Source organism: Oppia nitens, unplaced genomic scaffold, assembly GCF_028296485.1.
Source record: "Oppia nitens isolate AA-2021 unplaced genomic scaffold, nextdenovo-longstitch-racon4-pilon3 scaffold1_pilon_pilon_pilon, whole genome shotgun sequence".
Taxonomy (NCBI): domain Eukaryota; kingdom Metazoa; phylum Arthropoda; class Arachnida; order Sarcoptiformes; family Oppiidae; genus Oppia; species Oppia nitens.
In genome coordinates, this window is record NW_026533199.1 from 282,205 (window position 1) to 354,293 (window position 72,089).

The 72,089-nt window shown below is 23.2% G+C and overlaps 5 protein-coding genes across 5 annotated transcripts; 2 read left to right on the forward strand and 3 right to left on the reverse strand.

The window, feature by feature from the left end:
• The first annotated feature begins 7,688 nt into the window (after nt 1-7,688).
• On the forward strand, nt 7,689-9,026 carry LOC128952526 (uncharacterized protein F54H12.2-like). The gene has a single exon (XM_054297933.1). The coding sequence runs from the start codon at nt 7,689-7,691 to the stop codon at nt 9,024-9,026; it is 1,338 nt and encodes a 445-aa protein (XP_054153908.1).
• A 7,711-nt stretch (nt 9,027-16,737) lies between these two features.
• LOC128952542 (uncharacterized) lies at nt 16,738-21,387 on the forward strand. Its single transcript, XM_054297951.1, has 8 exons — nt 16,738-16,923; nt 17,421-17,564; nt 19,151-19,199; nt 19,320-19,439; nt 19,577-19,656; nt 19,812-19,972; nt 20,259-20,336; nt 21,321-21,387. The coding sequence occupies exons 1-8, from the start codon at nt 16,738-16,740 to the stop codon at nt 21,385-21,387; spliced, it is 885 nt and encodes a 294-aa protein (XP_054153926.1).
• An 8,828-nt stretch (nt 21,388-30,215) lies between these two features.
• On the reverse strand, nt 30,216-31,839 carry LOC128952543 (beta-1,3-galactosyltransferase 4-like). Its single transcript, XM_054297952.1, has 3 exons — nt 31,353-31,839; nt 30,645-30,970; nt 30,216-30,233 (listed from the first exon to the last, which is right to left on the reverse strand). The coding sequence occupies exons 1-3, from the start codon at nt 31,636-31,638 to the stop codon at nt 30,216-30,218; spliced, it is 630 nt and encodes a 209-aa protein (XP_054153927.1). The 5' UTR covers nt 31,639-31,839.
• Nucleotides 31,840-47,595: 15,756 nt separating this feature from the next.
• Nucleotides 47,596-48,201, reverse strand: LOC128952547 (DNA polymerase eta-like). The gene has a single exon (XM_054297956.1). The coding sequence runs from the start codon at nt 48,199-48,201 to the stop codon at nt 47,596-47,598; it is 606 nt and encodes a 201-aa protein (XP_054153931.1).
• Nucleotides 48,202-57,036: 8,835 nt separating this feature from the next.
• Nucleotides 57,037-57,741, reverse strand: LOC128952475 (uncharacterized). The gene is made up of 2 exons (XM_054297877.1): nt 57,620-57,741; nt 57,037-57,458 (listed from the first exon to the last, which is right to left on the reverse strand). The coding sequence occupies exons 1-2, from the start codon at nt 57,684-57,686 to the stop codon at nt 57,202-57,204; spliced, it is 324 nt and encodes a 107-aa protein (XP_054153852.1). The 5' UTR covers nt 57,687-57,741; the 3' UTR covers nt 57,037-57,201.
• Nucleotides 57,742-72,089: the final 14,348 nt, after the last annotated feature.

Below are 72,089 nucleotides of genomic sequence, written 5' to 3' on the forward strand. Positions count from 1 at the left end.
TATTTTGGTTGATATGGTTATTAGAGGTAAATATTTGTTGAATATCGACATTGTAATCGGGACTACTGTCCTCATAACTATTTAGTAGACTAGTAGCCCGCTTGACATCAATTGGTAACAAATGATTAACACTATTCAATACCAAACGAAACTCGTGTATCAATTGTGACTTTTGTTCAGTTAGTTCATCGATCTTGACTTTCAACTTATGTTGTCTGATATCCGATTGTTTAGCCAATTGTTTCAAATGCTTGCGATAGGTCCGGCCTTCACGATTAAACTGTTGTCTCATTGTATCCGACTAACCATCAATGCCAGCATCTGGTGCTCCATTTGATTGATATGTTGTATAATAGAGTCATTCAATGCAAATAAACTCCGGTTTTGATCCATAAGCTTTTGATTGTTGATATTGAGTCAGTGATTTTTGTGGTACTTGACTTTATAGCTGTACAGTACATCCCGAAGCTCATTCTCGACCAACATATTATCAACTATAACCTTTGATAACTATTGCCTACTGTTGTCTGCCGTTTAAGTCATTTAAATTGCATATGAAAGTGGATTCATTGGACATTTATATGGAGACATACAGTGCCTTCAAACATATGAATCAATTAAACGATTAGATCTTAAGTTGACATTAGATAAAAATAATCAAATGATTGATCGTTCAATGTATGCATCGCTACAATCGGTCAACTGTTGGCCACAATTGACACATTTGACACTCAATTTATCGCATATGGATTACCAATTGTTTACCGATTTAGACCGAAATCTACCAAAACTTGAATACCTAACTATTTGTGATCCATTGGGTGTTTGTGATGGTTTACTGATTTAATTTTCTACTAATTATTTCTTTTAAAACAGTAATAATAATAGTAAGATAAAAACTAAAAAAAAATAATATTAATTAACGTAGTTATTAATAACTAATAAATTTAATGTTTTATTATTATTATCTATTAATTATTTAATTAATTATAATTTTATCAATCAATCAATTTTATGATTAAATCAAATAATTAATTAATTGAATGAATGAATGAATGCATTGAACAATATATTCAACACATTATTATTGGACAACAAATTACATAACATTTGAATAATAAATTGCATTTCATTTGTGACACATAATACAAAACCAATTGTTTTGTATTAATAATAATATAAACACATTTATCTGTTAGTAGTTTTTATTTTGAACATCAAAAGTATCACTCAATCGCTTCCAATAACAACACTAACATTACTATTGATTTTTTATCACCTGTTTATAGCATTTGATTGACAACACAATAGTGGATCACAAATGATAGCAAATAACAACAACAATGTCATACTTTGATCGGTTCGGCGATGATTTGGCGGCACTTATACTAACATATCTGCCATTTGAAGATCAGCTTCGCTTAGAGTGTGTTCCAGTTCCAGTAGTGGGGTAATCATCGGGTAACTAGCATTACATCCGATCTCAGAACAAAAATGAAATTCATTAGCAAAAGTCTGACGAAAAGGAAGTGCTTCGACAACAATAAATGGTTATCACTGATGAAGAGGTGTCCAAATGCTCAGTCTGTAGACATATCGTGGATTGCAGGCCAAGAGTTGTCAGTTTTGACACTAGTTTAACAACTATTGCTTCAATTATTGCAACATCTGTTGCAATAAGTAGTTTAACTACTATTGCAACAACAAATAATGTATTACACTATCATAAAATCTGACTACTCTATAAAATATTTATTATAAAAGCAAAGTGTATACACTATTATTGTATTAGTATTTATTAGTTTTGTTATAACTGATTATTATTGTGAATTAAATTTTTATCATCAAAATGGTTGGCAAAACATTGTTTCAAAAATCCATTTTCAGCAAAACTGAAGGCGAAAACAAATTTGACAAATTTGTTCGTGTATTGGAACACGAAAACGGTGAAAAATTTGTGGACATCCGACTGACTGTTTGCAATGATGGAGAAGATGTCTTCTACACCAAACATGGCGTTTATTTATATGGTAATGAATTCAAAGAGTTGTTGAAAAAGCTAGAAAACCAAGACTTTGGTTCGTTTGGAGATCATCGAGTTATCTCATTCATGCATTTGAAAAAACAATTGTATTGTTTTAGTATCATTAGTAATGGTAACATTAAAAAATTAAATGTCATATTCCCTGAAATTGACAATTTATTGTCAATGAAAGATGAAATCATTAAATATCTTAATTAATGTAATAATTGTATATTATAAAAACATTGTAATAAATAAATAAACAAAACAAATTAATTGAATAAATAAAATAAATTTTATTGATAAATAAATAAAAATTGTATAATTATTTACATTTTAATATGAAAACAAATAGTAATTTTTAATCCATTTCCACAATAACTCACACTTGTGTTGAGCACATCTCATATCAGATTTATCTGGTATGATACGTTCATGAAAATGACATGAATGGCCTCCATACATTCTCTTTAATGTCTTAAGACTAGGACATCCATACTGATCCAATTCAACGTAAGGTATAGCTATATTGGCTAAAACTACTACTATACTGTATTTTGATACAGACTCTGTAATCCTTTTCAATCTCATCGGTCATATCTCCGAGGAAATCACCGATCGGAGGGTCGTATATCAACTCATTTACTTCATGTGGACCCAAAAACTATGGATATCAAGTCGTTACTGGTGATGGCCGTGTGATTCAAAAAGTTAAAGTAAAAGGCATCTCAATCACTGAGGAAGTGAAACATAAAATAAACTTTGAAAGAGTTAAAGAGACTGCTCAGCACTACTTTAACAATACACCAATCACAACACTGGCTCCACAATTATGCTTCAGGGCCGATCAACTGCACAATGTGACGACATCAAAAGTAAATAAGATATATCAAGCAGTGTCTGAAAAACGTAGGATTGTTAGGGGACACCCTATTTATCAAACAGTTCCCTATGGATTTTATGAATAAATGTTAAAAATATATTAACTTTATTATACTATTGTTTAGAGATTTGCAATTATTTGAATAAATTGTTTATTTTAACTATTTAATACTATTTCTATTTATAATATTGTACTAATTATTTGAAATTATTTAAAATAAAATGTGATTAAAAACTATTTTATGATTAATTTATTTACATTTACTATTAATTAGCATCTAAAAATAAAACTAAGTATACATATTCAGGTCATTATTGACTATATAAAGTAATGTTTTCAATAAAATTATTTTATATTCACTAACAACTATGGCTAAACGACACTTCAAAGACAGTTATTTAAGAAAACTATTGGAAGGTATTGTATTTTAAATTAATATATTTTATTAATTATATATTGAAATTTTTATATTATTTCAGAGCCACCGATAAAAAGACCAAAACAAGACCAGTGCATTCAAACTGAATTGATTCGTTTGAAAAACATGAAATTTTATATGTTGTCAGAGCCGGGATTGAAAATCATCGTCGATAGACTGACTGCAATTGGACATAAAAATGGTATAACAGAAGATACTAACAAATTAGTAAAATACTTGTCTGAATTGGCTACCTGTGAATGGAAATTTGATACAAAATCAAATGTATAAAATTTTATAAAAGATGAATAAATTTTTTTTATTATTAAACCTATGTTTTATTTATTTAAAATGAATTGCATTAAAGTGGATCGAAAACACATTTCATTTAAACACCCATTCACTTGTATGGTCGCTGGACCTACAAGTAGTGGTAAAACTGTACTACTTAGAAATATATTGGAGAATTATAAACAAACTTTATATTTTACTGATATACCAAATAAGTTAAAAATTGTGTGGGCATACGGACAATGGCAAGAATTGTACACTAAATCTATTGCTGACTGTGATATACAATATATTGAAGGCCTACCCAATGAAGAAGAAGTAAAAGAGATTAAACCTCATCTCATAGTTATTGATGATTTGATGACTGAGTTGGGAAATAATGTTAAATTAGCAAATTTATTTACTAAAGGTAGTCATCATATGAATATAAGTGTGATATTTATATCACAAAATATATTTCATCAAGGGTCCCAAATGAGGACAATTAGTTTAAATTGTCATTATTTGATATTACTTAAAAACCCAAGAGATAAAAGACAGATAATTAGTTTAGCTTCACAGATATATCCGGAAAATTCAAAATACTTTATAGAAGTGTATACTGACGCCACATCTGTTCAATATGGTTATATTAAAGTAGACCTAAAGCAGGATACACCTGAAAAATATAGAGTACAAACAAATATTATACCAATTAATAATAAATTGAAAATTATTTGCTATATTCCTAAGTAATGTCTGATAATTTGAAAAAATATTTTAGAGATTTGCAGTTTGTTTCTAAAATAAAATGTAAGAAAACACAAAAAACATTATTGAATTATTTAGCTAAAGACCCAAAAGTATATTTAGCTATAAAAGAAATTGGATTAAATGTTATAAAAGGAAATATAAAAACTAAAAAATTGAATAAAAGTAGAAAACTTTACTTAAAAAGTTTGAAAGGAAACAAAGTTTAAAAACTTGTAAAAGTGTTGTACAAAAAGGAAACGCTTGGATGTGGTTAATACCGTTACTAACAACTGTATACGAATTAATAAAAAAATAATGTCATTCAGAAAAGTTGAATTGGTTACTAATGATAGTGATGATGACATCGATATGGATATCTCAACAATGAGTGTGGATAGTAAACCGTTTGATAAAATTAAACCAAACACATTAGTAACTAAAAACATTGTTGACAATGTTACAAATGATGGCAATATTAAAAACAATTTATCACATATTAATAATTTTCCACATATTAATAATTCATTTTTAAGTATAATAGAAGATATGGTTTTAAAAGTTTTAATTAAAAATAATTTAATTAATACAACTAAAAAACAAAGCAAAGTTAATACAAAAGTTCATAAACCTAACAAAAAAGTTGTTAAAAAAGTAGTAAATAAAAAGATTGTTAAAAAATCTAAATCTAAAAAATCTATACAATGGATCAAAATATAAATGAGTTGTTGAATAAAATATATTATGATCCACAAAATAGTGGATCATTTAGTGGTGTAAATAATTTGTATAAAACTGCTAAACAATTAAATCCAAATATAACATTAAAATTAGTAAAAGATTGGTTAAAAGGAGAGTTAACTTATACTCTACATAAACAAGTACACAGAAAATTTATACGAAATCCTATTGTTGTGACATATATTGATGAGCAATGGGAAGCAGATTTAGCTGATATGAGAGAATTTGCTAATAAAAATGATAAATATAATTATATTTTAACAGTAATTGACTGTTTTTCTAAATTTGCATTTACTGTTCCATTGAAAGTTAAAACAGGAAAAAGCATTACAAATGCTTTTAAAACACTATTTAAAAACAGAAAACCATTATCTTTACGTACAGATAAAGGAAAAGAGTTTTTAAATGAAATATTTCAAAAATATCTGAAATTAAATAGAGTTAACTACTTTCACTCAAATGATTATAAAATAAAATGTGCTATAGTTGAACGCTTTAATCGTACATTAAAGTCACGTATGTTTAAATACTTTACTGCTAATGGTACGCGAAGATATGTAGATGTACTACAAAAACTTGTTAATGCATACAATACATCATATCACAGATCTATAGGTATGTCACCTATTGAAGTGACTACAGAAAATACAAAACAAGTATACAATAACTTATATGTTAAATCTAAAAAGCTTAAAACACCAGATGTCGCTACAGGAGATTTAGTACGTAAAGTGTACGAAATGTCTAAATTTGATAAAGGTTATTACCCTAACTGGACTGATCAAGTCTTTACTGTAGTAAAGACTATAAAAGGTGATAATCAATATGTGTTTAGACTAAGTGATGGACAAGGAAATATTATTGAACAACGATTTTATCCACAAGAGATCCAAAAGATCAAAGAAAATCTATACCGTATTGAAAGAGTTATTAGAAGTCGTGTTAGACGTGGTCGTAGGCAGTATTTTGTTAAGTGGTTAAACTATCCGGAAGAATACAACAGTTGGGTTGATAGCATTCAAGATGTCTATACTAAATAAATTGTGTAAAACTGAATTAATTTTGTTTACTATTCAAATGTCATTAATGACAATTGTAATATTTGTTAGTTTAATTAACTTAACTTTTGAAATTGGCAACAAAAATTTATGGGCAATTATTTTAACTAGTTGTATTGGATATATAATGCCTAATCCAAAACTAAAGTTATGTAAAAATGTTATAAAAGGCACTGATACTGTATTTTAAAAATAAAAATGAATTGTTTACTAATTAACATACTGTGTTTTATTTTATTTATTATATTTATTGTTGTGTTATTATTTTTAAGAGATAAAGAAAAAATTATTTGGAATTGTTATTTTGATAACAATACACAAATGAAACTCTGCGAATAATGAGTAAATATATTACTTTAGTTAATAATGTCAAAACATTTGACAATACAATGTCTGATTTTAGGACAAAATTAGGCAAAACCGTTAAACTTGATGATAGTTGGTGTGTTGGTATATCTGAAATAACTTATACCAAGTCATGGTATAATATACTAAATGATCATAAAATTACATTATTTGATGAAATGGGACGTATATATGGTAAACAGTCTAATGAATATGATGATAAGTTTACACTTAAAGCTGGCTATTATGAAACACCACAGAAATTAGTTAATGAAATTAACAATATTTTGACTTTATTTACTGACATTAAACCACCAAAATTAGCTTATAACGAGATTAATAATTTTATTACAATTCATGTTGGTATAGTTGAAAATGTAGTTAAAATATTTCCTGATTTGGGCGATGAAATTGAAAACATTTTAGGTTTAAAAGATAGAAAAGCTACACATAATTATTATTATGGTAGCAATAGCTTGGTTAATATAGTATTCAATGGAATTGAAAATAAAAATATTATTAAAGGCTATCATCCTGTAGAGATTAGTGGCGGTTTTCATTCACTATATTTATATAGTGATATTGTATACCCATCACTAGTTGGTGATACATTTGCACCTCTACTGAGAGTAGTTGAAATACCTAGAAAATATAAATTTGGAGATACAGTACATTTAAATTATGAAAGACCTCAATATAGACCTGTAAGACTCAATGAATTTGAAACACTTGAAATATCTATAAAAGATGATAGTGGTTTATCTATACCATTTAAATTTGGTAGAGTAACTATAACTTTGCATTTTATTAAAGTATGAATAATCCATATATTGATTACTATAAAATCCAAGCCGGTAACGGTATTGTATCTTATGCTGGACATAGATACCAGTCCGGAAATGGTATATTTGGAAAAATATTTAAACACATTAAACCTGCATTAAAATATGTAGCAACTAAAGGATGGGATGCATTTAACGGTATTGGTAATGATATACTATCTGGTAAATCATTCAAAGAAGCCGGCACAAATCAGCTGATACGATCAGCTGATACAATTTTAACAGATGTTAAAAATAAAGTTTCAAATGTTAGACAACAAAAAGGTTTAGGACGTAAACGTAAATTAAAAACAAAAACTAAACCAAAATCTTATAAAAGACGTAAAACAGTTAAGAAAAAACAAAGAAAATACTAAAAATGTCTACAATACACGAATTATCATCTCTAATGACACTTCCAGAAATGGATGTCTTTGGAGTACCACCTACCCAACTAATGATTGAACGAGATGTTCAAACTGAACACCGTCCAATAAGTACATTATCTAATTCAACAAATACTATTGAGTTTGAAGTGCATACAGGTTTAAATGAATATATTAATTTAAGCAAAAGTGAGCTATATTTGTGTTTAAAATTTAAACTACAAAAATCTACTGTATCAACAACCCCTGAAGTTAAACAAGAAGACTGGAAACTAATATCTCCAATCAATTACTTAATGCATTCATTTATTAAACAAATTGATGTTAATATTGGTCAAACAACTGTTACAACATCATCAGTGAATTATTCATATGTGTCATATATTGACACATTACTTAACAGTAATAGAGATGCAAGAAAAACGCATTTAGAGACTGCATTTTGGCATAAAGATGAGACACCTATGGATTCGGTAAATGAAATAAGAAGTAGTCGTATACGACCGTCAGGTAACTCGTTATCTGACGGGTGTGAAGTTGAAATGTATGGCAATTTGCACATTGATTTAGCATCACAAGTAAAGTCATTACTTGGAGGAGTCACACTGAATATTAAAATCTATCCACAAGATCCCAAGTTTTATTTAATTTATGATAAAACATTGATACCAACAGTTGAAATAATGGACGTAAGACTGTTTATGCATAAATCTATTGTTAACCCGCAAGTAGTTGTGGCACACAATAGAGCACTTGAAAGTGCTAATGCCCGCTATTTTATTACACGAAAGGAAGTAAAGACATCAATTATAGCTAAAGACACATTAGATTGTTATTTAAATAATATAATCAATGGAGTGGTTCCTAGAAAAATATATATTGGTTTTGTTAGTAACGAAGCATATAATGGTTCATATAATATGAACCCATTTTATTTTAAAAATTACAATATCCGACACATTGCTTGCTATGTTGATGGCACTCAATATCCACACAGACCATACACACCAGACTTTACAAATAAAAAATATATGCGTGAATACTTTGGATTATTTGAAACAGCAAATCAAATCAAACATTCAACAGATATTGACATAACACGGGAAGAGTATGCTGAAGGTTATACATTATTTGGATTCAATTTTACACCGGATTTATCTGACGGAGTAGCAAAAAGTGGTTATGTATCAACAGTTGTTAGAGGTAACTTACGAGTTGAACTTAAGTTTGCCTACCCTATACAAGAGACTGTAACTGCAATCATATTTTGTGAATATGATAGTTGTGTAGAAATAGAGAGCTCAAGATTTGCTATTAAAAATTTTCAATAAATTACTATGAATACATTACAAATAAATAATTATTTTAAAAATTGTAATAAATATTATGGTACATATCCTAGAGATATGCTACCAAATATTATACCAAAAGCTAGTGGTGTTATTATTAATACAGATAAAGCTAGTGCTCCTGGGGAACATTGGGTTAGTGTATACAAAACAAATAATGGTAGCATTATATATTTTGATTCATTTGGTTTACAACCACTACATATTGATATCTTAAATTTTATAAAAGACAATACTGTAAACGGTTGGTATTACAACTGTATTAATTTTCAAAGTGTATACTCTAATACTTGTGGATTATATTGTATTTATTTTTTAACTAATTATTTTAATGGCGGATCATTTGAACAAATCCAAACTGTGTTTGGTTTTAACCCTCACATTAATGACTGTATTGCCAAATTATTATGTAACTGGTAAATGTCATTTATCAGATGTGTATAAAAATTTTAGTGATTATTATAATATTTACATTAAAATAAAAGATATTTACAATGAAAAGTTTCTTATTGTTATGACTGATGTAAACGTAATTAATGGTACGTTAGCAAATATTGCGTCAACATATAGACATCGCATTGAGCGCTATTTTATAGAAGAAGGGTTTCCTCTCAACAACGAACACGACTTACTTTTTATAGTAAACAAACTTAATCTCTAAAATGAGTAAAATTAATCAAATCTGTGGTGTAATGGACGCACAAGGTTTTGTTTATAACAATATCTTTGTCCCCCGTGAGATTGCAATAATATCTCACACTTGTAAAATGTCTGAGTTGTGTGAGACAAACCTAACTTATAGAGATATGGAATTGAAAGATCGGATTACCAACCTTTATTTGGCCAACAACTTATTGGGACTATCGTTACGTACAGTGAACACTGAGATAACACAAAACTCAACAATGGATGCCAAACAAATTATTATTGAGATGTATGAGAAAATCAAAAGCAAAGAAAAGCCATACATTGGTATTAAGTGTCTACAATTGGCGGATCTATTGGACATGTGTGCTATACCTTACGTTGAATTGGATCAGTATGGATGTCCTAGTCTTAAGACATTAAAGAGAATGTATGGTGGTCGTTCATGTCATTTTCATGAACGTATCATACCAGATAAATCTGATATGAGATGTGCTCAACACAAGTGTGAGCTATTGTGGAAATGGCTTAAAAATTACTATTTGTTTTCATATTAAAATGTAAATAATTATACAATTTTTATTTATTTATCAGTAAAATTATTTTATTCAATTAATTTGTTTTGTTTATTTATTACAATATTAGTTTAATAATATACAATAATTACATTAATTAAGATATTTAATGATTTCATCTTTCATTGACAATAAATTGTCAATTTCAGGGAATATGACATTTAATTTTTTAATGTTACCATTACTAATGATACTAAAACAATACAATTGTTTTTTCAAACGCATGAATGAGATAACTCGATGATCTCCAAACGAACCAAAGTCTTGGTTTTCTAGCTTTTTCAACAACTCTTTGAATTCATTACCATATAAATAAACGCCATGTTTGGTGTAGAAGACATCTTCTCCATCATTGCAAACAGTCAGTCGGATGTCCACAAATTTTTCACCGTTTTCATGTTCCAATACACGAACAAATTTGTCAAATTTGTTTTCGCCTTCAGTTTTGCTGAAAATGGATTTTTGAAACAATGTTTTGCCAACCATTTTGATGATAAAAATTTAATTCACAATAATAATCAGATATAACAAAACTAATAATTACTAATACAATAATTGTGTATACACTTTGCTTTTATAATAAATATTTTATAGAGTAGTCAGATTTTACGGTAGTGTAATACATTATTTGTTGTTGCAATAGTAGTTAAACTACTTATTGCAACAGATGTTGCAATAATTGAAGCAATAGTTGTTAAAAAACTTGTTTCAACTGTTTTTGTAATAGTTGATGCAATAGTTTATGAGTATATAAATACATCAACATTTATTATAGTAATACAATTTGCATTATCAATATGCCTGTGATAACTAATGTTTCGATGACAGCTGATCTCTTTGATATGATTGGTTTTATTGATTTAAGAAAATTGTGTAACAACTGTTGTAATTGTGTATATCACAATTACCCATTTGTGAGAGTAATTAAACGGTATCGTAACCCTAATGCCACGGTTATGATATACGACTCTGGTAAACTAGTATGTGTTGGCGCAAAATCAAAAAATGATGGTCGAATAGCATTACGAAAGACTGCTCGCATAATACAAAAACTCGGATATGACATCAAATTACATAACTTACGTGTGACTAACATTGCTGCGTCACATGACCTGAAAAGCGACTTGAATGTAGAGAAATTAATGAATCAATTTAATTGGAGCAGTAATTATGAGTTGGAAATATTTCCACATTTGAGAATCAATTGTGGTAATAAAAGACATATAACTCTCACTAGAAAAGGGAAAATGATATTGACTGGTGTTAATACTAAAAAAGCATTGAATGAATTATATGAAGAGTTTATTATTAAATACTTTGATTACTTAATAAACAAATAAATATGAAGAAAGTTAGATTTGATGACAAAATACAGATAAAGACTATGTATGTTTGGTCATATGCTTCAAGACAAGCTCGTATATCTAACTGGCATTGGATAGTTTTTAACAGACGTATCCATGAATATAAATGTAATCTTATTGAAGAAAATATATCATATGTATTAGATAAAGACTTTAGAAATAAAATTTTTAACGAACGCTTTTGTAAATAAAATTATTTTTATTCAATTATTTATTGTATAAAATTTACATAAATAAGTTAATTGTAAATATTTTTATTTTCTGTATAATAAAATAAATCATTAAAAATAATTACATAATTAGTTATTCATAAACAATATTATCTTTTACGTATTTATAAGTAGTGTATATAGTTAAGTTGTTAATTTGGTATTTATTGACAGCCATATGGTTCACTATTGATACGGTTAACTCTTTGTTAGGATATTTAGAAGCTTTCGCTATTAACAAATCCAAAAATTTCTGTGTTAGTCCAAATTCAGGTATAACAATATTCGTGATGTTTGGTTTCATTAATGCATCTCTTAGATATCCATGAAAATGATTGAAGATATTAACACTTTTATCAAATACAATAGTCTCACAAACTCCTGCTGTTTTGCTTTCTAATACAGCTTTAAGGTAGTTGTTGTAAATGTTATACAATACAAGTACTTTGCGATTTTTTACGTAAACGCAAAAATTAGAGTAATTTCTCATATTCATTGAAGTCTTATAAGTACCAGTTTTTCTCAGTTTATCGACAACTTTTCCAAATCCTGGTAGACTTTCAACAATAGCCACTTGTTTACCCGTATCAGATTTAAAGTATATTGAAGGCGTCAGTTGTTTAATTAAATTGAATGCATTAAAAACGTATTGACCGACATCATAGTCAATTGTCAGTTTTTTCAATGATTTGTTGACAGAAAGACTAATCCATTGATCTTTGGTTAATTGTTTGTTAATAATGAGTTCTTTCAATTTTGGTGAAATAGGCAAGTGTTCACATAGTAGTTGAGACGATACTTCACCGTCAATGTGCACTTCTTTAAGTATTTCGCCATACATTTCAATAAATTTCACAAAATTGCTGTTATTGAATTTTATCTTATCCATAAAATTAATGGCCTTAATTTTTGCCGGAATATCCAAATCAAGAATATAGATGAGTTCTTCATCAATTGGAAATTTGTCACCCCAAAAGAATGACACTTCCTTCAAATATTTGAAATTATCCAAAAATAAATGCATTGATTTATTTTGTGTAATAATTGCCAAATTGATTTCCAATTTAGTAATGTATGCCCATTTTGAGTGTAATGACTGCAAACACTTATCGCCGAGTGCTACATATCCTAAACCTAGAGATCCATAACGTATTGTATTGTCATCGATCCGTTTATGCCAATCAAAATCGTAATCGTCGGTAATTCGGAGAACTCGATGATAAACAGGAAGACATTGTTTCCATTGAGTTGAAACTTCACTTAGACATGATTTGTCATCTGCGACCAGCGGACTTAATAGTAATGCACACAAATCATCTCCAAATCTATCGAAACTATCTCTAGGATAGTTATTCATAGTGCTAAACATAAAATATGAAAGTAAATAAAAAAATGTTTTTAATTAATTAATATTAATTTTTTGAAGATTTTTTTTGAAAGTTTTTTTAAAGTTTTTTTTAAAAGTTTTTTTAAAAGTTTTTTTTTTAAAAAGTTTTTTTTTTTTTTTGTGCTTACTTTATTTTTTTATAAATAATCACAAATTATAAATTCAAGACTCAGTTATACACTGATATCTTCCACTGGCGAGTTAATTTGATGTATGTTTGAATACAATGCTAGCCTCAATCCAATGTATTCCGTACTACAGTCTATAAGACACTAATTTGTTAATTTGACCGCTTATTAGTTAATTTTTCATAATTATTTTTTTATTAGCTTAAACTACACATTTTTAAGCATCTTTTAAGAATAAAAAATTTTAATTTTAATTACAATTAAAAAAGTTATTAACAATTTAAGTTAATTAATATATACAGTATATGTAATATTATTGCAATACAGTGTGTACATATTATTTCAATACAGTGATGTCATTATATTACATGTATTGTATGCAATAATTAATGTTAGTTCGGGTAGTTGGTCAGCTCGGGTAGTTGGTCAGTACGGGTAGTTGGTCAGTTCGGGTAGGTAAGGTTCGGGTAATTGGTCAGTTCGGGTAGGTGGTCAGTTCGGGTAGTTGGTTTGTTCGGTAAGTTGGTCAGATTGGGTAGGTGGTCAGTTCAGGCAGGTAAGGTTCGGGTAATTGGTCAGGTCGGTTGGTTGGTCAGGTCGGGTAGAGGTAGTAGTGACGTCATTTGTTGTAGTACACTTAGGTTGGGTAGGGTTGGTCAGTTCGGGTAGTTGGTCAGTTCGGGAAGTTGGTCAGTTCGGGTAGTTGGTCAGTTCGGGTAGTTGGTCAGTTAGGTTAGGTTCGGTTAGTTGGTCAGTTAGGTTTGGGTAGAGGTAGTGGTGACGTCATTGGTGTAGTACACTTAGGTTAGGTTGGGTTGGATCACGTGATCACGTGAACCCCCTCTCCGTGACACAGTTATATGGGGGATAGCACTGTGCCTTCCCCTCGTGAACCATGTTGTCTTAACTACTACAGTATATACAGTATATACACTGTATATTACATTAATTATTTGATACAGTAGATTCACTTTAAAATTATTTTACATTTTTTAGTAAATGTTTATTTTACAATAAAATATTTGAATCTCATTTATATAGAAAATTATTTTCAAAAAGTTATATAAAATAAATTATTAAATAAAAATGTTATATAAAATAAATTATTAAATAAAAATGTTATATAAAATAAATTATTAAATAAAAATTTCTATTCACTATTAAGTATTAAATATTAATATTTTTAAAAAATTATTAGTATATTTTTTATTATCTATTATAATTTTTTTAATTGTGTATTAAACTATGTATAAAATTTATAAAATTACATATTCAAAAAAAAACTTGAAAAGTTTTGTTTTCTGAAATCTATACGAGCCTTTTTTTGTGTGTGTGTGTAGCATTTCATTTTGCGAATTTTGAAATTCTGACTTCAGGTTCGGTTAGAGGACTACTAATAATGTATTGAAAAGTTTAATTAAAATTTTGATATCTCTTCGGGAACATAGACAAAATGGCGGCCAAAGTAAAAAAAATTTTAAGAAAATTTTTTTTTAAGTATAGATTTGAATAAAGCATCAAAAACAAGGATAAAAAATATACATTAAAATTTTGATATCTCTTCGGGAACATAAAGAAAATGGCGGCCAAAGTAAAAAAATTAGGTAAAAATTTTAACGTTTATAATTGTAAAGAGTATCAAAAATATGATATAATAAATCAGTATAAATTTTTTTAAATGGCGGCAAAAGTATAAAAAAAATTTTAAGAAAATTTTTTTTAAAGTATAGATTTGAATAAACCATCAAAACAAGGATAAAAAATATGCATTAAAATTTTGATATCTACGGGAACAAAAAGAATAAGTATAAGCGTCAAAAGTATAATTATAGATGATTATTTTGTTATACTAAATCATTTGATACCACACATGAGTAGTTATTTTGCCAAACCGAGTCATTTGATACCCCACATGACTATATTATATTTTGAATTACTGAATCATTTGATACCATACATGACAATATTTATATTATGTATATTTGACCAGTTTTTAAATTTTTATATGTTATTATATAGCCGCTATAATTATACAAACTAATAGTTTTCAATGTTATTCAAGTTTTTTTTCTGAAAATGCTTTCTAGCATTCTTAACTGGTTTTTTTTATGTTATTAATTTTTATTGTTTTTGTTACATATATATAAAACGATATTATTTAGTGTAAATAATGTTAAATGTAAATGTAATAAAGTATTTATATCTTTTTTATTTATGTTGTATACATAAGCTATTACTTTATACTAAAACTAATTTAATATTTATTTATTTGTTTTTTGTTTAATATAAAATATTACATAAATTAAAAATAATTTTGGCGACGAAAATTGGTAGGGGGTCCCGCTGGGGGAAAATTTTAGGGATCTCAGGGAGGTAAGATGATTTTACTCTACCCAACCCCCCCCCCCCTTTTTGCAACCCTGATTAAACTACATATATAAATATATGTATTATATTAGTTAAATTTATATAAACTTTACTAGATAATTATTTTAAATAATTAATTTTCAAGTTTCTAAATGTGTGTGTGTTTTTTTAGATGTACATGTATTATAATAAATTAATTTTGTTTTTCAATATCAATTAAGAAAATTTTTGTGGTTTACTTTAATAAAAATATTTGTAAAATATAAAAATGTAAAAAATTTAATAAACTAATTGACTTGTTAAAAATAAACAAAAATTTATACTTGAAATCAATTGATTAAAATTAATTTAATTTATTGCTATTATTGTAGTTAATTTCTAAAATTATTTTTTATTTTTTAAATACAGAATCTATAATAATAATGATTTCCTAATTAAATTGTATTAATTTATTGTTTGTTTTTTAAAAAATTTGATTAAACCGTTTTTTTTGTTGTTGTTGGTTAAATAGTGGTCTATATAATTAGTTAAACATGTATTTATTTTTTAAATAATTGATTAGAAAATTGAAAATTTTCAATAATAATCAAAGAAATAGTTTTTATTTATTTTTTGTGAATATTAAATAACATAAATTATTTAACAACAACAAAAAATTACTTACAAATAATACAACATATGGTTCAACTATTTTTAAATCAAAGAAAATAAAATTGACGTAAAAAAATATATACTAAAATAACTTTTTTTTTAGAAATAATTTAATTAATTTTTTTAAGTCCTATTAATAAATTTGCTTTAAGATTTTTTTTTATTAATATCTTATTTTTTTACTTTATATATATATATTATATTAACACACATATTAAAATCATCAAACATTTACTTTTAGTCAACTACTAATTATTGATAATATTTTTAATTTATTTTATTTTTTTAAACTACTAAGAAAATGAAACTTATTAGTGTAAATCAATTATTAGTATTAGTATTATTAATAATAACACCAATAATACTAATGCTATTGGATTTATCTCATCAGAAACCAAATAATAATTATAGTTTGCCTAACAATTTGATATTAAGATCAAAACCAATTAACTTTTACAGTCGAAATCTGGCCCTAAACCTACCCGTCCGTCAAAAGCTTGAATTTGATAAATTTCAAAATATGACACTTAAATCAATTAGGACTGTTGATGGTGTAAATACTAAAAAAAGTAACTATATATATATATATATAAATTATTATTATTATTATTATTAATCACATCAATTATATTATTAATTTTTCTATATATTTATTTATTAATATATATAGATTTTTTTACACCAACAAAAAAAGATATTGAAATTAATACTAAAAAAAGTAACTATATATATATATATATATATAAATTAATATTATTATTATTATTAATCATATCAATTATATTAATAATTATTAATATTATTATTTTTTTTATTTATATATATATATATATTTTTAATAATAAAGAAATTAAAAATAATAATACTGTTATCGACTATGATTTAAGTAAACTTGATATAAATAATTCAACACAAATTATAACGTTTTACAATGATTATAAAGTTAGTATTATTATTATTATTATTATTATTATGTTAAATATTATAAAACAAATCAATTATTATTAGTAATATTTATTTAAATTTTTTGTTTGTTTGTGTAATTTAAAGACATTGTTCAACAAAACATATAAAACCAAAGAGGAAGAGGAAGAAAGGGTCGGTCTATTCAAGGAAACGATTGTATCGATTAATAAACACAACGCCGACGACTGTTCCCATTATATACAGGGTATCAATGAAATGTCAGATATGGTTAGTCTTATATATTTATAATAAATTAATTAATTTTGATTTACATATTTTTTTTATAAAATAAAATAACTATGGATTAATATGTTATAATAGATTATACTTTTTATTTTATTATTTTTTTTTAAATTGTTATCATTATTCAAAATAAATCATCAAAGAAATGGTCAGAAATAGAAAAACAAAAATTCGGTTATAAAAAACCAAACGAAAATAATTCAAGAAATAATACAAACAAAAGTAAAAACGAAAAAATGCCTAAAAGTATGTATATTCTCTCTCTCTCTCTCTCTCTCTCTCCCTGAGCCTGTATACCGGTGTCGCAGATTGTTGAGATTTTTTTTTTATAAATAATAATATTACATTAATAACTAAAACTTAAATTTAAAAAAAACCATTATATTGTCTACTGCTTAAAACTTAATTAAAAAATAATAAATATTACTAATTTTGTCTCTGATTTTAATAAATTTATATATTATATATGTATACATATTTTATATTAGCATACTATCAATTATCATATTTGAAATTTATTTATTGTTATTATAATAAATCATTGTATTTGTACAATAAGTTTCATCCGCACAATGATAAAAGTTGTTTATTTATAAGTGATGTTATAGTTATTAACAGCTATATTACATACTCTGAGCATCGGATATATTGATATTTGTATTATATATTATTATTATTATTATTATTATTAATGTAATAATTATTTATTATTATTATTAATATTATTACTATTACAGTAACATTATATTCTGACGATACTACTAATAATATACCGATTGAATGGGATTGGAGAAAGTATGGTATAGTAATCTTACCAATAAATCAGGTATTTTTTTTTAAATATCTAATTGTAAAATTGATATAATTTATAATCATTATATCATTACGATATTACAATTAACTATATATATATATATATAAATAAATATATATAATAGTAAGCATAGAGATAAAATTTATCTTTTATATATTTATATAGTAATGTAAAAGTTTTTATAATACAAACAAGCAAATAGTTTTTTTTATATAATCTAATTAATTCAGACAATCTATAAGTTATAGAAATTTAATATAGATATTAGATATAAATACCATCTTTTAATATTAGGTACTCTTAATAGACAATTGTATTGATATATAATATAAATAATAATATAATAAAATATTATATAAATTATAATAGAAAAAATTATTTTATTTAATATTTAATTAAATTCTATAACTTTTTTTTAATTAATTGTATGATTTATTCTATTATACTATTAATAGTTATTTTAGTTATAAATTTTAAAATATTGACTTATTTATAAATAAATACCTATCTTAATTTTTATTAAGTTTTAAATTTTAATAAATTTACTGTTCATGTAAATACAGTAGTATTCAATTATATATTTAAATGCTAAAAACACTTTATTGGACTTTTTAAATATGATTTTTGTTTTTTGAGATAAAATAGCATCCCTGATACCAGGTGCCAAAGTTCATCAAAAATAAAAATTTAATCTGCCATTTCCCCCCCCCCCAATTTTTAAGTGTTTTATTTTTTTAAAATAAAACTAAATTTTTAGGAAGACTGTGGTTCGTGTTGGTGTTTTGCATCGGCCTCTGTATTGGAAAGTAAATAACAATAATAATAATAATAATAATAACAAATTTATCAATTACTTTTATTTTAATTACTATTTTTATTATTATTATTATTATTGATATATATATATTATATCCTTATATTATTAGGTCATCTAATGAAGGTTCAGATTTCTGAGGATAAGTTTGATCCGTCAAATCAATTGATATTAAGTCAACAGAATCTGCTCGACTGTACTCGTAGTTACGGAACGGATGGTTGCAATGGAGGTCTGTATTATAGTTATTATTATTATTATTATTATTATTATTATTATTATTCTGTATAATAATTTATTATATTATTATTATATAATAATAACAATTAACTTAATTAATTATTTATTTTTATTTTTTTTTAAATTTAGGTTCCAGTAGAGATGTTTTTGAATTTTTAAAATCAGTTAAAGAAATAAATACTTACAGTACATATCCCTATACTGGAATAGTTAGTTATATTTTATATATATTTTGTATATATATATGTTATGTTTTTATATATTATTAATAATTAAGTGCATTTGTATACTAATTATTATATTTATTATATGAATATATAATTAATTAATTAATTAACTCAATTAATTCAATTGACACCATCAGCCGGGCGACTGCAAGTTTCATCAAGAAAGTCCAATCTTTGTCGATATTAAAGAAGTCAATCATATAACTACCGGAGCCGACGATGAATTAGCGTATGCTATCTATACGCACGGACCGGTCACTGTTAGCTTTCATATAACTCATGGGTTTAAAGATTACAAGTATTACTATTACTATTACTATTACTATTACTATTACTATTACTATTACTATTACTATTACTATTACTATTACTATTACTATTACTATTACTATTACTATTACTATTACTATTACTATTACTATTACTATTACTATTACTATTACTATTACTATTACTATTACTATTACTATTACTATTACTATTACTATTACTATTACTATTACTATTACTATTACTATTACTATTACTATTACTATATAATAAATTACAAATAATTTTTGTTAACACTATAACAACAAACTAAGATACGGTATATTTGAAGATCCATTATGTGATCCCAATAGTGTGAGTCATTATCTGACTGCAGTCGGTTATACGCCCGAGTATTTTATTGTAAAAAACAGGTATATCATAGTTTCTACTATACTAGTATACACAGTATATATATATATATATATATATATATATATATATATAGTGTAAATAATCCTAATTGGGGATAGCCTTAATAGGGGACGGCATACTTTAAATTAGTTTTAATCACAAAATAATTAAACAATTGTTGATATTTATATGTCATTACAAACCTAAGGATATACTTTATAAGACAAGTGAATCAAAATTGTTATAATTTTATCACAAAATCAACAATTAATTGACAACAAAGATAACATAAAATATCACCATTTCATCCCTTATTTAACATTAAGTTTGAAATTAAATTAAACAATATTTAGTATAATTAAATTATAACTATTATTTTTTATACATAAATAATATATTAGTAAAAATATTAATAACAAAAATAATCACTTTTATTAATCTATGTATTAATTATTTAATTAAAAATCAATAATTAGCCGATAATCTCAATTAGGGACATGTAATTCAAAATAATTTTTATCAACAAATGAGTGTCAATAACGTCATCAAATTATAGTTTTATTTATAAATATAATTTTTACACACAAAAAAATAATAGTAAATTTTGAATGTATAATGAAAATGAAAAAATTTAAAAATACAAATTATCAATAAGTTACACTAAAAAAATAAAATAAGTTTTTATAAATTATATTTAATGTAAAATAATCCGTAAAAATGATAAATACGTATAAATATGACATTATATATTTAAGATTAGCCCATTGGGTTGGTAGAGCTATTTAAGGAATAAAAATCATCAACCTATTGGGTTGGTAGAGCTATTTAAGGAATAGAAATCATCAACCTATTGGGTTGGTAGAGCTATTTAAGGACTAAAAATCATCAACCTATTGGGTTGGTAGAGCTATTTAAGGAATTTAAAATCATGAATAGCGATGGTAGATCTAATAGCATCCAATCTCTTCATACCACCCACATAGCTGTACGACTTCCTCTATTCGAGATATTCGAATAGTCGAAAATAGCTCTACCAACCCAATAGATTAATGATTTTAATTCCTTAAATAGCTCTACCAACCCAATAGGTTAGTGATTTTAATATCTTAAATAGCTCTACCAACCAATAGGTTAGTGATTTCAAATTCCTTAAATAGCTCTACCAACCCAATAGGTTAGTGATTTCAAATTCCTTAAATAGCTCTACCAACCCAATAGGTTAGTGATTTTAAATTCCTTAAATAGCTCTACCAACCCAATAGGTTGGTGATTTTAAATTCCTTAAATAGCTCTACCAACCCAATAGGTTAGTGATTTTAATATCTTAAATAGCTCTACCAACCAATAGGTTAGTGATTTCAAATTCCTTAAATAGCTCTACCAACCCAATAGGTTAGTGATTTCAAATTCCTTAAATAGCTCTACCAACCCAATAGGTTAGTGATTTTAAATTCCTTAAATAGCTCTACCAACCCAATAGGTTGGTGATTTTAAATTCCTTAAATAGCTCTACCAACCCAATAGGTTAGTGATTTTAATATCTTAAATAGCTCTACCAACCAATAGGTTAGTGATTTCAAATTCCTTAAATAGCTCTACCAACCCAATAGGTTAGTGCTTTCAAATTCCTTAAATAGCTCTACCAACCCAATAGGTTAGTGATTTTAAATTCCTTAAATAGCTCTACCAACCCAATAGGTTGGTGATTTTAAATTCCTTAAAGAGCTCTACCAACCATTGTATTTAATTATTTGATTATTATTATCTTGTTTTTGTGATTTTGAATATTTTAAATGATTATAAATAAAGTTATATTTAAATTAATTTTTTTATAATTTTTTATAATTTTTTAAACTTATAAATATGTTGCACTGTATTTTTGTAACTATAATTGTGGGAATCGGTAGTATTATATCTATAATATTTACAAAAATTTAAAATGAACATTTTATTATTTCTGTGTAGATAGAATATAAAAATAAATGAAAATAATTTTTGTATTTAATTTTTTGTGTGTATTATATAATTAATTAATTTATTAATTTTGTAGACATTATTTATTGTCAGATCTTGTATCCTAACAATTGCTTAACTTTTTATAATTTTTTTTGGCGTCCCTTATTGAGACCATTTCCCCTATACAGCATATATAGATTTTAAAATAATAGTTTAATTAGATAATTACAGTGAATTAGTTATTTATTTATTTATTTATTTATATTATTATTATTTTCGATACCCGGTTGACTGGGTGTGTCGGGAGACAGTTGGGGCCCATTATGGGGTGAGGATGGCTTTGCCAGAGTGTCCCGGTCTCAGATAAACAATTGCGGTATCAGTCAAAATGACCACTATCCAGTGCTGGTCAATGATGTCGGAACCGATAATATGAAATATAAACTAAAAGAAATTAATTTTAAATAAATCCAACTATATATCTGTATGTACTGTACTAACTAGAAAATATGTATTTTATATAAAGTATTAGTATTTATTATATTTAATCTACAGTATATAAATGTATAATAAATATACTGTACTGTATATTTTATTTAAGTTAATTATTTTATTTTATTTTCAATTTACTGCAAATATTTTAGCTGTTTTTTAACTTGTTGTTAACTTAGTTTTTTCCATATATAATATTCCATAATAATATATAATTAATCTAAAATTTAATAACTTTTAAACATATAAAAACCTATTAAAAGTTTAATTTTCTATAAATTTATTATAGTTTATTTTTATTTTATTTTTTTTTAAATAACGAATAATGTGTATTGTGTTTAAATTATATTGATTAAAATAAATTATTTTTGATGATAATAATGATAATAATAATAATAATAATATTCAAAAAAAACTTGAAAAGTTTTGTTTTCTGATATCTATAATGGCTTTTTATGTGTGTGTGTGTGTCTGTGTGTAGCATTTCATTTTGCGAATTTTGAAATTCTGACTTCAGATTCGGTTAGAGGACTACTAATAATGTATGGAAAAGTAGCATCAAAATTTTGATATCTCTTCGGGAACATAGACAAAATGGCGGCCAAAATAAAAAAAATAGGTAAAAATTTTTAAAGTTTAGAATTGCATAGAGAATAAAAAATAAGATATAATAAATCAAAGTTATTTTTTTATTTTTTAAAAAATGGCGGCAAAAGTATAAGAAAATTTTAATTTTTTTAATTATAGATTTGAATAAAGCATCAAAAACAAGAATAAAAAATATGCATTAATATTTTGATATCTACGGGAACAAAGAATAAGTATAAGCGGAAAAAGTATAATTATAGATGATTATTTTGTTATACTTAATCATTTGATAACACACGAGTAGTTGTTTATTTTGTCATACCTAGTAATTTGATACCCCACATGACTAAAGTTGAGTTTATTTTGTTATACCGAGTAATTTGATACCCCACATGACTAAAGTTGAGTTTAGTTTGTTATACCGAGTCATTTGATACCCCACATGACTATAGTTGTTTATTTTGTGATACCGAGTCAATTGATACTCTACATGACTAAAGTTGTGTTTATTTTGTCATATTGAGTCATTTGATAACTTGCATGACTAAAATTGAGAATATTTTGTCATACTGAATCATTTGATACCATACATGACAATATTTATATTATGTATATTTGACCAGTTTTTAAATTTTTATATGTTATTATATAGCCGCTATAATTATACAAACTAATGGTTTTCAATGCTATTCAAGTTTTTTTTCTGAAAATGCTTTCTAGCATTCTTAACTGGTTTTATAATAAATTATATTAATTGAACAGTAAAAGTATTAAATTATATTAGATATTATAAATATTAAAATCTAATATATTAATAAATAATAAATATAAATATATATATATACAGTATATACTGTATATTTAATAGAATAGTAATAAGTTATTTGCTTTTGCAACACATTTGCAAACAACAAAAAAAAAAGTAACCATTAATTTATTAATTAATTTATATAGATATATAATAATAAAAAAAATATTTAAAAAAAAAACAATAAAAATAATTATGAAATGTTTAGCATTATTAACAACAACATTGTCGACAACAGCGGTAATACTATTCATTACGATTGCAACCGTTGACAACAAATGGTTAAAATTAAATACCAATTCAAGTGATGCCAAACAGGCTTTTGCTGGCCTATTGGCCACAAATCCTGGCGATAACTATTGGACTAAACATACGGTTGGTTTAGTACGGATGAGTGAATTTCAACAAAATTCAGACAATAAAAGTCAATATTCAATAAGTCTTAGTGTCAATCATTATACTAATTGTACGGCCAGTGATGGACCTAATGTTGAACGATCAGCCAAGGGTTGTCTCGAAGTAATTTTTAATATATATATATATATTTATAAATTTATATTTAAACTATTTATTATAAAAAAAACTAATTATAATCCTATTAATTGATTTTATTATTATTATTATTATTTACAGTCTTTATTTGATTGTTCGGTTGATGTTTTGAAAATTGGTAAAACATTTCAGATTCTTCTAAACAGATTAGCCTGTTATCCAAATGATAATAATTGGGAATAATATTACAATATTATATAATAATAATAATAATTATTATTATTATAAAAACTATTGTTATGTAATTTATTACTACTATTACTATTACTTTTACTATTATTATTACTATATTACTATTACTATTACTATTACTATATTACTATTACTATTACTATTACTATTACTATTACTATATTACTATTACTATTACTATTACTATTACTATTACTATATTACTATTACTATTACTATTACTATTACTATTACTATATTACTATATTACTATTACTATTACTATTACTATTACTATTAAAACTACCACTACAACTACAACATCAACTACTACTCTACTATTACTAAATTATATTAAACATAAAAATTATGTACAACTGTTATTGTTGTTTATAAATAATTGAATAATAAATTTATAAATTTAAAATAACATATTTATATAATTATTCACATTTTATTTATAATTTTATTGTTTATTTTTTAATAAAAAAAATCAATTATAATTAAAAAGTTATATACTTTATATTGTTTGTACAAAAATTAATTATGGTTTTAAAACATTTTCAATAAATTCGTTCCTATAATTACCAGGTGGATAATATTCGCAAACAATATCCGTATGTAATTTTGTCACTGGCTCATACCATAGCATCTAGCACAACCAATTGTCTTGGTACTTTTCCAAACTAGTTGAGTAAAATGACCGGTAATGTTACTAAATACAAAATTATTATAATTGTAAGCCAATGATTCGTTATACCTGTTTGTTTGGATAAATTTATAAAATTTATATTTAGTATAGATATATAGATATATAGATATATAGATATATAGATATATAGATATATAGATATATAGATATATAGATATATAGATATATAGATATATAGATATATAGATATATAGATATATAGATATATAGATATATAGATATATAGATATATAGATATATAGATATATAGATATATAGATATATAGATATATAGATATATAGATATATAGATATATAGATATATAGATATATAGATATATAGATATATAGATATATAGATATATAGATATATAGATATATAGATATATAGATATATAGATATATAGATATATAGATATATAGATATATAGATATATAGATATATAGATATATAGATATATAGATATATAGATATATAGATATATAGATATATAGATATATAGATATATAGATATATAGATATATATATATAGATATATAGATATATAGATATATAGATATATAGATATATAGATATATAGATATATAGATATATAGATATATAGATATATAGATATATAGATATATAGATATATAGATATATAGATATATAGATATATAGATATATAGATATATAGATATATAGATATATAACAGTATACTAACCATCGATTTACAGCTCTATTAAAACTATTATTATTAGTTGATATTCGACTTAAATTTTCACCAATACTTATATCTCGTTTATTGTGGTTAATCTTATCATTAAGAGATACCTGCGTTTGCATCGATTTTTTGCATAAGATATTAGCTAAATAAGGTTTTTGAATAAATAAAAAAAATAATTTTTATAATCTTATATATAATATTGTATTTAATATATATATATATATATATATATATATATATATATATATATATACTGTTTATATATTTACAGATTGATTGAGGGATAGTTGTGGTGAGTGGTGACGGTTTCGATAGTTGTTTGATGTTTTCAAACAATCTTTTTGAAAGTCATCATCCGTTGTATCTGTAAATGTTATTTTACTGATGGAATCTTAAAAAAAATACAATTGAATTAATAATTTAATGTTAAATAAATTGAAACAACATTTGTTTGATTAGTAAATTAATTATATATATATATATATATATTATATATAAATAAATTAATAATTTTAAATTACCTGAAACATAAATTATAATAAAAAAAATAGTAATTAATTTCAACATTTTGGTTAATGTAATTTATTTTATTTAACTTATATTAAAAATCAAAATTATAATATTTTAGTTATTACTGTTTTTTAAAAACTACATAACAATTGAATTAATATATAGCTGTTTATATAGTTTAGAAACATTTAAAAAATAATCAAAAAATAATAGCAATTATAAGTTTTGTAATAATAAAATGATAAGCAATTTATAATTTCCATTACATAATAAAATTTTAATATTATTATTATTATTATAAACTAAAATAATTAAGCAATAGACTTAAACAATAAATTATATTTTAAAAACTACAGTAGTATAAATTATAAATGAATTTTAATATTATTAAATTTGAAATAATTTCTAAAATATATACTGTATTATTGATAAACAATAAAAATTATTTGTTTTTTACTATTTATTTTCTAAAAATCAATTAATATTTTCTAAATAATTGTTTTTAAATTAATTAAGTTAGTAAGTTATTTTGATACAATTTTTTTTTTGTTTTGACTTTAAATAATGTTATTATAATAATTTAAACTTACAATAAAAAATGATTTTCTATATTTTATGTTATAATAGTATAAAATTTATACTAATACTAATATTACTAATAAAATATTACAAATATTAAATAAATAATTATAAATGATATTTAAAAATTGTTTAAGAAATATTATGATAAAACAATATTTTTATTTATAATTATAAAATATATCCAAATAAAACTGTTTTATATATTAGTAAATGTATACCTTACAATTATATAAATTATTTTTTTCAAAATTAATTTATTAAAAAATAATTTTAATTAAATATAATAGATTAATATCTGTAAATTTGTAAATCAATAATTAAATTTTTATTTATTATGTTAAACATTATTACTGTATTTAAAAAATAGTATTATATTTTCTATTTTACAATAATAATTATAATGTATACTTTATTTATAAATTTCATAAACTATTTTATAATAAAATATAAAAATTACAAACAGTACATATATTTATTATATAATACTATATATTATTATAAATACTAAATACTAAAATCTAAAATAATATATATACATATATATATAATATAATAAATATATATTTAATAGAAAATTTATTTGCAAACATATTTGCAAAAAAAATAACCATTAATTTAATTAATTTATATATAATAAAAAAATTATTTAAAATACTGAAATATTATTTTTAGTAAACTTATAACAATAATAATAGTAATAAAAAGTAGAATTAATAGTAATAATAATGAAATGTTTAGCATTAACAACATTGTCGGCAACAGCGGTAATATTATTCATTACGATTGCAACCGTTGACAACAAATGGTTAAAATTAAATACCAAATCAAGTGATGCCAAACAGGCTTTTGCAGATATTTTGGCCGCAAATGTTGCCAATAATTATTGGACTAAACATACCGTTAGTTTAATACGAATGTTTGAATTTCAACAAAATTCAGACAATAAGACTGTCTATTCAATGGGTATTAGTATTAATCAATACACTAAATGTACGGCCAGTGATGGACCTAATGTTGAACGAGAATCAGCCAAGGGTTGTCTCGAAGTAATTAATATACAGTATATATATATAGACTATAAACTATAAATTAACTAAAAATATTTATAATTTTTTTTTTTTAAAAATAATTATAATTAATTAATTTATTTAAAATATCATTTTTTTTAGTCTATTGAAGATTGTTTCGCTGAAGTTTTGAAAATTGGTAAAACATTTCGCGAATTATCATTACGTTGTCATCCAAATGATAATAATTGAAACTAATTTTTTTTTGTAATTTTTGTAAATTTTTTTACTATTACATTGTTTACTTTATATTTTCATAGTAAATGATTCAATTTTTTTACTATTTTTTTACAATCATAGAATTAAAAACTAGAAATAAACTATAATTTAAAAAAAATTAAAAACAAATATTCTAATAAAAATGTTTCATTTTTTTTGTGTCTGTTTTTAACAATACATTTTCATTTCATTCAATAGTCATAGTAAAAGTTACTAATATTTATAATATTTAATATAATTAATATTTTTGACAACAAATCGATTAACTAGTGTTGTTGACCTACAAAACAACAACAAATCAAATCAAAACATTTATAACAAACAACAACAACAAAATTATTGCTAATTTTTCAACCCGTACTTTGTTTGGCCGATTCGATGGACACGACCGACGGCTATTGCAGTTCATTAGCCCTATTCAGAGTCGGCTCAACCAATACTACATGTTTGGCCTCTATTAGGTTCAGACCTATGGGCCACACAAATCCATACTATACAGGCTTTGATTTCACGATTAGTTTTTAAAATTATTCACTTTTTTTTTGGCTAAATATCGCAGAAATCGATTTCTAATAAAAACGTGACTTATTTTGTTGTCGTCCATTGCTGTCGAAATCAACTGACAAGACATCAACCCATGTGAATGAATACCAATGTTTTAGCGGTCGGATCAGCTCATGTAATATCAAGTAAACAACTGATTACTTCTTCGACTTTTGTCGACCAACTGCCGGACACTTCGATGCCGCCGACGGACCGGCAGACAGACAGACACACAGACAGACAGACAACAGGAGTTCGTGAAAACATAAATAAAATGTAAAATGTTTTTCTCATTTTTTTGTTGTTGTTTTCATAAATATCTTATAGTCGTATATCATTTGAATTGGTATTTAATTTAAACCATTTATTGTCAACCGTTGCAAACTTAATAAAAAAATATTACCGCTTTTGTCCGACAATGTTAATAATGCTAAACATTTCATAATAATTATTATTATTACTATTGTTATAAGTTTACTAAAATAATATTTCAGTTTTTTTTTTAAATATTTTTTTATTATATATAAATTAATTAAATTAATGCTTACTTTTTGTTTGCAAATGTGTTATTGCAAATAACTTATTACTATTCTATTAAATAATTATTTTTATATATAATATTTTAGATTTTTAGTTTTAAATAATAAAAGTATTTATAAATTACTTAAAAAACTTACTAAAAATATTTATAATTTTTCTTTTAAAAATAATTATAATTAATTTAAAATTTCATTTTTCAGTCTATTGAAGATTGTTTCGCTAAAGTTTTGAAAATTGTTAAAATATTTCGCAAATTATCATTACGTTGTCATCCAAATGATAATAATTGAAACTTATTTTTTTTAAATTTATTTTTACTATTACATTGTTTACTTTATATTTTTTTAGTAAATGATAAAATTATATTTTTCATTTTTTTTACATACATAGAATTAAAACTTAGAAATAAAATAGTATTAAATAGATAAATGTAATTAATTTTAATAATTAATTACATTTTGTATTTGATCTAGATACAATAAGACAAATTTGATTTTTTTATAATCACAAATTGTACAAGTTTATTTTATAATAATTAATTATAGATTTTTTTTATAAATAATAATAATAACAATACGAAAACAGATTATTAAAAATGTTATATTTTTTTAGTTATTAAATAAATTTTGATTTAAATGAATAAATATTTATATATCTAATTAATCTAAATATTTTTGTACAATAATTTATTTTTATTTAATATTATAAAATATAATATTAAAAAAATAATAATTATAACTAAACTGATTATTAATGAAATAATTATTTTTAAATCACTAGTCATATTGATTGTAAATTGAAATTCATGGCAATTGTACATTGATTTTGTTTGGATATGTGACCACCAATCAGTTAGTTGACTACCGGTGCAGTCAAATACAATTGGATAGCCATAGTAGACACAAACATCGGAACATTGGTCGGATGTCCAATGAATTAGTGGACTATCAAATCGGCCGATGCCAGCCGTTTGGGCTAATATACCGGTTATAAACAGATCTTCGCGATCGACTACAGGACCGGTATATATGTCTAACTGGTGTTCCAGTCTATCCGTACAGTCTTTCATCAGATATCCTCCACCTGTTGTATAATTGGGATAATTATAGTCGCCATTCATCAGGTAATCATCGGTCTGATAGTGTCGCCGACGATGGTTTGGGTCGCGACTGATCCTCGACTTTGACTCTAAGTATCCATTAATACCTGTTTTTAAAAAAAAAATTAATTTTTATTAATATATTTTTTCTAACTATTTTTTATTTCTATTATATTTATTAAAACAATATATATTTACTTAATATAATGTATAATTTAGTTATAGTTTACATATCAAATTGATATATCAACTGTATCATTTTGATATTGACAATTAATAATATTGATATATTATCAATAATACTTGTATTATTATTATTGTTTTTTTAATTATCTAAAAATTTTTAATCTAAAATCTAATAACTACTATATTTATATATACTTATGATTTAATAAATATTTCTAATTTGTAGTAATAATTTTTTTGTTGTTATTAAAAATCTATTTATTTTATGATATATACAGTATATATATAAATATATAAATTAACCTTGTTTAAATTGATGTAAATTATCTAACAATAGTCTAACATTGATAACAGTTTGGTCATCAACTTTCAATACATGTTGTCTGACTGTCGGCGGACACCATTTATTTGTCCATCTGATCAATGAAATGGTCTTAAGTGTACCATTAAAATAGTTGTCCACAAATTGAAACTGTAGTATATCACGGTATCGGTCGGTTTCGGTAGTCAATTGCCTATTGACCATCAATTGCCGGCTCATACCCAATACAAAATACGTGCAAACACCCAATTGTTTGGCCTCAGCCATCCATGTATGCCGTATGGTTTGGCGCCTATCATAATCCAGGCCACTGGCCACTGCTGCCGAATGTATGAATATTATTAACGGTTGTCGACAGTGTCGGCGGCAGTTCCCGGCGGCGGCGGCGGTCAGGTTTGTGTTCACTGTTTGTTGTTTGGTTAGTTCCAGTTCATTGGGACTATTGATTAACTTGCGCACAGTTATGTCGTAATTGGGATTTACAATAAAAATATCAATATATAATATACTAATAATTATTATATCGATTAACAATATAAGTAATAATAATAAAAATTTTATTAATTGTATTTTATTTCTACTAATACTTATCATAATAATTGTTACACTATTTTGTTTTTTTTTACATTATTTAATCACACAATTATTATTATATTAATTAATTTTTTTAAAAAATATATACATTTAATTATTAGTAACAGTATTATCAATTAATTAATTATACAGGATATATACTGTATATATATATATATTAAAAATTTGTTAAAAAATAGTTGCACACAATTATCATAATTTCATTTTTATTTTAATTTCTATTATCATTTTAATTTTAAGTACATTTTAATCAATTTGATATTTTTAAAAAACAATTTATTAAGTAATTGTGTTGTTATTTTTCAAAATATATATATATATATCAATGTCGGTGTATATAAGGGTAATAATAATAATAATAATAATAATAATAATAGATATTAGTCATAGTATTTAGTACATTGATTAGATCAGTTGCCAAGTTTTGAAATATTTTATCTATTTTTTTGTTGTTGCTATTATTTATTTAGTTAGTAATATTATAGCTAATTATTTACACAAAATGGTATGGTTTAGTTAATTGGTAATAATAATAATAATAATAAGAAACAACTTGTATTTTAACATTAAAATAAAACAGTGATTTATTACTTAGCAATTAATCAGTTTATCTATTAATTCAATAATTGTTAATTAAATTATAATGACGTAAAAGTATATTATTCACATTTAATATTTTAAAATTAATATTTTAAAAATATCTATTACTTTTAAAATTGTCCTGGCTCATACCAATAACATCTCTAATACCATATAACAATAATTGTCCTGGATACTTTTCCCAAATAACTTATGTAAACAATTTCCCGGTTTTGTTACTATAGTTATATTTAATTTTTTTTTAAATATAAATATATGGTTTTACAATCAGTTTGAAAATTTTCATCAGTCCTATCACTAAATGTTGTTTTAGTGTTTGAATCTTTAAAAAAAACAAATTTTTATAAACAATATTACAAAATACAATTGAATTAATAATTTAATGTTAATTTTTTATAAAACATTATTTGTTTAATTAGCAAATATATACTAACCCAATAGTTAACAGCCGTATTAGACAATTATAAGTTTTTATTTATAGTGGATATTCAGGTTTAATATATTTTCACCTATAGTTATACTGTATATATATATATATATATATATATATATATATATATATATATCATTTCCTTTATGGTTAAGCTAAATCATAATAAGCTATACGAGTTTTTTTTTTGTTGATAATAAATAAAAAAAAGTAAGTTTTATAATCTTATATTTAATTATGTATTTATATAATATATTTACAGATTGATTGATTGAATGGATAGTTGTGTCGACTGTTGACGGCTATCGATATATTTGTTTGTTGTTTTCAAACAACAATCTGTTTGAAAGTTATCATCTGTTGTATCAGTAAATGTTGTTTTACTGATTGAATCTTTTAAAAAAAAAGTACAATTGAATTAATAATTTAATGTTAAATAAATTAAACAATATTTGTTTGATTAGTCTATTAATTATATATATATATAAATAAATTAATAATTTTAAATTACCTGATTATATAAATTATAATAAGAAAAATTGTGATTAATTTCAACATTTTCCGTTAATGTAATTTATTTTATTTAACTAAAGACTAAAAATAAAAATTATAATATTTTAGTTATTATTGTTTTTTTAATATATATATATATATATAAATATTACAAAATACAATTGAATTAATAATTTAATATTAACAAAATTTTTAACAATTACATATATCCCATATATATATAAATATATAAATAATAATTTAAAATTATCATATATATTTAAATTATATTAAGAAAATTAGTATATATTATTAATTTTATTAATTATTAAATTAGAAATAATTTCTAAAAATATATATTAGGAATTGACAAACAAACAAATATTATTTGTTTTTTACTAATAATTTTTTTAAAAACAATTAATTGTTTGTATAGAAATTTATGGGTTTAAAAAATTTTCTATATATATATATATATATATATTTTATTCTATTTTTTTAGTTTCTATTATTATTTTATATATAATATATATATCTATACAAACAATTAATTGATTTAAAAAAAATTATTAGTAAAAAACAAATAATATTTGTTTGTTTGTCAATACCTAATATATATTTTTAGAAATTATTTCTAATTTAATAATTAATAAAATTAATAATATATATATATATATATTATTGGTACTTACAAATTACCCAGGTAGATAAATTCACAAACAATATTTCATTTTGTCCTGGCTCAAACCAATAGTATATTGGTTTTTATAAAATATTGTTTTTACAATCAGTTTGAAAATTTTCATCAGTCGTATTATTAAATGTTGTTTTAGTGTTTGAATCTTTTTTTTTTTTTTTGAAAAAACAAATTTATAAACAATATATATAAAATACAATTGTATTAATAATTTAATGTTAATTTTTTTTTAACAATATTTGTTTGATTAGCAAATAAATTATATATACTATATATATATATATATATATATATTAATAATTTTAAATTACCTGATATACTGTATGAATTATAATAAGAAAAATAGTGATTAATTTCAACATTTTTCGTAATATATAATAATTTATTTTATTTGACTCAAGTCTAAAAATCAATATTATATTATTTTAGTTATTATAACAATTGAATTAGTAGATCGGCTGTTTATATAGTTTTTAAAAAATTTTAAAAATCATAAAATAATAGCAATTATAAGTTTTGTAATAATAAAATGATAAGCAATTCATGTAATTTTCCATTACATAAAACTATTTTGTTATTATTATTTGCCTTATAATGTATTTGCATCATAAGCAATATAATAAATAAAAATTTAACAGAGAAAATATATTGAATTATAAATTATTATTATAAATTTTAATTAAAATTTAATAAAAAATAGTTAAATAAAAATTATGAATGTTTTTTAAAAAAAAAATAAATTTTCAATTAAACATAATTATTGAAAACAATTTTAGTAATTATAATTTCATAATAAATAAAAAAAAATATATATATATATATTTAAATTGATAATTAGTGTCCTATAATAAACTTTTAATTATATTAATTGCTATTAAGTTTTTTTTTGTTACGAACATTTTAACATTTTAACGGCAATTAATTTATATTTTTTGTTACGAATAAATATTATTTATATTTTAAATTACTGATAATATTTTCAGTTATATATACAGTATATACCGTATGTACATACTGTATATATATACTAGTATTGTATAGTTAGTAATAGTGAATATATATATATATATATATATATATATATATATATATATACAGTATATTATTGTAGAGTATATGTAATTAAAAAAAATAATTTTTAGTTAAATTTGTTAACAAATAAAAAACAAATAAAAATAATTATTGTATAATTATTATTTTGTATGTTTTGAAACCAAATTTAACCTGAAAAATATTATTATTATTATAAAACTATTGTATAATTAATCTGTAATAATTAAATAATAAATTTTATACAGCATTGTAAATTATTAATATATAATTAATTTGTAATTAAAACAAAAATACAATTAGTACCAGTGTCATATATTGATATATAAAAAAGACAAAACAAAAACTATGAAAATAGACATTTACTAATTTTATTATTTAAACATTTAAAAAAAATAAATAGTATATCTATTTCTATTAAATTTAAATTATTGAAATGCACCCAAATAAATTATTGATATTTATTTTTAAATTATTATTAAAATTACATTAGTTTATAAATTATAAATTTAAAAATAGAATTTAAATATCTATAAAAAAAATGATTGACTGAAATGATTTTGTTGGGGGGTATGTTTTTAAATAAAGCTTAACTGCCCCCCACCCCACCCCACCTCCAATTGATAGATCAATTTTTTAAAAAAATACCAACAACAACAACAAAAATATTTAGTTTGTTATCCATGTATATTACATTATTAAATTGTTACAGTATTTTAATAATAATAAATTATTACACTAATACTAAGTTATAAATATAATAAATATAATAAATAAAATATTATATATTATTTACTGTTTTTTCAAAAAAAAAACTGAAAAAGTTTTGTTTTCTGAAATCTATTTTGTGTGTCTGTGTGTAGCATTTTTTTTACGAATTTTGTAAATCTGACTTCAGATTACGGTCAGAGAGGACTACTAATAATGTATTGAAAAGTTGCATCAAAAATAATTTATCTTTTCGGGAACATAGACAAAATGGCGGTCAAAGTAAAGAAAATTTTTAGATTTTTTTTAAAGTATAGATTTGAATAAAACATCAAAAAACAAGCATAAAAATATGCATTAAAATTTTTATATCTCTTCGAGAACATAGAGAAAATGGCGGCCAGTCAAAAAAAAATTTAAAAACGTTTCGAATTGTATAGAGCATCAAAAATAAGATATAATAAATCAAAATTATTTTATTTTTTCAAAAAAATGGCGGCAAAAGTATGATTTTAGTTGTTTATTTTATTATACTGAATCATTTGATCATTAATAAAGTTTGGTTTATTTTGTTATAACGAGTCATTTGATACCATACATGTCTATAGTCGAGTTTATTTTGTCATACCGAGTCATTTGATAGCCTACATGACTATAGTCGAGTTTATTATGTCATACCGAGTCATTTGATACCCTACATGACTATAGTCGAGTTTATTATGTCATACCGAGTCATTTGATACCCTACATTACTAAAGTTGAGTTTATTTTGTCATGCCGAGTCATTTGATACCCTACATGACTATAGTCGAGTTTATTATGTCATACCGAGTCATTTGATACCCTACATGACTAAAGTTGAGTTTATTTTGTCATGCCGAGTCATTTGATACCCTACATGACTATAGTCGAGTTTATTATGTCATACCGAGTCATTTGATACCCTACATGACTATAGTCGAGTTTATTATGTCATACCGAGTCATTTGATACCCTACATGACTATAGTCGAGTTTATTATGTCATACCGAGTCATTTGATACCCTACATGACTAAAGTTGAGTTTATTTTGTCATACCGAGTCATTTGACAATATGATTAAAATCAACTGACAATTAATTTGCGAACATAATATTTTATGCCGTCAAAGTTTTTTTTTTATCTGATAATGCTTTCTATGTTAAAGGTTTTATGTTAAATTATATTCGATTGATTGTTTTTATTTTGCCAGTAAATATTATTACAAATCAAATTTGATATATATATATATATATATATATATATATATATATATGTATATTATTAAAAAATTAAAATTACACGTTAGCTATAATTTAAATAAATTTTAATACAGCTTTTTAATAGCATTTTAATATTAGCATTATAAATAAAATAACATACATTGTGTTTAATTATTGTAAATTATTGAATATTATTTTTTATTTTATAATACAGTAAATATCAATATACAATATATATATTTATGCTTATATATACTGTATATCATAAAATATATTAACCATTATATTAAATAAAAAGCCTATTATTTATAGTAATAAATATTTACTTATGTGTGCAACAAATATGATAATAAATTATTGTTTTAATTGCCGTTAAAATGTTTCGACCAATTGATTATATTTTTTATATAAATAGGTATTTCACTGATTGTTATAACAGATATGCCGATCCATAAACCAATAGTACCGCCGATTTCATAGAGTAGTCCATAGATATCCATAGCTAACTGTTCAATGATTTGTGGCTCTAATGTATGTTTGGGTATTATATTGATCTCAGTATAGTTCATGAGTCCCGACCCTTGAGTTGTATAACTAATATCCGGTAATATTATAAAACAACGGTTCGGATAAATTTTTCTACATTTTTGTTGAAATAAAGCAAATAATTTAAAATAATTTAAATCCATCGGACAATAGGTTATCGTATTATTTGTTAATAAATTTATTGTTTGAAAATAAGTTGGAAAACAGTAGCCATAAGTTTCAATAAACATTTTTTTGATACATTTAGAAATTTTTACAAATTTCCTATTATTATATAATAAACTATTGAATGCATTAGCGACTGATGATTGAAAACATTGTTGACTATTGGGTGTCGACAACAGTTTAATAGCTTTAGTCGTATAAATAATATTTGTTATACTATTTAATTCAATTGAATTTAAATAATTATTGCCGTAATCGTCAAAACTGTTTAAAATAGACATTTGAATTTTTTTAGACATAGTATTAGAAAAACTGTTGTTATATTTGATAACAATATTTTTTAGTGTTTTGTTTTCAAATAATAATAAAAAATTTTCAGTAAAATTGGTGAAAAATTTATTCTTAAAATTTATTTTGAAAAAATATTCATATTTAAGATCAGCTGGATCATTTTCAATATTTCCACTGATTTGCCTATTAGGACAATCAATATGTGTGCCATCAGTAAACCAAAAACGACATTCAATCAGATCTCTGTAATAATCATATATTGATTTACGTATACGGCGTTTATTAGTAGTGTTGAAAATTTCCGGTAAAATTTTTTCAATATTATTCAAATAATAATTTTTAGTTTTTCGTAATTTTTTATCATATATTAACATTGATGTTGAAAATGATTTTAATAATTTAATATCAATACTAATATCTGGTATTTGTATGTAATGTTTGAATTGTATGGTTTGTGTTTGAATAGTATATTGCAAATAAATATTAATAACAGCTAATAAGTGCCAAATCATTACAGTTAAACATATTAGATATAATAACCAATTGATTATTAAATCAATAATATGTTTATATTTATAAAAAATTCTAACAATATTATTGTTATTGAAATAATAATAATATAATAATATTAAGTTATAATTTAATAGATTTCTCATCGATTCTAACAATGTGTATATACTGTATCCCCAAAACATACCGATAAGTCCTCCCAATTCACACCAATAAGCTATGGCTGTCATCGCTGGTGAATTTATTATCGATAATTTAAAATCTTTTTTAATCTTAATAAAAAATATTTTTAATTTAAGGATATTGTTTATATTTTTTGAAATTTCTATTGTGTTTTTTTCTATATCATACGTATAGTGATTGCAATCGGGTTTACATTTAGTTAGTAATTCACGATAATTGTAACCAACAATACAATCAGTAATATTAATATTATGGCTTAGATTATTATAATGATTAATAAGCGATAAAATGTGTGATTTATTATGTATGCGATATTGAGTCCAATAGTAATTATAATTACATTTTCTATACTCTCTATCAGTCATTACATTTAACATGCATTCAGTTCGGGATTTTGGTTGAAGTATTAGTCGTCCATCAGTTGATTGTTTGTCGCCATCACTGATATCATAGTTATAGCAATCAGTCTGATAGGGAAACGGCAGATATTGTTGTAGTCTTGAATATATATTATAAACACTGTGTTTATTATATAGCTTAATATCATCCATACGGTGCTGAAAATGTGTCGGTCTATTCAATCGATTTATTTGTAGTTTTAATGGCCTCTTATAATCTAATATTATTTGGATTATTATATTTGTCAAACTAGTATCAAATTCATTATCAGTGGTTATATTGCTATTGATACCCTGGTGGTAGTACATTAGGGTCAGACATGGTCTACCCGTATAGCTATAGCGTATAGTGTCTTCACCAGTAAACTGATTGCATTGTTTTATGATATTTCCATTGATATTACATTGAAAACTATATGGATTATTCAATAATAATTTTAGCTCCTGTTCCTCAAAACATATGGTTATCGATGGTATAGAGTTGGCATCAAATTCACCTGATTTATTGAAATACATTGATGTGGTTATAGGGTATCGCAAATATTCAATTGAATGCATACATAGATAAACTGAAAATATTATCAATAATAAAATGTATAGAATTTTAATTTTCAGTTTCATTATTATTATTATTATTAATAATAAGTATAATATTTTTAGTTATTTTGTATTTTATTAAAATATAATTAACTATATTATGAATATTATGAATATTATTATTTTTTTAATGAGCACTTTACTGATCAAAATTACATTACAGTTACTGTATACTATACAGTGTATAGTGATGTTACTTATAATAAATGTATTTCATATGAAATACAATACTATTATATACAGTACTTTAAATATATACTGAACTTAATATTAATATATTTTTTATAACAACAACAACAAAAATAATTAATAAATTTTAGTGGTGTCTACATTATTTTTTACATATAAATTTATTATTAATATATATACTTTATATATATATATATATATATATAAACCAAGTTAATTAATATTAATATATTTTTTTAGAAAAAATTGTTAGTTAATAATTTATATAAAATATTTTATTATTTTGGTACCATTAGCAATAATATGTATTAATAGTTATAAAAAATACTATTATATATATATATATATATATAAACATAGATAAATATAATAAATTTAAATAATTAATTAGTACATTATGATAACCCAAAAAAAACATCGTTAATAATTTATTAATATTTTTATACTATATATGTTTATATCATCTATTTAGATAAAATGGGAACAATTTTATAATCAATATAAATTGTACCAGTTACAAAACAAAAAAAAATAATTACAATCTATTTTAATAATTAATTATAGGTATGAAATACATAACTACGAAAAATAGTTAATTAGATGTTTTTGTTTTTATATATCACTATATGACACTGGTACTAATTGTATTTTTTGTTTTAATTACAAATTAATTATTTATTAATAATTTAAAAATGCTATATAAAATTTATTATTTAATTATTAAAATTAACAATTATATATATATATATATTTTATTTTTATTTTTTTAGTAATAGTTTATGTTTTGTTTTTATATATCAATATATATATATATATATATATGACACTGGTACTAATTGTATTTTTGTTTTAATTACAAATTAATTATTTATTAATAATTTACAATGCTGTATATTCACTATTACTAACTATACAATACTAGTACAATACATACGGTATATACTGTAGTAATAGTGAATATATAATTAGATAACTTTATATTATTGTACAGTATCTGTAATTAAAAATATAATTTTTAGTTAAATTTGTTAACAAATAAAAAAACATAAAAATAATTATTGTATAATTATTATTTTGTATGTTTTTAAACCAAATTAAACCTGAAAAAATATTATTATTATTAATCTGTAATAATTAAATAATAGATTTTATACAGCATTGTAAATTAATAATAAATAATTAATTTGTAATTAAAAAAATACAATTATTACCAGTGTCATATATATATATTGATATTTATAAAAACAAAACATAAACTATGGAAATAGACATTTACTTAAAAAATAAAATAAATAATATATATATATATATATATATATTTATAATTGTTAATTTTAATAATTAATTACGACATTTTATACAGCATTGTAAATTATTAATAAATAATTAATTTTTAATTAAAAAAATAAATACAATTAGTACCAGTATCATATAGTGATATATATAAAAACAAAAACATCTAATTAACTATTTTCCTAGTTATGTTTTTCATACCTATAATTAATTATTAAAATAGATTGTAATTATTTTTGTTGTTGTAACTGGTACAATTTATATTGATTATAAAAATTGTTAACATTTTATCTAAATAGATGATATAAACATATAGTATAAAAATATTAATAAATTATTAACGATGTTTTTTTGGGTTATCATAATGTACTAATTAATTATTTAAATTTATCTACGTTTATATATATATAAAATAATATTTTTTATAAAAAAATAAAAAAATCTCTAATTATTTTTTTTAATTGCTATAATGCTATAAAAATAATAAAATAATTTATATAAATTATTAACAAACAATTGTTTTTCTAGAAAATATATTAAATATTAATTAACTGGGTTTATATATATATATACAATTAAAACACATGTACAAATAATATAGACATCACTAAAATTTATTAATTATCTTTTTATTTGTTAGTGTCATAAAAAACACATTAATATTAAATACAGTATATATATATTTAAAGTATAGTATTATTCATATGAAATATAATTTATTATAAGTAATATCATTATAACAGTAATTGTAATGTAATTTTGATCAGTAAAGTACTCATTAAAAAAAATAATATATATTCATATTATAGTTAATTATATTTAATTAAAATACAAAATAACAAACAATATTATACTTAATAATAATAATAATAAAAGTGAAACTGAAAATTAAAATTTCATACATTTTACTATTGATAATATTTTCAGTATATCTATGTATGCATTCAATTGATTACTTGCGATACCCTATAACCACATCAATGTATTTCAATAAATCAGGTAAATTTGATGGCAACTTTATGCCATCGATAACAATATGTTTTGAGGAACAGGAGCTAAAAATTATGTTGAATAATACAAATCGATATATTCGACAAAGTTTTGAATGTAAAATCATTGGATATATCATAAAACACTACAATCTGTTTGCTGGTGAAGACACTATGCGCTATAGCTATACGGGTAGACCATGTCTGACCCTAATGTACTACCATCACCATCAGGATATCAATAGCAATGATTCAACCATTGATAATGAATTTGATACTAGTTTGACAAATACCGGTATAGTAATCCAACTAATATTAGATTATAAGAGTCCATTAAAACTACAAATAAATACATTGAATAGACCGACACATTTTCAGCACCGTATGGATGATATTAAGCTATATAATAAACACAGTGTTTATAATATATATTCAAGACTACAACAATATCTGCCGTTTCCCTATAAGACTGATTGCTATAACTATGATATCAGTGATGGCGACAAACAATCAACTGATGGACGACTAATACTTCAACCAAAATCCCGAACTGAATGCATGTTAAATGTAATGACTGATAGAGAGTATAGAAAATGTAATTATAATTACTATTGAATTCAATATCCTATTCATAATAAATCATCAATTTTTTCGCTTATTAATCATTATAATAATCTAAGCCATAATAATAATAATATTAGCGATTGTATTGTTGGTTACAATTATAGTGAATTACTAACTAAATGTAAACCCGATTGCAATCACTATACGTATGATATAGAAAAAAATACAATAGAAATTTCAAAAAATCTAAACAATATTTTCAAATTAAAAATATTTTTTATAAAGATTAAAAATGATTTTAAATTATCGATAATAAATTCACCGGCGATGTCGGCCATAGCTTATTGGTGTGAATTGGGAGGACTTATCGGTATGTTTTGGGGATACAGTATATACACAATGTTAGAATCGATGAGAAATCTATTAAATTATAACTTAATATTATTATTATATTATCATTATTTCAATAACAATAATATTGTTAGATTTTTTCATAAATATAAACATATTATTAATTTAATAATCAATTGGTTATTATATCTAATATGTTTAACTGTAATGATTTGGCATTTATTAGCTGTTATTAATATTTATTTGCAATATACTATTCAAACACAAATCATACAATTCAAACATTACATACAAATACCAGGTATTGATATTCATATTAATCTATTGAAAACATTTTCAACATCAATGTTAATCTATTATAAAAAATTACGAAAAACTAAAAATTATTATTTAAATAATATTGAAAAAATTTTACCCGAAATTTTCAACACTACTAATAAACGTCGAATACGTGAATCAATATATTATTATTACGGAGATCTTATTGAATGTCGATTTTGGTTTACTGATGGCACACATATTGATTGTCCCAATAGACAAATCGATGCAAATATTGGAAATGATCCAGCTGATCTTAAATATAAATATTTTTTTAACATACATTTTAGGAATCAATTTTTCAGAAATTTTACTGAAAATTTATTATTATTTTTTAAAACAAAACACTAAGAAATATTGTTATCAAATATAACAATAGTTTTTCTAATACTATGTCTAAAAAAATTCAAATGTCTATTTTAAACAGTTTTGACGATTACGGCAATAATTATTTAAATACTATTGAATTAAATAGTATAACAAATATTATTTATACGACTAAAGCTATTAAACTGTTGTCGACACCCAATAGTCAACAATGTTTTCAATCATCAGTCGCTAATGCATTCAATAGTTTATTATATAATAATAGGAAATTTGTTAAAATTTTTAAATGTATCAAAAAAATGTTTATTGAAACGTATGGCTACTGTTTTCCAACTTATTTTCAAACAATAAATTTGTTAACAAATAATACTATAAAATATTGTCCGATGGATTTAAATTATTTTAAATTATTTGCTTTATTTCAACAAAAACACAAATTATTTGCGAATTTTAGTTATTATTATTATTGTCTTAATCTTAACAGATACTAACCACTGATCAATTGGTTGGACAACAAAATAGTAATAATAATAATAGTTGTTAAATAAAAATTAAAAATTGTTGCTTTCATTTTATTATTTTAAAAAAAAAAAAATTAATATTAATATTTAAAACCAAAAAAAAATGATTTTTCTGCTTAGTATTATATTATTAATTAATTAATTTTTTATTTAATAAAAATCAATTATATATTAATTTTGACTTATTTTTAGATTAAAATGACGTTTAAATGTTTTGGCAACACTAGTTAATTATTTTTTTTAAATATGTTTTTTTTATATAAAAAGTTTAATTTTATTTTAATAGATTTTAAAAATCTAATTTTAATATTAATATTTTTTTTTATTAATAGTATAATATTAATAGTTTAATATTTTTTTTTTATAAAGCAATGAAAAAAATAATAAATTTTCTAAATAAACAAAAAAAATGTGATTACAATATATGTAATTATAAATAAGCAAACATTTAACGATAACAGTATTGACTGTATTTTTATTGATTTAGTTTATAAAAAAATATATCTATTATTTTTTGTATATTAAACAGTAAATAAAATAAGGTAAAAACTGTTTTTTAAATAATAAAATTTAATTAGTAAATTACATTTTTTAATACATTTAAAAATTTTTTTTTAACAATTATCTATTAATATAGTAAATATATGAAAAATCTATGCAAAATTAACTAATATTAATAAATGATTGGCTATAAAGTTGATGACAAACATTGAAAACTCCCAGTTATTCATTGGAAATATATTCAGACAATAAAATCCGATCTCAGGTGCCGTCAAATGTTCAATAAATTGCAATAATTTTAATTTCTGTTGCAGTGTTAGTGAATTAGTTATATTATTAATATTATTGTTATTATCATTAATAGCAATTGCTTTATAAAGTATAGCGTATGGTTTGTGAGCATAGGTCGACACCCAAGTAGACATCAGATTAACCATAAATAGTATGTTAACTATCAATAGGAAACTAATGCCAAACATATACCTGGATATCGGTTGAGTATTTCTATGGCATATGAAATATAAAATCAATTCAAAACCGGGTACTGACATATAGTATAGTAGAAACAATATATAATTGAATGTATGATTACATTGACGGACAATACTAATTAGTATAGTATGTTCATTGATTGCCCGTTTGAATAGACGATAATTATGATTATTATTGCCATTAGTTTTAATTATTTTAAAACTATTATAAACTTCCGAAAACTTATATTTTAGATAAAAACTTATGATAAAAAATCCAACTAAATTAGTATTAGTTAGTGCAGCCAATTGTTGTATAGCATAATAATTTGATATCAAACCAACTATTATACTCAAGATAGTGAAACAACTACCAGCCGATTGTTGGCCAGTAGTTGTTTCATCCAAATATGCCATAACCAGTGAATAACCGAAACATACATTCAGTACAATAACATTAGTCCAATACGACTGATTCAGATAATAATTGACCAAAAATTTCAAATACATTTCCAGTCTATTATCATGTTTTCGGTTTAATTTCAATAGCAATCGGTTGTCTCTATAGACATACAAAAAGTCTAAGACATACCATTGATGGGTGCAATCGTGATATTGATAGACCAGACCCATCATAAATATAACCAATGAACAGTCAATACATACGGTCGACAATACCCGATAATTACCTAACAGATAGTTACCGTCGGCTACCAGTCCACTAATGTCGGGTCGATCGGCAATTACCGAAATAGCGAATCGTATGCTAAACATCAAAACCATTGTTTTAATGAAAATATTTAAAAACAGTCGTCTATTTCGGGGCCGATCATCCATATAGTCATCGATAGACCGATGGATAACAAAATGTTTAAATAAAAATTTTTCCAAACAATCAGCAATATATTTATTAGACATTTTTAAAAAAAAATATAGCCTAAAAAATTAATATTAAAATTATTTAATTAAAATTTATTTTGACTTTATTTGTTGCAAGGTTGTTTTAAATAAATAAATATTATTATTATTGTCTATTATGATTATCTATATGTTTATAATTTAAGTTTCTATTTAAATGATATACAATCATTAAATCATATGATGTTTTTATCATATATGATACTGTAATTATAATGTTGACAACAATTATATATATAGATAATAGTTTTATTAAATAAATAAAATAATAATTTTATTTTGGATTTTGTTGTTGTTGTTATTGCTAATATTATATATTTAAGTGCATATTTAATTTTAGTTACTATTTATTACTGAAATATATATATATATATATATATATATATAAATATTGTATTTATTTTTTTAATTACAATAAAAATATTCATTACTATTATACAAACAATAAACATATAGAAAATTCTGTTATTATATAAATATATATTTATATAACAGAATATATTTATATACAGTATATACTTTATATTTAAGTTAAAATTTTATTTATCAAAATAATATCATTAAATTATAATTTTTTTATTAGTAATAAAAAATTATACTGTATATGATAATTATATATTTTTTATTGATGACAATAAATGTTATAATTAACTTTAAGTACATATTTAATTATTAATGAATAACACGAGTATTTTTTAAATATTTTTTATTGAAATGTATTTATAAGTATTATTGCAGTAATAATAATAATAATAATATTATTATTGTTCAAAAAATTAACTTTTAAGATAATTATAATTTTAGACTATTATAATAAAAATATTATTTTTTTCAGTCTCTATTAAAGCATAAAATTATTTAAAATTATTTAAATTTAGTCAATTTTTATTTATTTTTTAAAAAAAGTAATCTTAAAGATATTTTCTAAATAAAATTAATTTAAAACGAGATATAATTTATTACTAATTTCGCAAACTTTTACTAAATATTGCTTAAATTTTATTGATTAGTTAATAATATATATATATATTATTGTATAATTTATTATTTTCTACAGTATTAATTTTTTACAGTATATTAAATATTTTTATTTATAATGTATTTTAGTTTTCAATACTAATCTCATTAATAATTTTTAAAAATCTTTAAATTAAAAAAACATTTTTCATTCAATCGTTTTATATAACAAATTTACGGTACATTTATATCAAATGAAAATTACTAGTAATTAAAATGTAATTTAAAATTTTTAAAAAAATCAAAAATTATTTCTATAATTAATTAATTGGTCGGAAAATTTTCGCCGACAACCGGTCGGTCATCGATACCTCTGGCCATTTGCCACAATTTGTTGGCCGTCGACGACGACTGGCCATCAATAGCCGCCAACTCTTCTGAGCTAAACTCTAGCAATTCAGACCATCGACGGACTCCGAGTTCCGATTTAATACGTTTGGCTAACTCTTGACCGCCGCCACCATTGCCGTCGTCGCCGCAGCCGATCATCTCATTATTATCACTGCAAACATCATCAACGGTTAGCTCGCGAAACACCCGACCGATACCACCCGTATTGACCAAAACAGTTGTTTCGATTGGTCGGTTTAATCGGGCGGCCAGTTTGGCCAGAAACTTGTTATAGCTTATACCAGCCGAACATTCGTGGCCAGTCTCGGCAAGTATTGACCGACGCATACCGTTAACAAAGTCTAGGGCTTTGGTCATACGATTTTTGCCGACATTTCTGACTAATCCTTGATTATTGTCGACAAACAGATATCGATGTTCGGGTCCTTCGACCAGTGCTCGGCCGGTCTGTATTGTGTCCGCATAATAGATATTATCGTAATTCGTGACAAAATCGTTGGTCATTTCGGTCAAATCCATGTACAGACTGGTGGCCGTCGACGACGACCATTCAATTACGGACACATAGTTGTTATCATTGCAATACTGGCCAATAGTATTCCGAAATTTATTGGTCGACTGATTAACTATTTCATCCCCTTTTCCCCCAACGATATAGTCATCGGTTTTGTTGGCCAGTATTAGACCACGACATCGGCGGGCCTGATGTCTCGTCATACCTTCGGTGGCGCCCAAAGCAATCGCTTCGCTATTCAGTGAAACTAATCTTCAGTGAGGAGGAGGAGGTGTTGGAGGCGTTTAGCCATCAATTTTAGATAACTTTTTATTTTTTATTTTAATTACTTACCGTTTGCCGCACAATACGGCACATGGATGTTGCCGTCGGAAACGTGGCCAATGACCCGAATAGTCAAAACAGTCGACCTCCAGGTAGACAATCAAACGGGATTTGTCCAGAAAACGTCCGATCCGTGACTGGCGGCGGCGATCATCGGCAATGAATTTCATTTTTCGTTTTTCCAATCAATTGGTTATATATTTATTAATTTTAAATAAAAAATTTATTCAACAAAAAAATATATAATAATAATAATATCATATAAAAAATTGTTATTTTTTGTATTAATTTTTGTTTTGTCTAAAAAAAATAAATAAACCGGAAATCAAAGTTAATGTTAACAAAAAAATTTTTTTTTTCTTTTTATTTTGTTGTAACCGATTGTTATAATTCAATAAAAAGAGGCCCTAAATATATATACAATAATACAGTAGTAATAGTAGTAGTAGTAGTAGTAGTAATAATAATAATAATATTATTATTATTATTATTATTATAATACTATTGTCGGCACTGTCTTTCATCTATTGGTTTTTGAATTTTTATTTTATTTTACATTTATTATTATTTCACTAGAAATAAAACTTTTCGTTTTAAAGTTTTAAAAATTATTTTTTTGCTTTGTTGTTAAATAACAAACAAAATTATAAATAAAATATTAAATTCAAATTATATAAGTGTTTGTATTGTTTTAATTGAAAGAAAAAATATTTTTTAATATTTTAATTAATTAAAATCTGATAACGATCAAATAATATATTTATTTATTGCTAATAAATAAATATTTATATGATATAAATAATATCATATACTAGTAAATTATACAATATATTTATTATTAAATATATATATATAAATCTAATTAGCTAATCCAATAAAATTTAAGAAATATTTAGTAAATGTTTGCTAATTAGTAGTAAATTTATACATGTATTCAATATATTTTATTAACATTATTATTATTATCAATATTAAAAATTATATTTGTAATGATATTTATTATCAGTTTTTAACTAATTGTTTAATAAATATTATCTAATCTCAATATTATTTAATATAAATATATTAAAACTTTATATTATTAAAAAACATAATTTAATTTTTATAGTAATTAATGAAAATGAAATTCTATTATCTAAAAATATATTTATTTTTTTTATTAATTAGTTTTTAATTATTTAATTAAAAAGTTGTAATTTTTTAGTAATACAATATTATATATAACATAAAATCATTTTTTATTTTTGGAAATAAATTTCAGTAAATATTATTTCAATTATTATATATGTAAAGTAAAACACTACTAAAATCTAATTATATTTTTATAAATATATATTTATTTAAAAGTTATTTAATTTAATGATATTGAAATTAATAATTTTTACTAATTTAAAAGAAATAAAATATATAACTAATTATATTACTTACTATTATAATAAGTTTTATATTTAAAAAAAATAGTTTTATTATTTTAGCAAATATAAATTACTTTTCATGCTATTACTAAACTATAATTTAGTTTAGATATTTTTTGCTGGCTAATTGTTATTTTAAATTTATATAAACTATTTACATAAACAGCTAACTGATTAAAAACATTAATTAAAAACTCTAATAGTTTTATTATTAAAATTAATAAACTTATAATATAACGTTGTTTTAACAAATAAATTAAATATATTAATGTGAAATGTTATACTAATTTTATAATAATAAAAGTATTAATACAACAACTTTGTACTGATTAATTGAATTAATTAATTAACTGATTACTAGTTAATTGAATTGTATTTATGTTTTTAAATTATTATTTTAATGTTAATATATTTAAAATATACACTTAAACACCATTTAACGATACGACTGATGAAAGTTTTTGCAATCGGATTGTTTGAATATACATCAATCGGTTTGGAAATTTGCATCAGTCGTTGTCACCAATACTCGCCTATATATCAATCAATAATTATATATATATATTAAAATAAATAATTATATATAAAAATTAATTTAAATATTTTGTTTTGGTTTATTTAATGTCGTTTAAATTTTGAACTTATTTAGCCAATTACTACACACACACACACACACACACACACACACACACACACACACACACACACACACACACACACACACACACACACACACACACACACACACACACACACACACACACACACACACACACACACACACACACACACACACACACACACACACACACACACACACACACACACACACACACACACACACACACACACACACACACACACACACACACACACACACACACACACACACACACACACACACACACACACACACACACACACACACACACACACACACACACACACACACACACACACACACACACACACACACACACACACACACACACACACACACACACACACACACACACACACACACACACACACACACACACACACACACACACACACACACACACACACACACACACACACACACACACACACACACACACACACACACACACACACACACACACACACACACACACACACACACACACACACACACACATACACACAAAATGGTTATAATTTTTTTAAAATTTTTATTTATTTAAAATATTATCAACATTTTTAAGCTATAGACAACTGATGCAAGTTTTCAATCGGATTGTTTGAAAACATCAATCAGTTTGAAAATTTTCATCAGTTGTCACCACACTATCACCTAATCAATCAATAAGTATATATATATATATATATATATATAATAATAATAATAATTTTAATTTAATTTAATTAAAATAAAAAATTAATAATATTTTAGTTATATTTTATAATATTAAAAAACTATTAATAAATTTTTTAAAAATTTTCAAAAAGATTTCATGTACTGTATATATATATATATATAAGACTAGCAGTTATATTATTAGTATTATTATATAATACTGTAGTATTTTATATGCAGTCGAGTGGTTTTAACCACTAGTCTATTAGTTGTTGCTGTTGATGGTGATATTGATGGTGATATTGATGGTGGTGTTGATGGTGATAAATGAATTGATACACAAGTTATTAGATAAACATGTTTGTAATTTATTAAATTTTAATAATCAATTAGATTAAATACATTGATTAATATATAGTAATAGTATAACATTTGATTGTATAAAACTTAGGATAATACATCAATGAGTTGATGTCTTAAAAAAGTGAATCCTGTATCCCGTATAGGGATCTCATTAACAATTGCTTTTATAATACATACTGTTGAGGTCAATGGCTCTGGTACTTACCAATCAGAGGTCAGATTCATTGTTGCATTAGTACTCCATTGGAGGACTAAGTATTGATGCAACTTATGGGACATGTTTGGAGGTCTGTAACTTATTAGGGTTTGATTGTACAAAGTTTGTACCAATTAATTATTATTTGTTTATAGTTATAGTACTCTGAAATCAAATTTGGTATAATTCGCTACTCGGGAAGTATTAGTTTTATGACTTTAAAAGTTAAGTTTTTTAAACCAAATAAGCCTTGATAGGGAGAAAAATATAAAACATTAATTAAACCCAGTGTCTCAATAGTGGACAACACATATTATAAACAAAATAGATATATTGAGAAATGTTTATTAAATAAAACAAAACTATTTATTGTTTAGATTTAATTTTTCCCATATGTCTTACATATATATATAATTATAATTTTTAATTAAAAAAAATTAATTATCTAAAAGATATACTAATTTCCGATTTTAATAAACACAATGAACGGCACTTCACCCGGTTGTGCGTTACGACCCAAATGTATATCCATTGTTGTTGTTGTTGTTGTATTGGATAACCATTTAAAGCACTTTCCACTCGACATCAGTGACTGCCGTCCGATACCACATCCCTTGAGTGTTACATTGGGATAGTGTTTGTGGTATGAATGGGACAGTCATACAATCGATAGACAATCCAAAACAAAACTAACAAATTATTATTTAATTTTTATTAAATTATAAACTTTTTGTTAAATAAAATTTGCTAAAAAATTATAAAAATTATTTTTAAATTAAAAAAAATAAATAAAATTTTTAGCTTATTTATCTTTATGATAATACTATATCTACTTACTTATTAATATTAGTTTAAAGTACATAATTAAATCGCAATAAATATTTGTTTCGTTTTAAATACATTTATAATTAATAAATAATACAATATTTTCTATAAATATTATACAATAATTAATTAAAATATCTAATTTTATTTTATATATTTAATATTATATTCAAAAAAATTTTTTTTTAACAATATCTATTCTACAATTACATTTATTTGATTGTAAATTTTATACTAAGATATTTAATATCCATTTTTTAAAAATGTAGCTTACATGTGTGTTTTTTTTATAAATTTATATTAAAAAAAATTTAATTTTTACTGTTTGTTATTACAGAAATTTAACTAAGATTTTTTATTTTAAAATTTTCATATTTTCAAAACCATACGTTAAATACTGAATAGAAATGCCAAATAAAAATTAACAAAAAAAAATAAGAGTACTTTCAATAAACTTAAAAAAGACTGGGCTTTTTAATTTTTATTTAAAAATATGTAAAATGTTACATATAAATTTGCTTATAATTTAAATGCTAAAAATATAAAAATATAATATTTAAAACATATATATTTATAGTTTGGTTTTTATAAAATGTAATTACATATTTTTAAAATGTATGTATGTATGTGTGAATATATACTGTATATAAATTTATATATATATATGTTTATAAAAAAATGAACAAAATATTTATGAAAATTTAAACACTTTTAGTTTTGTAGTATTTGTATTAAATTTTACATTTATGATATATGCCAAAAATTTAAAAATATCATATTCATGATAATTTAAAGTAAAATAATAAAAATTACACTATAAAGAAATTTAACTTAAATTTCTTTTAAATTTCAATAAAAATAATTATTTTAAAAAATTAATTATAAATTGTTTGTTAAATAAAAATAATAATAGATATATAAAGATATATTTAAAAATTATATATTTAAAAATTTATTTAAATACCCAAACAAAATCAATTTTAATAATGTAATTTATTATATATTTAAAAAAAATATTATTATAAATTATTATACTGTAAATTATAATGTCAAGGTTTTTATACTGACCTTGACACTTGACATAACACTTGAAAAAAAATCAAGATTAAAATCTTAACACTTTGGCAACCATCTAACAAAAAAAAAATTATAATTATAATAAACAAATAATAATTATAAAATTAGATATCTAACCAGTTTAGAATGCTAAATAGCATTTCCATACGAACTCCTTATCCAAATTAAAAAATTAAATTATAATTTTAATTAAGTAACTTTATAAGATCAAATGTCATATTTAAAAATTTTTAATGCACATACTGTATACCTTATTTTGATGCGGTATTGAAATTTATAGATTAAAATTTAATTTTTTTTATTACTTTGGCCGCCATTTTTTCTATGGTCCCGAAGAGTTATCAAAATTTTAATGCTGATCCCATATATCTTATATTTTATGCTTAATCCAAATCATAAGTCAAAATTTAAAAATTTAATAAAAAGCGCAAGGACTAAAGGACATATAGAATTCAGATATGTACTCATTTTTAGGAGTTCGTGAAAATAAAAATAGACCATATGTATTTGCTATTAACTAATTAAATTAATATGTTTAAAAAAAATTTCGTTCATTTTTTTAATAAGGCTATATGAATATACAGTTAAAGTTTATTTATTTTATTTATTTATTTTTTCTAAAAAATTATAAATAATCTAAAGATCTAATGATTAACTTAAAAATTATGATGATGATAAAGTTTGTTTTAATTATATTAATGATGATTCATGTATTACAAACACAGGTTGATCTAGAATTTGCCACTCCTAGTGATGATACCATATCAGATGGTGATGATGAAGATGGTGGCGGTAAGTCTAAAAAAAATCTAATATTGATAATAAAACTGTCTGTATATATATATCTGTCTGTATATATATCTGTCTGTATATATATATCTGTCTGTATATATCTGTCTGTATATATATCTGTCTGTATATATCTCTGTCTATATATACCTATCTGTATATATCTGTCTGTATATATCTCTGTCTGTATATATCTGTCTGTATATACCTATCTGTATATATCTGTCTGTATATACCTATCTGTATATATCTGTCTGTATATACCTATCTGTATATATCTGTCTGTATATACCTATCTGTATATATCTGTCTGTATATACCTATCTGTATATATCTGTCTGTATATACCTATCTGTATATATCTGTCTGTATATACCTATCTGTATATATCTGTCTGTATATATCTCTGTCTGTATATATCTGTCTGTATATACCTATCTGTATATATCTGTCTGTATATATCTCTGTCTATATATACCTATCTGTATATATCTGTCTGTATATATCTCTGTCTGTATATATCTGTCTGTATATACCTATCTGTATATATCTGTCTGTATATACCTATCTGTATATATCTGTCTGTATATACCTATCTGTATATATCTGTCTGTATATACCTATCTGTATATATCTGTCTGTATATATCTCTGTCTGTATATATCTCTGTCTGTATATATCTGTCTGTATATACCTATCTGTATATATCTGTCTGTATATACCTATCTGTATATATCTGTCTGTATATATCTCTGTCTGTATATATCTGTCTGTATATACCTATCTGTATATATCTGTCTGTATATACCTATCTGTATATATCTGTCTGTATATACCTATCTGTATATATCTGTCTGTATATACCTATCTGTATATATCTGTCTGTATATACCTATCTGTATATATCTGTCTGTATATACCTATCTGTATATATCTGTCTGTATATACCTATCTGTATATATCTGTCTGTATATATCTCTGTCTGTATATATCTGTCTGTATATACCTATCTGTATATATCTGTCTGTATATATCTCTGTCTATATATACCTATCTGTATATATCTGTCTGTATATATCTCTGTCTGTATATATCTGTCTGTATATACCTATCTGTATATATCTGTCTGTATATACCTATCTGTATATATCTGTCTGTATATACCTATCTGTATATATCTGTCTGTATATACCTATCTGTATATATCTGTCTGTATATATCTCTGTCTGTATATATCTCTGTCTGTATATATCTGTCTGTATATACCTATCTGTATATATCTGTCTGTATATACCTATCTGTATATATCTGTCTGTATATATCTCTGTCTGTATATATCTGTCTGTATATACCTATCTGTATATATCTGTCTGTATATATCTCTGTCTGTATATATCTGTCTGTATATACCTATCTGTATATATCTGTCTGTATATACCTATCTGTATATATCTGTCTGTATATACCTATCTGTATATATCTGTCTGTATATACCTATCTGTATATATCTGTCTGTATATACCTATCTGTATATATCTGTCTGTATATATCTCTGTCTGTATATATCTGTCTGTATATACCTATCTATATATATCTGTTTGTATATATATATATAAATATATAGTGACCGAGACAACAACTTTTAGATATATGAAAATTGAATGGGAGTCAACAGCTTACGAGATAACCAATGCTTACAATGGTTTTGAGGATCAGCCACCCCATACACAACCGCCATTTAATCCGGCTTTAGGTTAGGATTAGAGATATCGTGACAAAACAACAATACAATAATAAAAAATATATTAGATTTATATCATATGTTATTTTTTTCAAATGAATTTGTATGTGTTAAAAAAATTTATGAAATAAATATTTTACAAATTACAAATTTTTCAAATTGTTTTATTTGACTATGTATAATACAAAAATTTTGTCTCAGCCAACGCTAGTATATATAATATATAAATAATATTTATTTCACAAATTTTATTATATATATAAAATAATATTGTGACCAGATTTGCAAGTTGTAGCAATACAATTAACGTTAAAGGAAATCATATAAACATACACACACATACACACACATACACACACATACACACACATACACACACATACACACACATACACACACATACACACAYATACACACAYATACACACACATACACACACATACACACACATACACACACATACACACACATACACACACATACACACACATACACACACATACACACACATACACACACATACACACACATACACACACATACAAACACATACACACACATACACACACATACACACACATACACACACATACACACACATATACACACATATACACACATATACACAATTAAACTATATTTTATAGTAATTCATATAATTTTATTTATAATTGTATACTAGTTTAATTTATAAAATTATTTTATAGTTTTAACTTATAGATACATTTAAAAAAAATTAAATACTATATTATTTTATTCTAATTGTTTATATATATATATGTGATATCGGATTGTGGTTTTTATATCTGGTTTTATTAATAAGAGATTTATTTTATAATTTTAATATTAAATTAGTTTCATTAGTTAGTTCAGTCTAATTGGTATTAAAAAAAACTTTTTTTACTGTTTAAACCCATAATCTCTCTGTCTCTGTCTCTCTCTCTCTCTCTCAACAAATTACATATCATTAACGGGTCGACCTTCAAATTTTTCCCGATGTGGTCCCTTGTGTGGAGGTTCGGGTCGACCATCTAATTTAAGGTGATCCCGAAACCAATTATCCGGATCAGTTAGGGTTTCGTGATCATCATCAGTAGTAGTCAAAATTATTTCGGTTTCGGGTCGGCCTTCAAATTTTTCCCGATGATGAGTACCCGGGTAAGTTATTATTATGGAATCGGGATTATCGTCAACATCTTCGGCACCACTTTTAACTATTTTTTTTCATTAAAAAAAATAATAATTAATTAATTTATGTATAATTTTTTTCAATAATAATAATTTTTGCAAATTATTTGCGAATTTTAATTGCTATTGTAGTTATTATTATTATTATTATTATTTTTCTAAAAAATTTTACAAAAAAAATACTAACCACTGATCAATTGGTTGGACAACAAAATAATAGTTGTTAAACAAAAATTAATAATTGTTGCTTTCATTTTTTATTTTTAATTTTAATGTAATAATTAATACCATCAAAAAAATGATTTTTATTTTTCTGCTTATATTGTAATATAGTATTCTATATAATTTTTATAAAATTTAATAAAAAAATCATTTATTTATTAATTTATTTCTAATTATAATGACGCTAAAGTTTTTACTAGACTAGTTAATTAATTTTTTAAAAACATATTTTTTTTATAAAAAATAAACCTAATTTAATTTATTTTAACAATTTAATTAGATAATATATAATAATAAGCATAGAAGTTTAATTTAATAGATTTTTATATATAAAAAAAACTAATGATTTTTTAAAAGATTTTTCTGTAATTTATTATAAGCATAATTTTAATAATTACTGATAAATATATATATATATATATAAGGGTTGCTAAAGGTTTTTTTTTAAATTTCTTGTGGGGGTATATGGGGGGGTGGGTGAGGGTAAAATGGCAAAAATCTCGACCATAAAACTTGAGGGTATAGGTATAGGTGAATAATTTTTAGTGCATTTTTTAAATGAAAATTTTTTTTGCCAAAATTCCCATTAAATTTACTATAAATTCCCTCTAAATTTCCAATCTATTACCAGTATATTAACTATAAATTCTCAGTAAATTCAAAGATATACAAAAGTTGTTATATTTAAAAAAAAAAATAATTTAATAGTAAAATATTGTCAACATTTTTAAGCTATAGACGGCTGATACAAGTTTTTTAATCGGAATTTTTTTTAAAAAAAAAACATCAATCAGTTTGAAAATTTTCATCAGTTGTCATCACACTATCATAACCTAATCAATCAATAAGTATATATATATTTATATTTATTTTTAATAATTTTAAATTTAATCTAATTTAAATTAAAATATAAATTAATAATATTTTAGTTATATTTTATAATTTTAAAAAAGTGTATTAATTTTGTTAATAAAAAAAATTACATTTTATTTGTGTAATTAAAATTTAGTTTTAGTTTTTTATAAATACTATTTAACTTAGAACAAAAATATTTTGTTAATTTACCTAGAGTAAAACACTACTTTATAAATTATAATAAACATAACAATAATAATCAAAACAAATCATTTTTAAGTAATGTTTTTTTTAAATAAAATATATATCTTTAAAAATTTTTTTATATTAATCTAAAAAAAATCTTGATTTAACAATACATTTCAAAAAATAATCCAAATATCAATATATTTTATCAATCATAACCTATTGATAGATTTAATAGAAAGTTAAATAAATATTATATATATATCCGTAATAAATATTAAGTAAAATTATACAGTTATTTATATGAACTTACAATAGATATATATAATATTAAACTTTTAAAACTTTTAATTAGATTTTTGTTGTTGTTGTATAGCAAGAGAAACTAAATAACAATAAACGATAAGATTTATTGAAATATAATTCACTGTTTGTCTGGTATTTCAAGTACTCTGTTGTATGAAATAGTATTTTATAGATAAATAAAATCCACAATAAACTGATAATAATATTAGTTGACATAATTATTTTTTAATTAATTAAATATAATTAGTAATTCAAAATTTTCAATATATCAAAAATAATTTAATTGAAATTTTAATACATTAATAAACTTTTAATCTAAATCAAAATGTTAACTTTAGTTATAGAAATAATTTTAATTCATATTAAAAACATATTTTAATTTATTCAACATTATATATGTATATACTGTATATTGTAATCATTATAATAGATTTTTAATTAATAAAAAAAAACTTTATTATTTAGTTAATTGTTTTATTACAATAACAACATTTATCGACATTAATATATTTCTATTATATCATTCATATGAATACTGTATAAATTTTTAACATAATAATATACAGTAATTAAAATATCTATTATATGTATATTTTTATTAATTAATAATAAAAAATAATAAATTAATTTTCAATCGAAAATCTTTATTTTGTTAATATTATTAATATTATATTATTGACTATTATATTTTGGAACAAATAAAATAGGTTATTATTGGTATTAATTATAATAATTAAAAAATATATTATCACATAGATATACAAAAAAAAATTCAATAGAAATGTTGTAATAATATAAAGATTTAAAAATAATTATAATTTATGGTTTTTTTTAATTGTTAGTATTACTGTATTATTATTATATTTATAATTAACTATCTTAATATATTTACTTACTATAAATAGATAAATAAGTGAACAAATTATTAATGTTAATTATACAGATTATATTTATCGTGTATAATATAATGTGCAATTATACTGTATAATGTATATAATTAAAGTAATTTTGCTATAATTAATCAAATATAATGGCAATACAATTATAGTATGATATAATGATATATATATATATTTAATGTTAAATCTTATTACAAAATATTTTAAAAAATCACATTAAATACAAATAATACTATTAAACATAATAAAAAAAATAAAGTTTGTTAGAAAACTATCTAAAAAATAGCTAAATAGCTATTAAAAAATTTCATTTTACTTCCTATTGTATATAAACTATTATTAAAAGAAATAATTTAATTTAAATTAAAAAATTAAAATAATATATATATATATATATATTGAATATTTAAATGTCTAATCAATATATAGTTAATAAATTGGATGAATATTTAGTCAAACAACATGTTATCCATCGGTCTATCGACGACTATGTCAATCATCGCCGACATAATAGCCGCCAATTTTATATGATTTTTATCAAATCAATGGTATTCATGTTTACCATACGTTTTACGATTTCGGTAATCTGTGCCAATGGACGACCCGACATCCGGGCACTGGTAGCCGACAGTAACTATATATTAGGTAATTGGAAAATACTGTCTGCTATTTGTATTGACTGTTCATTGGTTATGTTTATGGCTGGTCTGGTCTATCAATATCACGATTACACCCATCAATGGTTTGTCTTAAACTTTTTGTACGACTATAGAGACAACCGATTGCTATTGAAATTAAACCGAAAACATGACAATAGATTGGAAATGTATTTGACATTAACTCATCGGTGCTAAACTCTAGCAATTCAGACCATCGATGGACTCCGAGTTCCGATTTAATACGTTTGGCCAACTCTTGACCGCCACCACTGCCGTCGCCGCAGCCGATCATCTCATTATTATCACTGCAAACATCATCAACGGTTAGCCGGTCATCACCCGACCGATACCACCCGTATTGACCAAAACAGTTGTTTCGATTGGTCGGTTCAATCGGGCGGCCAGTTTGGCCAGAAACTTGTTATAGCTTATACCAGCCGAACATTCGTGGCCAGTCTCGGCAAGTATTGACCGATGCATACCGTTAACAAAGTCCAGGGCTTTGGTCATACGATTTTTGCCGACATTTTTTCTGACTACTACTAGTCCCTGATTATTGTCGACAAACAGATATCGATGTTCGGGTCCTTCGACCAGTGCTCGGCCGGTCTGTATTGTGTCCGCATAATAGATATTATCGTAATTCGTGACAAATTCGTTGGTCATTTCGGTCAAATCCATGTACAGACTGGTGGTGGCCGTCGACGGCGACGACCATTCAATTACGGACACATAGTTGTTATCATTGCAATACTGGCCAATAGTTTTCCGAAATTTATTGACTGTCGACTGATAATCTATTTCATCCCCTTTTCCCCCAACGATATAGTCATCGGTTTTGTTGGCCAGTATTAGACCACGACATCGGCGGGCCTGATGTCTGGTCATACCTTCAGCGGCGTCCAAAGCAATCGCTTCGCTATTCAGTGAAACTAATCTTCAGTGAGGAGGAGGAGGTGTTGGAGGCGTTTAGCCATCAATTTTAGATAACTTTTTATTTTATTTTTTTTTTGCTTACCGTTTGCCGCACAATACGGCACATGGATGTTGCCGTCGGAAACGTGGCCAATGACCCGAATAGTCAAAACAGTCGACCTCCAGATAGACAATCAAACGGGATTTATCCAGAAAACGTCCGATCCGTGACTGGCGGCGGCGATCATCGGCAATGAATTTCATTTGTTTTTTATATGAAACCAATTGGTTATAATTTATTAAACAAAAAAAAATTATATTAATATCATATAAAAAATATATAATTTTTTGTGTTAATTTTTGTTTTGTCTAAAAAAATAAATAAACCGGAAATGAAAGTTAATATTAAATTTTTTTTTGCTTTTTATTTTGTTGTAACCGATTGTTATACTAGTAATTCAATACAAAGAGCCCCTAAATATATATTCAATAATACAATAATAATAATAATATTATTATTATTATTATACTGTTGTCGGCACTGTCTTTCATCTAATGGTTTTTGAATTTTTTTTTTATTTTACATTTATTATTATAAATAAAGTAATTTTTATTATTTCACTAGAAATAAAACTTTTTATTAAAGTTTTAATTTTTTTTGTTTTGTTAAATAACAAACAAAATTATAAATAAAATATTAAATTCAAAATGTTTTTTTTTATTAATTATTTTTAGCAACTTGTGGCAAATTGCCAAAAATTAATTAATTAATTATATATTTTTGAATTTAAAATTTAAAAAAATACCGTTTATTGAATAATTTTCATTGATATAAATGTACAGTATATTTGCTATAAAATAAACAATTGAATTAATTGAAATAATGATTTATTTTATTAATAAGTATTCAACAAAATATTACAATAAAAATATTTAGAAATATTAAATAAAATTAGTTATATTTTTTTTTGAAAAATAAATAAAACATTATTGATTGTATTGTTTTAATTGAAAGAAAAAATATTTTTAAATATTTTAATTGATTAAAAATCTGATAACGATAAAATAATATATAATTTATTGCTAATATATTTAGTAAATGTTTGCTAATTAGTAGTAAATTTATTCAATATATATTATTAACATTTTTTTATTTAGAAAATATCTTTTAGATTACCTAAAAAAATATTGACTAAATTTAAATAAATTTATTCATAAAAGAGTGCGAAAATAAATTATTATTATTTTCTCAGTTAAAAAATTATTATATATTTTAATTGTAATGATATTTATTATGAGTTTTGAACAGATTGTTTAATAAATAAAATCTAATCTCAATATTATTTAATATAAATATTAATACTATATATTAATAAAAAACATAATTTAATTTTTATAGTTATTAATGAAAATGAAATTCTATTATCAAAAAATTTATATTTATTTTTTATTAATTAGTTTCTAATTATTTAATTAAAAAGTTATAATTATTTTAGTAATACAATATTATATATAACATAAAAAAATAATTTTTAATTGTTATAATAAATTTCAGTAAATATTATTTCAATTATTATAAATTTATAAATAATTAATTAATTAATATATTAAATATATATATATATATATTTAAAAGTTATTTAATTTATTAATATTAAAATTACTAATTTTTACTAATTTAAAATAAAATAAAATATATAACTAATTCTATTATTTACTATTATTATAAATTTTATATTTAAAAAAATAGTTTTATTATTTTAGCAAATATAAATTGCTTTTCATACTATTACTAAACTATAATTTAGTTTAGAAATTTTTTGCTGGGTAATTGTTTTTTTAAAGTTTATATAAACTATTTACTTAAACAGTTAACTGATTCAATATTTATATATATTTTTAAAACATTAATTAAGTCTAATAGTTTTATTTTAAATATTAATAAACTTATAATATAAAGTTGTTTTTTAAAAATAAATTAATGTGAAATGTTATACTAATTTTATAATAATAATAAAAGTATTAATGCAACAACTTTTATCTCATTTTCATCATTAAAATCTTGTTAATTGAATTGTATTTATGTTTTTTAATTATTATTTTAATGTTTATATATATATATATATATATATATTAATATAGGCTTAAACACCATTTAACGATACGACTGATGAAAGTTTTTGCAATCGGATTGTTTAAAAAAAACATCAATCGGTTTGGAAATTTGCATCAGTCGTTGTCACCAATACTCGCCTATATATCAATCAATAATTATTTATATATATATATATATCGAATATATATATATATATCGAATATATATATACTGTATATACAGTATATAAAAAAATAAATAAATAATTATACATAAAAATTAATTTAAATATTTTGTTTTGTTTATTTAATGTCATTTAAATTTTAAACATATTTAGCTAATTGCTATATATATATATATATATATATATGCAAAAGTGGTTATAATTTTTTTAAAAATAATTATTTTATTAAAATATTATCAACATTTTTAAGCTATAGACGGCTGATGCAAGTTTTCAATCGGATTGTTTGAAAACATCAATCAGTTTGAAAATTTTCATCAGTCGTCATCACACACTATCATCACATAATCAATCAATTAGTATATATATATATAGTATAATAATTTTAAATTCAATTTGATTTAAATTAATAATAAATTTTAGTTATATTTTATAATATTAAAAAAAAAATATTAATAAAATTTTTTAAAAAATGATATAAAAAAAGATATAACGTATAAATCGGAACGACGAATTCAGACATATAGAATTCAGATACGTACTCCTTTTAGACCATATGAATTTGCTATTAACTAATTAAATTAATATGTTTAAAAAAAATTTCGTTCATTTTTTTTTAATAAGGCTATATGAATATACAGTTAAAGTTTATTTATTTTATTTATTTATATTTTCTAAAAAATATCTTATAAATAATCTAAAGATCTAATGATTGACTTAAAAATTATGATGATGATAAAGTTTGTTTTAATTATATTAATAATGATAGATGTATTACAAACACAGGTTGATCTAGAATTTGCCAGTTCTAGTGATGATACCATATCTGATGATGAAGATGGTGGCGGTAAGTCTAAAAAATATTGATGATAAAACTGTCTGTTTATATCTGTCTGTATATATCTGTCTGTATATATCTGTCTGTATATATCTGTCTGTATATATCTGTCTGTATATATCTGTCTGTATATATCTGTCTGTATATATCTGTCTGTATATATCTGTCTGTATATATCTGTCTGTATATATCTGTCTGTATATATCTGTCTGTATATATCTGTCTGTATATATCTGTCTGTATATATCTATCTGTCTGTATATATCTTTTAGATTGATTTAGATTTAGATTGTGTGCGATTCAATAGCTTACGAGATAACGAGTGCTTACAATGGTTTTGAGGATCGGCCACACCGTACACAACCGACATTTAATCCGGCTTTAGGTTAGGATTAAAAGATATCGAGACTAACAACAATACAAGAAAAAATATATTAGATATATATTAATGTTATTTTTTCAAATGATTTTTGTATTTGTGTTTTAAAATTGTATGAAATAAATATTTTACTATAATTTTTTAGTTGTTGTTGATGTGAATATACAATATTTCTGTACAAACTAGGGTTGGAAAAATAAAATTTGACTTTGTATAATACAACCATAGTTCTCTAAGCCAACCCTAGTATATATATAATATATAAATAACATTTGATTTCACAAATTCTATATATAACTTAATATTGTGACCAGATTTGCAAGTTGTAGCATTACTATTGACGTTAAAAAAAATCATACACACATTTTTTATTTAAAAAATTGTCATATTTTCAAAACCATATGTTAAATAATGAATAGAAATGCAAAATAAAAACCAGTTGAGAATGCTAGAAGGCATTTCCATAAAAATTCCTAATCTTATCATAACAATTAAAAATTAAATTTAGTGAGATAAATTAAAATCAACTATAGTCATGTAGGGTATCAGATGATTTAGTATGACAAAATAAACAACTATAGTTATGTAGGGTATCAAATAATTCAGTATTCCAAAATAAACTACTATTTTCTTCAATTTCCTAAAAAAAATTAAAAAATATGAACTGTTCGGTGTCTGAACTTGTATGCAATATGAATTTTTATCGACTGTTATGTTGTCATCAGTGGTGAGTGTCGTTGATGGATTCGCCGAATCGCTTTGTTTTAGCGGACTCTATGTCTAAGGCGAGCTCAAGCCATTCTTGTGGTGTCTTAGGACGAAGAGATCCGACCTAATAACGTTAGGTTTCGAGAATACCATTGGTTAACAAGGCTATTGTGTTGTCGTCAGTGAGACCGGCTTTTTGTGTCAACCGTCTCAAGTCATTGTAATATAAATTAACTGATTCATGAGGTTGAAGTGTGCGTTGAAGTGCTTCTATCAACGGGTTAGTGGTTTGACGACCAAACTGATTAATCATCACTTCACGGTAGCGTTGCCATGACATTGTGTGTCCGTTGGTTCAATTTATCTGGCGGCCCATGAGAGTGCATCACCTGAGAGATGTCGAGCCAAGACGACCATCTTTTGTTTATCTTTAGTGATGTCGGTAATAAGAAAGGAGAAGACGTCGAGTCATTACTCTATAGCTACAGATGAGTTGGAACCTGAATATTTGTCGCATAATAATTCGGTATTGGATGTGTTGTGATGAGTGTTGGGTGAGTAGCGGCGATTTCGTCACTGTAATCAAAGCGAGTGTTTGTGAACATGGCGCCGGTTGTGAGTGAGTTTGATATACACTTCCGTTTCCGTTGCATGTGTTCGACAGTTTCGGTAAGACTGGATTGTTGGTTGTGAGCAACCGCTAGACCTGTTCGTTGAGAACGGTTTCGGTGTCTGTCGCTTACGTCTGTGACCGTAGTGTGACCACTGTTACGCGAATCGCTGTGACAGCGCGATATGCTTCGGCTATGAGTCTGTTAACCATTGTTTGCGCACCACGTCTTCGTGTGGGGCTTCGTGTGTTGTATGTGACCGTCATGTCCGATGATTTCATATGAGTAAAGTTGAAGGTGATCCTGTCGACTGCAACAAAATTGTTAGACCGTTGTGTAATAGTTCGTTTATTATAGATTATTAATATTTAACGTTCATAATGTTGTATATTTGAATAATTGATTGCTACTGATTAATACAATGAAAAGCATAAATACATACATATAATTAAATATATACATATAAAAAGAGTTTTAATATGAGTTACTTATGATAAGCCATCTGTCGGCTATCATATGTATTATTCATACATTTTCTGGATCTTTCCATAACCTCTGAATACATAATTTTTTACTGGATTTTCTAAAATTTCTGCTTATATATCAAATTTTTTTATGCATATACTTTATACCTTATTTACGATGCGGTATTAAAATTTATACATTAAAATTTAATTTTTTTTACTTTGGCCTCCATTTTTTCTATGGTCCCGACGTGATATTAAATTTTTTTATGCTGATCACATATATAACTTATATTTTATGCGTAATCCAAATCTTTATTCAAAATTTAAAAAAATTTAATTAAAAAGCGGAAGGACTAAAGGACATATAGAATTCAGATACATACTCCTTTTAGATCATATGAATTTGCTATTAACTAATTAAATTAATGTTTAAAAAAATTTTGTTCATTTTTTTAATAAGGCTATATGAATATACAGTTAAAGTTAATTTATTTTATTTATTTATTTTTTCTAAAAAATTATAAATAATCTAAAGATCTAATGATTGACTTAAAAATTATGACGATGATAAAGTTTGTTTTAATTATAATTATGATGATAGATGTATTACAACCACAGGATGATCTAGAATTTGCCAGTTCTAGTGATGATACCATATCTGATGATGAAGATGGTGGCGGTATCTATCTGTCTTTATATATCTATCTTTATATATCTGTATATATCTCTGTATATATCTCTATGTATATATATATCTGTCTGTATATATCTGTCATTATATATCTGTCTGTATATATCTGTCTGTATATATCTGTCTGTATATATCTGTCTGTATATATCTGTCTGTATATATCTGTCTGTATATATCTGTCTGTATATATCTGTCTGTATATATCTGTCATTATATATCTGTCTGTATATATCTATTTGTATATATCTATCTGTCTGTATATATCTGTCTATATATATCTGTCTGTATATATCTGTCTGTATATATCTGTCTGTATATATCTGTCTGTATATATCTGTCTGTATATATCTGTCATTATATATCTGTCTGTATATATCTATTTGTATATATCTATCTGTCTGTATATATCTGTCTTTATATACCTATCTGTATATATCTGTCTATATATATCTGTTTGTATATATATATATATATAGTGACTGAGACAACAAAGAAACCTTTTTGGGAGTCAACAGTTTACGAGCTAACATTCAGGGGTTTTGAGGATCCACCCCATACACAACCGCCATTTAATCCGGCTTTAGGTTAGGATTAAAAGATATCGAGACGAACAACAATATAAGAAAAAATTTATATTAGATATATATTAATGTTATTTTTTCTCAAATGAATTTATAATTGTGTTTTAAAATTGTATGAAATAAATATTTTACAATAATTTTTAAGTTGTTGTTGTTGTTGTTGATGATGTGAATATACAATATTTCTGTGCAAACTAGGGTTGGAAAAATACAATTTGCTTATGTATTATACAAACATTTTCTCTCAGACAACCCTAGTATATGTATATTTATAAATAACATTTATTTCACAATTTCTATATATAACTTAATATTGTGACCAGATTTGCAAGTTGTAGCAATACAATTGACGTTAAAGAAAATTATACACACATACACACATACACACATACACACATACACACATACATACATACATACATACATACACACATACACACATACACACATATACACATATACACATATACACATACACACATATACACATACACACATATATATACACATACACGCATACACACATACACACATACACACATACACACATACACACATACACACATACACACATACACACATACACACATACACACATACACACATACACACATACACACATACACACATACACACATACACACATACACACATACACACATACATACATACATACATACATACACACATATACACATATACACATATACACATATACACATACACACATACACACATACACACATACACACATACACACATACACACATACACACATACATACATACATACATACATACACACATACACACATATACACATATACACATATACACATATACACATACACACATATACACATACACACATACACACATACACACATACACACATACACACATACACACATACACACATACACACATACACACATACACACATACACACATACACACATACACACATACACACATACACACATAAAAAATTTTTTATTTTAATCTAAAACTTATATTAATTTTATATTAATTTATATTAATTTAACAATATATCACTATATTAATCTAGATAGATTTAATAAATGTATATTTATATCAGTAATAAACATTAACTAAAATTATACAGTTATTTATATGAACTTAGAATATATATATATATATATATATATTGAATATTAAATTTTTAAAACTTTTCATTAGATTTTTTTGTTGGTTGTATAACAAGAGAAACTAAATAACAATAACACGATTTTTATAATTAATATAATGGTTTTAGAAATTTATAATTGTATTATATATTAATGAAATTAATTGACTACTAGTGATGACAGATATGCCGATCCACATACCAATAGTACCACCGATTTCATAGACAAGTGAATAGATATCCATTGATAACTGTTCAGTGATTTGAAATAATATTCAAATGTTTTAGTTTTTTTTTACTAATAATATATTCAATTTTTTTATGATCTGTTAAATTCATAATCATATTGTATTTGATATGTAATGAAAAATATAATTTTTTTTGTTGACTAATCCTTAACTTATAGACATCAATGTATAGTTGTCTTTCCGGACAATCCATATGTGATCCATCAGTAAACCAAAAACGACAATCAATTAGTGGATAAAATAATTGTCGTAATCGCTGTCTATTAGTAGTATTAAACATTTCCGCATAACTATTAATATGTTTGATAATATGATTGAAATTTTTGTCGATATCATTAATAAACAATTTTTTAGATATTGTATTAAAAGATAGTATACTAATAGTAATCATTGGTATTCTAATATTGTTTGCAAATTTTATTTGTGTTATTATTTGATATGATTTATAAATTGTAATAATCGACAATAAATGCCAACACATTAGTAGAAAACATATTAGAAATATTAAATAATTAATTAGTTGTTTAATATATTTAAAATAGTTTTTGATAATATTAAATTTGATAACTTTTTTATCCAATCTAATTGTTGTAATTAATTTTTGTAATGAAAACATATCTATTAGTGATATTATAAATGAATAACAACTGTAACCCCAAAACATACTCATAAGTCCTCCCAATTCACACCAATAAGCTATGGCCGACATCGACGGCGAGTAAATTATATTTAACTTTAATTGTTTTTTAATTAAAATTAAAAAATTTTGCTTAAATTTTGAATATTTTGAATTGATGTCAATTTCAACAAATGAAATATCATTTGTATAATGATTGCAATCGGGTTTGCATTTTGTGTGTAATTCAGATATTTTGTAATTAACAATACAATTGTTATTTGAATTATTAGTTTTTAATTTATTAAAATGTTTATTAACTGATAAAATTGATTTATTTTCAATAGGATATTGAAACCAATAGTAATTATAATTACATTTTCTATACTCTCTATCAGTCATTACATTTAACATGCATTCAGTTCGGGATTTTGGTTGAAGTATTAGTCGTCCATCTGATGATTGTTTGTCGCCATCACTGATATCATAGTTATAGCAATCAGTCTGATAGGGAAACGGCAGATATTGTTGAAGATTTGTTTCTATAGTATAAACATATAACTTATTTTCATGTATAATATCCATGTGTTGTTTGAAATGTGTGGGCGTATTACTAGTGGTCAGTACTATATTTACAGTCAAATCTTTGAAAAATTTCACATTAATATCATTGTATAAGTGATTAGAATTTATTATTTTGCTATTCGAAAAATTAGCCTGGTACAATAAAGTTAGACACTGTTTACCCGTATAGGTATAGCGCAGATAGTTTTTATTATCATAAAGTTTATGACATAATATGTTATTTATTGAACATTTAAACATGTATTCAAACGTATCATTATTTTTAGATAACAATTTTATCCATTGTTTTCTAAAACATAATGTTATCGATGGCATAGCTATCATATCAAACACATCATCAGATTTATTGAAATATAATTCATTGTTTGTCTGGTATTTTAAGTACTCTGTTGTATGCAATTATATTTTATATATAAATAATATCCACAATAAACTTATAATAACATTAATTGACATAATTATTTTTTTAATTAGTTAAATATAATTAGTAATTTAAAATTTTCAATATGTCAAAAATAATTTAATTGAAATTTTAATACATTAATAAACTTTTAATCTAAATCTAAATGTTAGCTTTAGTTATAAAAATAATTTTAATTCATATTAAAAACATATTTTAATGTATTCAACATTATATATACAGTATATAATGTATATTGTAATAGATATTTAATTAATAAAAAACTTTATTATTTAGTTAATTGTTTTATTACAATAACAACATTTATCGACATTAATATATTTCTATTATATCATTCATATGAATATTGTATAAATTTTTAACATAATAATAAAATTTAAATATCTATTATACTGTATGTATATTATTATTAATAAATAATAAAAATAAATAATAAATAATATATTAATTTTTATTTTGTTAATATTATTAATATTAAATTATATTTTTTACTATTATTTTTTTGGTACAATAAATTGGTTATTATTGGTATTAATTATAATTTAGAAAAATAATTTTCAAATAGATATCACATAAAAATTCAATACATTTATATTTCAATAATTTGTACTTAAAATTATATATAATATATACTGTATAATTATTTTTACAATTTTAGATGTTAAATGATTATGATTTATGGTTTTTTATTGTTAGTATTATTTTTATTATTATATTTATAACTAATTATCTTAATAAATATATTTAGTTATTATAAATAGATATATTAAGATAATTAGTTATAAATATAATAATAATAATATTAACAATAAAAAACCATAAATTATAATCATTTAACATATACTATAAATAGATAAATAAATGAACATTATTTTAACATAAATTATACATATTATATGTACTTATCGTGTATAATATAATGTGCAATTTATTATGTATATAATTAAAGTAATTTTACTATAATTAATCAAATAGTACAATATAATGATATATAATTAGTGTTAAATCTTATTACAAAATATTTATATGTATATAATTACAAGTA

Excerpts from the sequence above, each read along its gene's own strand:
- LOC128952526 (XM_054297933.1), top strand. The coding sequence starts at position 7,689 with ATGTCTACAATACACGAATTATCATCTCTAATGACACTTCCAGAAATG.
- LOC128952542 (XM_054297951.1), top strand. The coding sequence starts at position 16,738 with ATGCTATTGGATTTATCTCATCAGAAACCAAATAATAATTATAGTTTG. Across the intron at positions 19,200-19,319 it reads ATCGGCCTCTGTATTGGAAA|GTCATCTAATGAAGGTTCAG; the intron begins GTAAATAACAAT and ends TTATATTATTAG. Across the intron at positions 19,973-20,258 it reads CATGGGTTTAAAGATTACAA|ATACGGTATATTTGAAGATC; the intron begins GTATTACTATTA and ends CAACAAACTAAG.
- LOC128952543 (XM_054297952.1), bottom strand. The coding sequence starts at position 31,638 with ATGGCTGAGGCCAAACAATTGGGTGTTTGCACGTATTTTGTATTGGGT. Across the intron at positions 30,971-31,352 it reads TTTACATCAATTTAAACAAG|GTATTAATGGATACTTAGAG; the intron begins GTTAATTTATAT and ends TTTTAAAAACAG.
- LOC128952547 (XM_054297956.1), bottom strand. The coding sequence starts at position 48,201 with ATGGATTTGACCGAAATGACCAACGATTTTGTCACGAATTACGATAAT.
- LOC128952475 (XM_054297877.1), bottom strand. The coding sequence starts at position 57,686 with ATGAAAGCAACAATTATTAATTTTTGTTTAACAACTATTATTTTGTTG. Across the intron at positions 57,459-57,619 it reads GTCCAACCAATTGATCAGTG|TTAAAAGTGGTGCCGAAGAT; the intron begins GTTAGTATTTTT and ends GAAAAAAAATAG.